General features: G+C 39.9%; 1 protein-coding gene and 1 pseudogene across 2 annotated transcripts; one reads left to right on the top strand and one right to left on the bottom strand.

The window, feature by feature from the left end:
• Nucleotides 1–29,569: 29,569 nt before the first annotated feature.
• On the top strand, nucleotides 29,570–32,965 carry LOC140239877 (uncharacterized; annotated as a pseudogene).
• Nucleotides 32,966–35,902: 2,937 nt separating this feature from the next.
• LOC140239939 (sodium-dependent phosphate transporter 1-B-like) lies at nucleotides 35,903–62,454 on the bottom strand. 2 transcript variants are annotated; one of them, XM_072319757.1, is made up of 9 exons: nucleotides 62,275–62,454; nucleotides 61,535–61,703; nucleotides 60,407–60,547; nucleotides 58,644–58,729; nucleotides 57,737–57,833; nucleotides 53,942–54,061; nucleotides 52,793–53,147; nucleotides 48,468–48,653; nucleotides 35,903–36,177 (listed from the first exon to the last, which is right to left on the bottom strand). In XM_072319757.1, exons 1-9 carry the CDS (start codon nucleotides 62,452–62,454, stop codon nucleotides 36,126–36,128), a joined length of 1,386 nt encoding a protein of 461 aa, XP_072175858.1. In that variant the 3' UTR covers nucleotides 35,903–36,125. The 2 variants fall into 2 exon arrangements, with proteins under 2 accessions (XP_072175858.1, XP_072175857.1); XM_072319756.1 differs by lacking the exon at nucleotides 35,903–36,177 and adding an exon at nucleotides 44,606–44,843.
• Nucleotides 62,455–72,089: the final 9,635 nt, after the last annotated feature.

Raw genomic sequence — 72,089 nt, 5'->3', positions numbered from 1 at the left:
CCAAAACGCGCCCCTATCTTATAACACGCAAGTCCCATAGAACGCAATGGAGCCGCGCGCCTACGCTGTTTTGACCAAGCATTTTTGTGCCAAATTTCGCCTTTATTGCCAAATCCCCAGACCATGCCATTAACGAATCCTGACAAATTTGGTATCATATGAAAGAGGAAGTTTTGCTCCATATCCTATCAAAACGGCGGTACATGAATCCGACGATAAATTGATGTAAACATCGATAGAAGCACATCTATCCCCATATCTCAGCGTCTGCTTCGGTATTTGTATTGCCCCAAGACATGATTGCTAGTAGTTGAGGATATGCTGAATCCGATGGTGTGGCTAGTTTTTCGCTAGCTCCACGCCTAGGTGTGGGGATATCGCCTTGAAGATACCCCTTGCAATAATTTTTTGGTCACAGCGAACGTTTTAGGCGGGGCTTCGTATGCAAGAATCCATAGTAACTTCGCGCGAAGGGGCTAATGCATATGTAAATTTGATTACGCATCGCGCGCCGTCTACCACCGGCCGGCCACATGGCCTCATCTGCGGTGTGTGGGGATCGCGTGTGCATATGCGGCGCACGCCAGATGCTGCCAGCAAAGAGCTACCTCTGTGTGTGTGTGTCACTACGTGTGTGTGTGTATGTGTTGTGTATGATGTGCATATCGAGGCAGGAAACTGGGCTGGTGTCGCTTGCGATAGCTCCTACAACACGCATCACACATTATAGCACGCACCCTGTACTGTACATATCGGATACAGTCACGCTCACAAATCACGTACGTCTTGCAAAACAACCAGACTAAATTTCTGTCTACTATTATTAGTTTACTTGTGGATTGGTTATGATCTTATCGTTGTTCATTTATATGGCATTTATATTTCGAAAGTGCACTCGCGATGCTCGAGTCACTGGCACTATAAAGCCGAGAAGTCGGTTGTGAATACAATCATGTCCGCTTAGCCAAAGTGCGAACGTAACCATGCTCGCCATGCCGGCTGCCCTGGCTTGCAATCGCGATGCTCTCTCGTCCGCTCGGCTCCCCGAATTTTACCGGCGGGGCTGCCTAGCTGCTGCTAGCTAGCTGCGCCTGCATACATACGCGGGGTTCGTACGTGTTGTAGGGCGCTCAATACGGTACATGTGAATCGAATGTAAACTGAATACCGAGCACGTACGTACGCACGCAGCGCACACAGGGTATGACAACACATAGGGGGAGTGGCTTCTGCGCTTGTTACGCGTATTTTCTAACCGCTGTACGCTCATTATCTGATCGCTGGAGATCCACACGCGAATGCAGCTTTTCGGCGTTGTTTGCAAACATGATTTGGGTCACATTTTCATGCGTGCTCGTAAAAAAAATGGGGTGATATTGCTGTGATTTCAAAGTTAAATTTCTCAAGATAGAAACATCATTTCGCCATGAAATTTGAAATATGTCTTAATGAATATGTCTAAAATCGAGACGAGGAGCATCCCCGTCGTTTGCCATTCCATCTCCATCGAAAGGCAGCGGCTCATGACAATAGGGTTGCGGCACCCGTGGCCCTGCCGCTGCTTCCCCGGCTGGATTGACGTCGACAGCACCTTGCTCTCCCACTTCTCCATCGTCCTCTCCCCAGCTTACATCTTCCCAACTTCCATCGTCCTCGTCTGTATTCTCGTCCCCTTCTCTGCTTTTGTCGCTTCCTTCCTCTTCACTAACGTACTCCTCAAAGTCCATAAAAAGATCACTCTGATCTAACTCACTGTTCTCGGCCATTTTCGGAAGGAGTGAAAGCTCAAAATTGATCGACGCGAAATTTCGAAACGAACCGCTATGAAAAAGTTACGATGATACAAATGTGAACCGCACGTACGTACGTACAATGCATACGATACGAGCTGCGAGGTGATACGTCATACCGACCGACGGCCGACCGGATCTACTTTCGCACCAAAACTATGAGGAGAAAATTGTGATAATTGTGTGAAATTTGGGCTTGTTGCAGATCATAGTAATACAAAATAATTGTTTGAGAAGAAGCAGTTCATGATAATACTATTAAGTGTAGACAAACAGTAAAGAGTTGGTGTCAAAAGTATAAATAGCAGAGATTTCAGACTTTGAAAAAAAATTGACAGAAATTCTTTCCCGATGCCAAATGCTTTTCTACAGAGCATCGGGGGCCCGTGGCTCTAACTACCCTGGCGTGACGTCACAACTTTTGGAGTCCCGTACTGTGGCTGGTTTTCGAGGGGGAGGGAGGGGGATGTTTGGGACTTGCAAATAGCGGATATCTAGATGCTTGCGTGGATTTGAGCCAAACTTTTTGCATAATTGGTCAATTACCAACATATATTTCATCTACAAACGAATTTTACGAACATTTATTCCCTTCATATAGGAACTTTAATAACAAACCCTCTTTCATCACCGAACTAACGGACATTCAGTTGTATCAGAATCTGTGTATTTTGTATTAAAGGACTTCGGAACAATGAAACAAACCTTATCTGAATTCAGATTATTGTATTACAATAACGCAAGTTCCCCTGGGAAACTGTGCGTGATACACGGGAGTGAACATTCAATGATGCGTTCGCTCATGAAGACTGAGATGCTTTAAAAATGCTTGTTCCGCTATGCATTTTCGAATGCGATCCGCATTTCGTTATAATGGAGCACATTTCTTTTGTTTTTCTTTGTCAGTGGCGCTCAGAAAAGACTTCGTGATAACAAAAATTTTGTTTAACCGTCTTCGTTATAAGCGCATTTTGTACCATAGACTTTAATGGCGATAATTTTGGGACCAGAAGTTTTGCTTCGTTATGACGAAATTTCGCTATAACCGTGTTCGTTGTAACGGGAGTGCACTGTATCTTTATTTGTGTACTTCGTCTCTGTCTTAATGTGCTTTCTTTGTATTGTTTCATCAATTTTGTAACTATTTTACTGTTATACCGTTAACGCTCATTTCAGAATTGCCCTACTGCATTATTGGGCATTAACAACTAGTATATCAAGGATGTGGGAAGAAATTGTCACCTCCTTGGTATGATCACCGCAGAGCATTACCTCCCTTGACAATTACTCCTTATTAAAATTAGGCTTCAAACAATCACCCCTCTTACAATAACTCTCCCCCAGAAAAGTACGTCTCTCATTGTTATTTTCGAACAACGTTTGCTATTTGAATTAAAAAAAAAATCATATCATCTGGTTTTGGTCGAGACCTAACTTCAGGTTTTAAATTAGAAACCCCTTACGAAATATTAAAGAGCATGTTATTCCAAGAAGGATTCAAGTTTTTGTGAAAAAAAAAATACTCTTGAAATGGCAGGGATAAAACAGAGCAGCCCTATAATGTAAAAAGGATTCTGTCAACTACAACTCTCTATAGATCTATTCAATTAGAGGTTGCAGGACAAAAGACTTCGTTAACAACTAGGGGTATTTTGTAAAAAAAAAAAAAAAAAAATACCGTTAAACTCGTAATATTTTACTCTTTCTGAGACTAACTTATATTTGAACTGGATTTCCTCTAAAAGTGTCGAGAACATTTAATTTGAAAACTAGCACAATTCTACTTGTATGTAAAACAAGCTGTAATTTTACTCTTATGACAGATTAGGGCACCGTTTGATAAAAGTTGCCAGTTATGACATCTTGTTAGTCTCTAATAATTTCAATAAAACCATGGGTTCTGCTTGATTGATAAGCTCGAGTCACTGACTTGTTACCATGGACCTGCTTTGATCGACCTCCAACGATTGGTAATTGTGTGGAACTGACAGCTTGTCAGGACTGATAACTTTCATAAAACCGTGCCCGGATTCTATCAGAAATTATGGCTTTATTCGAAGGGTCCCTCTCTAATGGTAAGGGAATATGAATTGCAGTGAAATCAACTCTCCTTTTCTTATGTTTATCGTCTAATGTGTTATAACGGTAGAAAATGACAAGCCAAAAGAGTAAATGTGACCGTGCACCTCAAAACGAACATAAAGTCGCACACACTGATTTTGCGTGAGGACTGAAATAAGTGAAATGGGTCAACCTAGCCGAACTTGACTTTTTCATATTTTCTGAAAGAGCAGGACTGGTCTTCTTTTACATTATGGTAAAATTTGGTATTATAAAACGGGCAGGAAAGTGTGTTTTCTTAGCAGTTTATCTCGAACATTTTTGGTAGAATAATGTGATTAGGCGTGTCTTTAGAATCCCTTTTTCATTTCTGAAAAACCTTGTCCACACTCTTCACTTTCAACTCTAATAACCTTTGAAAGAATAGTGCTACTGCTTTGAAAATTGGCATTAATTATGGACAGAATGTGTTAATGAGGCATGCTTAATTTCAGTTTAATCTGATAATCCCTTCATTGTTGTAAATCTGGTGGTTTACTTCTTGTTTTTTGTCCCATTCGTCGAACAGCCAGCACGGTTTGGTAAAGATTAAGCGCTTGAATAGACACTGTACTTCAGAGCCTCTTTTCTCAGTTCCCACTTTTCCTGAGTTTGTGCTTTCTTTTCAATATTTAGATAGGTTAGGAGAGTCCATTTGATTTGAGTTATACGTCATTTTAAAGCTTAAAGCCTGCTCTTTCAGAATATCGTCTTAACTATAAAAATTCATATCTGGCGAATTTTTATTCGTTTTGAGGTGCGGGGTCACAAATGATGACAGTGTAAGAGAAAGGTGCATCTTCTGATATGGTGTTATGAACTTATGGAAAAATTACAACGGGTGGTAACTTTCGGGGGGGCGGGGAGGGAGGGTTGTCCAGTAGGTAAGTATCAGGAGGGGGCGGTTTGGGGTATGGTTATGGGGGGGGGGGGGGGTAGTAATCCGGGTGGTAGTTATCCTGGAAGTAGTTATCCGGGGAGTAATTATCCGGGTGGTAGTTATCCTGGGGGTAGTTATCCGGGGGGTAGTTATCCGGGTGGTAGTTATCCTGGGGGTAGTTATCCGGGGGGTAGTTGCAGGGGGTAGTTACCCAGGGGGTAGTTATCCAGGGGGTAGATGTCCTAGGGGTAATTGCCCTTGGGGGTAGTTGCCCTAGGAGGGTAGATGACCGGGTGGTAGTTGTCCTAGGGGGTAATGGCCCTGGAGGGTGATTACCCTAGGAGGGTAATTGTCCGGGGGGTAGTTGCCCTAAGGGGGAATAGACCTGGGGGGTAATTATCCGGGTGGTAGTTATCCGGAGGGTAGTTGCCATGGGGGTAAGTGCCCGGATACGGAGCATTTCGACCAATTTTTGCTACATATCTGCCCTAACAACACAATTGTCCCATATATGACTGTACATCAAGAACCCCTTCTTTTAGTTCTCACATGTTATAGCATACCCCCCCCCCCCCACACACACACACACATACACACACGTACAGAGAAAAAGAGACAAACAGATACATATCTTCAAGATTCAAGTCTGTATGAAGTGTTAAATTTTATTCAACGTGCAAATGGGAAGTTTCTTGATATGTATGCATACATTTTATATATACAAGTCATAAATCAATACACAGAGGCATAATATACACTTCAATGGCTAATAACCAGTAAGACTTTCAATTGCAAGGGTTATTCTGATGTTATAAGATAAGAATGGTTCTCAAAAATTTTATGTAATTACCACTGCCATACTTACAAATACACACTTAAAAATGTAACGTGAATCAAAACACACATACAGACTTACCTACACTTCACTGATTCATATGTATCTGGTGCAAGTTTAATTCCGACTAGACTAATACAGAGTCTTTTGGTGCCAAACTCAGTTGTAATGATTAGGACACATCTCCGTCGTGATTTGGCAAAAAGGTGTATGTCTGAAAAATATCATGTTTTTGGTTTTTACCATTTGGGAGGTTTTCGATGCCGAAATTCTCATGTGACCAACTTTCGTAAGTCATCGAGCCTTTGTTTCCGAGATATTTGGGGCTATCTCTGTATCATTTTATAAGTTTTCCTGCTTTTGATTTGGCAAAAAGGAGTATCTCTATACATACACTTTTTTGCCAACTTAAATGCAGGATTTCTCATTGTGTATGTGAAGATACACCTTTTTGCCAAAATAGCGTGGGTTTCAGTCCCTGTAAGCGTGGTTTGGTAAAAAGTTATTAGTCTCTAAAAGTGCTAATTCCGAAGTATTTTTTAAAGTTTGATGCAAGCAAATTATAAGGAAATGAAATTTTGCCAAAACTTATAAAGTCCATTTTGTAGGCTTTGTAGTCGCTGTAAAACAGCAGACATACACCTTTTTGCCAAAACACGACCAAACTGGTATATTTACTAAGACTAGCCACACTAGCCACCAGCTGGTCACTCCTTGACCATCTCGACACATTGCATGTGAATCTACATCATCAGCAAAATGTATTTTGTCCACGTTGCCACAAATCTGAAACTGGCAGTCAGTCACAAACGCACACCTTGCTCTCCTCTCTCTCATCATTTTTGGGTCTCGACACAACATGGCATCAGGAGTAAACCTGTAAATGATTCATTCAACACGGAGGGCATGAACCCCTAGAGCTGTTTTCCTTACAAGGATAATACAACTGAGAACGGTGAACATCCTAACGTACACATCCAAAGACATATCTACACTCAAACTTCAAGCTAAAACATGTCATCTATCTATTATCTATCCATCTATCTATCTGTCTGGTCCCATGCTCCAAAATGTAAACATTTTCCAACGCTAATTAACTCCATGCTCTGAAATGTGACATTTTCCGGGCATCAGACAAGAGCGTCAAGAGCCCTTTTCAAGACAGCCTCTTAATCCAGGCAGGCAGCCTTGGTGGCCTAAACAGCTATACATGTAAATTGACAAATTACTCTCTAGCCGAATTTAATGGAAGACTGATAAGATTCCTGGCAGAGAAGGTATGCACAGGTAATGTACAATGTTGTACTTTCTTATATGTCTTTCTAATTCGGGTGAACATTCAAACAATAAATATGGATATAAAGGTAGAAATGACTTTCTTATTTGCATAACAGGACATAATTGCACTTTATTGATGAGCATATTTCAAAGAAGAAATAATCGTAATTGTTTATCAAAGTATGATGTATGGTGACGTATGACGACATATGATGAAGTTGGACGAGGTATGGGTTAGTTTGTTTTTTATCTGTACTGTTTGACAAATAATACTATGTATATTCCATGCAAATCTACAACGATTTTAATCTATAACAATGGCAGACCATTTACAAGTATTCACATTTTTTTTTCCTATTTGTATTCAATATAGCCGAGGGCCTTGGTATGGATAACGTCTGGGCAACCCATTACACCACACCAGAGGAAGTCGATGACGTAATGAAAGAGACGAACCATCAGCAAATCATGATTAACGGCCAATTTTGGAAGTCATTTGGGGAGTGGATCGAAATGAGTTCTTGAAATGTTGCAACCTACTTTGTTATCCCAACCCCCAACTACCCTTTAGCATCATTACAATAACATCAGACAAAAGTAAATATCATTGATAAAATTGAAAGAAATTGAAATTGAAATTGAAATAGGACGAAATATAAGTATGATAAAGTAAGTGATCAACTGACCAACTTGTATTGATTCAATTGGATCATTTCAATGACTGCAATTTGTTTCCTATCCCAATTATTCTTTAAAACCCCTTTTCTGTGTGTCATATTACTTCAGGGAGTCATCAGGACAGATTGAAGGCGAGCAAACATATGTCAAGTTTGCTTTGATCCAACACGGTATGCGGTGGAAAGAGGATTAATTTGGCCATTTCATTGAACTTGTCCCCGAGAGATGCTTGGAGTCCATGGAGGTTCACAATAGCGGAGGGCCACGTGACGCTAAATGCAGAGTTAAGAAATCTTGTACGCCAGCAAGGCAGGGTATTCCAGTCCATGGCGGATATGCTCGGTATTTGACGCAGTGAGTATATATTGTCTCAATATCATCTTTTGGGGGGAGGAGTACAACAATAAGAGATTGATTTGACGCAGTCAACAAAACGTAATTACCTAACAAATTATTATGTCACATGTGAATGTCAGTTGTTCATGCAAATATTGATTTTTTTAACTTCTTACTTTCATTTTTTCATTAATTTCCAGACAAGACAGGCCATGGCAATATATCCAAAATTCGGATATACAACCCGATACTTATGCACAGCAGCCTGCCAGCCTTCCACCACGACAAGTCAACGAGGGGACTCTTGTCTGAATGCACTGGGGCAGGTCCAATGGACACTGGCTGTTGTGACCAGGATCCGAGGGGATATAAAAGGGGATACATGCACTGTGAAGAGGCAGTGCAGTTGCCTTAGCAGCGCAGTTCTTAGCAGTTCAGTTTCAGAAGTTCAATCACAGTTTCCCCCAGTGGCAGTCTTTAGTTTCAGTTCAGTTTTTTGTGGCAGTGAAGTTGATTGGAGTTGCACTAAGTTCAAGCATTACCCTTGAACCTGCCTGAAACTGACATGATTCTGCATCATTAGTGATCCATCTGAAAGTTGTACCTACTAGATTCTATGTACTGCTCACAGTATTGTAAACTACCTTCGTCAGGACAGAGTTAATATGCTCTTCTGTGAATAAAAGACACTGACCGGTATGTATTCTCTTCGATAAGTTGCATTTCGTACCATGGTACATCGTATGCACTGTGGTTTAATGTCATCATGCCCGGGGGGGGGGGGGGGGGGTTAAGTGTCATGTTGGTGGACGGATGATAGGAGTGCTGAGTGCGAGATGTTGACATGCCATAAACCATATTAAGACCAAAGTTTCAAGGGTCAGAGCCCTGTGAGCACGCATTTCAAGAATTGAAGCTAAGATTACAGAATGCTCCCATCCCAGCAGCATATTCACTGCCAGAAAGAGATTTTATCTTAGATACAGATGCAAGCGCAGAGGCCACGGGAGCACTTTTGTCTCAAGTGCAGGATGGGGAAGAGAAAGGCATTGCATACTTCAGCAAGAAGTTCGGCAGATCAGAGAGAAATTATTAAGTCACACAACAGGAATTAATGGCTGTTGTTGTGTCCCTCAAGCAATACATGCGGTATTTGTATGGGTGTAAAGTTAACATTCGCACAGACCATGCTTCTCTTCAGTAGTTGCTGAATTTCAAGAATCCTGACTGCATGATGGCTTGAACAAATAGCCGAATGTGACCTGGTAATCTAGTATAGACCGAGAAGAAAGCATGGGAATGCCAATAGCCTTTCTCAGCTAAGGTGTAAAAAGTGTGGAAGGGAGGATTAAGAGACAGCCAATACATGGGAATTTGAGCCTTCTAGTACCAAAGGCAAATCAGTCAGACATATCGCTGCCAAGCCTACCCTTGCAAATCCAGAACTAAGAGAAGCTCAGCTCAATGACGACACAATGTCATGGTTAGTAACAGCTAAAGACAATGCAGAAGCAAAGCTGAAGTTGGAATCATTTTCTCACTCACCTGCTCCTTCCAAAATGCATTGGTCACAATGGGACCAACTAGAGATTCACCGAAGCATGCTATGTTGGAAGTATGCATCAGAGGATGGAAAATTTTTGAGGTGGCAAATTATTTTGCCAAAGAAACTTCAGGAAGAAGGGCTTACTGAAATTCATGGCTGTCTTCTTGGGGGACCCCTGGGGGTGATACGACCCTTGCTAAGGTGAAGGCTAGATTTCAATGGTCTGGACAGACCAAAGAGGTTAGGTCCCACTTGAGGAGATGTAAGTTATGCGAGAGGAGGAAGTCACCAGTCCTCCAAAGAAACGACAGACACCACTAGAGCAGGATCAATTAGGGATGCCTGTAGAAAGGGTTGCCATTGATCTTCTTGGCCCATTACTAAGAAGTTATCAGGGAAACCAGTGGGTGATGGTAGTGGGAGACTACCAAACCAAGTGGATGGAGGATGTGCCTCCACCATAGCCCAGAAGCTGGTTGAAGAATTTATATGTAGAAATGGCATCCTTTGTGAGTTACATTCAGACCAGGGAACCAAATTTTTAGTCTGAACTGTTTGCCGAGATGTGTAAACTCCTTGGAATCATGACCACAGCCTATGATACAAAATCAGATGGACTTGTTGAGAGATTCAACCAAACCCTGATGAATATAGTAGCCTTGCTTAATGAACAAGACTCGAGTGAATGGGACTGGGATGAGCTTCTCCCATATGCAACAAGTGCCAATAGAAGCACACCACAAGAAACGACAGGAGAGATACCCAACATGATGATGCTGGGTAGGAAATTTGCCTCCCTGTCGAGCTTACAGTGCCCACTATTTCAGTGGAAGAGGAAGGAAGTGGTGATTTTGCACAAAATTTACCAGATAAATTGCAAACCTCTCATGAAAGAATAGAAAAAGTCATCAAAACGTGGGGCCTGCAAACAAAAGAAATTGTATGACCATCAAAGTAGTGATGTGAGATGTAAGCCTGACAGTCAATCATTTTGTATGGCTCTTCGACCCTTCGAAGGACAAGGGTATCTCACCCAAGCTCCAATTGTGATGGCAAGGACCGTACCTCATAGTCAGCAAACTGTCTGATGTGTCATTTCCGATGCAAGCTACACCTAGATCAAAACCAATAGTCGTTCATTGTGATCGTTTAAAGCCATACCAGGGAAAGATTTACAGACATGGACATGGCAGAAACCATCTGATCCCGTCATCGAAAGTGAAGGTGAAAAGGATGAGGAAGAGATCCTCAATGATGAGATGGATAGACATTTTTAATGAACATGCCTCCAAGTCAGAAGGAGAATCAGACCATAATCCTCTCTCTTCTCCAACAAATGACTCTACACAGAGATCAGATAAGCAAGGAAATGATGATGATAAAGTAGATGAACATAGAAGTAGGAGGTATCCACGGAGAAAACACCCTCCCAAGTAAATTACACAACATAATGTACATGTTTGTACACAACCAACCCCATAAATGTTGTGATATTCTGATGTTGATTACCACAGATGGCAGACCGAATTTTTCATCCAAAAGTCCAACATATGCCGAATAAGTGATGCAGGGTTCCAGCAGAGGTCCAGGCTTTTTGAACAATTCCAAGAGTCACATACCATTGCCGTTTCCAGGAATTATCAACGCAAGAGGTGCCCCTATGAGAAAAACTGGTCTAATAACCTCAGCCGTCATATTCACCTGAAGCAACATGAGCATCAGCGATTCCCGAGCTTGTTCATGCCCCAGGTCAAGATCTCCGATATGCCAGGCTGCCAGAAAGTCAGCAACAGAAGGAAGGCAGGTGATCCGGAAGGTAAATAGTCCAACGGAAGAACACCCACAAGAAGTAAAAAAAGAAGCAGTGAGTCTGGCCATATCAATTACACGTTCCCCAACATTTAATTCATGAAGGCCGAGCGGAAAGCAGCTGGCCATGTCAAGACGCCAGATGCCACAGGAGTGCAACATGTCAGACTCGGAAGAGGAAGACTATGTAGACGAAGCATTTGGAAATCCCCCAAAACATGCCCAGTCCCCAGCTCCATCCCCTCTCCCTTTCCCCATTCAAAACGACAGACAAACTGCTGGAGACCCCAAGCAAAAACATGAATGCAGTGTGTTGGAGGATAAATGGCCAACATTGCAAATTTCACGGAGTGGAGGCACAAGCATTCAAAAGAAAATTACAACGGTAAAAACAAACCCACCAGTGATATCAAATGAAAAATCTGAATGAGGTTGAGATAGTTTTGATGGATCGAACAAGAAATGTCAAAACTCTAATGAAGTCCAACAAAACAACAAATCACAAAAATTTTGACGCAAACATTGCCAATGCTGGCCTAAGGTATAGAGAGCTTAGGACACCAGCAGACAGAAACTGTCTGTTCCATGCCCTCATTGATCAGTTGCAGACACAGGTACATTTATAGGTTACTCACTGAGAATTGAGAGCTCGGGTTGTTAAATATTTGAAGGCGCATTGGCATACTAGATCCATCAAAACTTACCGTTTCACCAAGTCCCCCACAGACACGCATTATTATCATGGCATCCAGGTTTGGACAGAAGCAACTGGAATCGCTTGTTTTTTCTGCCATGTTCACCGTTAGTATTATTCAGTCAGTCAGTATCGACCATGCAGTTACTATTGATGCTTCTGCATATTACACCCATATTCTGTGGTCCAGGCAAGGTGTTCAGGAACTCATCAATTCCAGAGGTGTCATGTAGAATGCTGTCTCCATGTATGACGCCGTTAATTACCAGACCATCCTGGATAGCCAACAACTTGATATATCTGGAGAACATAGAAGGACTCTGCATTCTCACAAGAAATCACTTTTCTCCAGATGTACACTGATACCCTACACTGCCACATGGGTACACTACATCATCATCCTGTTTCACGGATCATTACAACCTGCCAGCTGCTCCATCACCGCACAACTGCCTAAATGTCTTCAGGGACAACAAATTTCATTGAGACAATGGCGGAGAACACAACCAAACTGAACAAGGATATAGCATGCTGGTTATAGATAGTAACTGTTTTGCAACAACGTCAGATCGACAATGCGCTTGATGCAAAGGATTTCTTCCAAGAGCGTGCTTTGACCACAGATTTAGAGCGCCATCCAGTCTTCATCCCCTTTTACGATGACCAAAGCAACCCATCATTGAAGTTCACTGAGAATTTACAAGCAATTGCAAGAGATCTAATTGATGACTTGTCAATTCCCCACTCCACTTGCCAGCATGTACTGTCACTGACAGTAGAAGCCTTACAACATTGAGAGGTATCCTCTCTATTGGTCCTGCAAATGGAGCGGCACTGCCAGACACTCCACCTCCTCTTGGCAACTGGATGCGCTCCGACATTCAGCAGACTCGAATTAAACGTTTGTTCACCTTTTCAGACTATCTCCATGCAATAAATGTAGTGACAGGAAGGATTTTAATACAAATCTTGCTGCAAGACCTGCACGGCAGCAATCAAACTCCTCTCAGCATGTATACACAGGAAAGCCCTCCTTCTGGCAAGAGATGTAATGGCAGCATCTCTCTTGACCAGCTTGTAAAAGAGCTGGCAAAAGTTGGTCGATTTGGATTTCCGACATTTGGTATTAAGGCATTAACAAAGCTTGTCAAAGCTGCACACTTGCTTCATACGGTCATTAAAGCAGGCTTTCTTGAATTAAAGGTGACACATTTTCCAGCGCTGAAGTTTTTTGACTCCTCGAAGCATCAGAAGGCTGCTTGGGACCACAAATCCGTCTGGCAAGTCATCCTGCCTGGTGGCACAGAATCACTTACAGCAAAATGTGTAAGTCTATCTGCTGTTGTCCTTGTGAGATTAGAATCAAATAATTTCACATTTGCTAGGAACCTAAGAACTGTGAGGGACACCACCATGCCTTGGATATTACCTGTGGTCTCTCTGCTAGATGGGAGTAACTTAGACCGAGATCAAATGGTGACTATTTGTCTCTTTGTCACTTGTATTGCTTTTCTGCAGCTCGGCATTTACATTGATTACACCCAAATGGCTAATCTAGAACATGATATGCCTCTCATTCAGAACCATTTGTGCCGTCTTGGAATCCTGTCACATTACTTTCTAATTGGTGTCCATAAACTAAAGGTAATGAGGCTGCATGAGCACATACCATTTAAGATTCTGATCCCCATCGTTTGTGAGCGTGGAAACGCTAAACAGCATAGAGATGCTCCGATTGTTGAGAAACCAGCAGAAGATGACTTTCCGCAGTTTGGTGATTCATCCGTTACAGAGACACTACAAGAAGTTGAACAGGTACCGGTAGAAACTCGGAACTTACCTGCAAATTTTAAAAGACCCTGGTCGACCTTTGAGCTTGAATTGCTACAAACTGCAGTCGGTGATGTTACTGATGGGTCAGTTACAGAAATCTACATGCGTTATGCTAAATTGTGTCTTGAATGCTCATTTCCTGTTCGTAGTATTCAATCAGTAAAGCATAAGCTTCGACAAATGAGGTCTGGGCAGTAACTCTCCTGTAGGCCTGACTTTGATTGCATAGGGTGGCGTGCCCCTTTGCTCTCCTAAAAGTGATTTAAAACGAGTTCACTGAAGAGATCAATTAAGAGAGACTTGATACGCGTTCCTATATCATCAAGCCTCTGAAAGATGGAAATGAAAAAAAAAAATCACTTTTAGGAGAGCAAAGGGGCACGCCACCCTATGCAATCGTGAAAGTGATTTTTTTTTTCATTTCAATCTTTCAGAGGATTGATGTTATTATAGGAATGAGTATCAAGTCTCCTTCACTTGATCTCTATGTCACAGTGAACTGGTCGGCTTCTTGGTGTTCTTCTTTCTAGACATTTGGACTTTTTGAAACACATATTCAGATCAACACATTTCCTGGGAGCAGATTTAGTTTCTGAACAAAATTTCCAAACTCTGCGATAAATGCGGAAATTTTAAATCCATTTTAGCTGATGATTGAGGCCTATATAAATAATCACTTAATGCAATGTTCGAGAAATGCTAGACGCAATATCCTATTGAAATGTACAAACATGAAGTGCAGGAAATACATCCTTACTGTGCATGAACTCCAGTACCTTCTTCACAAGGATGCTATTACCACCATGAATCCAAGGATCGATGGTCCATTATAAAAAGTCTACACACGTCGGCAGACAAACTCTTAATGACTTATGATGTCATATTTCCTTTAACATACAACCAATTAAAACCTGTTGCTGATAGTGAATAATGAATATTCATTAATCAATCACGCATTGACCTCATTTGCATACAAATACAGGTCAAAAATATTAGCCAATCACGAGCTAGCGCTGGACGGCGGGCTAGCATGGTCGGCTCACTCACGTTCCGCAAAATACCAGCATGCGCGCAGCATCGGTAAAAACTAAATTGCATATGCATGCATTGCGCATGATAATCGAAGGAACACCATGACTGCACATGTATTTCATACTTTTCAAACATGCATGCAAAACGATAAATATATAATAAATAATAATAATAGGATAGATTCATCGAGTAGGTCTCTATTCTACAAGAACTAGTATAAACTTCTCCTTCTGGAACCAATGAATGAATGCCCAAGCCAAAGACCTAGGAGAAGATGTGCTTCATATTGCATCGGACATTTCAAAAAACTTCAAGAACTTCCAGAATTGCCCGCAGACCCAGGGGAAAACAACTGCAGTGCCAGTGGAACAAAAAGTCAGCATTTGATGTCGAGGTACAGATAGGCCTATATAGGCCGACAATCAAAACATTACTTTTATATTTTGAAGCCTGTTTAGGTATTGTCTCATGTAACTGTTAGCTCTGATGTAGAATATAATGAATCAAACTAGTGTAATTGATAAAGGAGATTAAACCTAAAACTCATAACTATTTGTGCATTCACCAAACACTAACAGCACCAACTGTAACGTGGTCGAGGGTCAGTGAGTGTAATACTATTAAATTAACACGAATGAGCCCCCATCTCATAACTCACAACTCCCATAGGGCGCACATGCAGTTTTAAGCCGGATTTAGCCCTTAGCCTATCGCATTTTCCCCGTGGCAAGCCGCAAACAAATCCTAACAAATTGGGTATCACAAGGTATCACAGCTTATTAAGTCTAGACTGTTCATCTCATTCGTTTTGCTTTCATCATTTCATTTTATAACTTTTATCATTCAATTATTGATGCTCTGTTTATATTTCCACAAAAGGTTCTGGAGGAAGATGATTACACTCACAGGGTTTTAGTTCACTATGCCCGATGGGGGGATCAGTGGCTGGAAAAGGTAAAATGTATCTTCCAAAATATAAAGGTCAATGGAAAGCAAAACGAGTGTTGACTCCTGCTGATGTGCATGGATGCTGCATACATCTCATTTAATAATTGTGTACTTATTCATCTTCACATTTATTTAAATAGATTTTGGAATATTTTTGTCAATTATTTTCTCAAACCTAAGCTCAAATAAATGTGGTCAAATAGAAAAATACTTAGGAGTACATTCTGGAGAGTACATTATTTACCAATCACCAGTCAGTTCAGCTAACGTACAATAGATACTGGAATGTTGTCTTCCCAGAGTTGATCACTTCTTTGTAATAAGATACAATACCAGCATAGAAGAGAATTCCTATGTCAGAAATGCTGTCCATCTCTAGGAAAATGAAGGAACTGTGAATGTGTTGTAGAAAGTCCCTAAAGACCATGCAAATATTTTGAGAGCTTAATGCTTCTGGGGAAGTTAAATTCCACGGTCAATTGCAGAATTTAGTTTGGATGACTTGTGATTGACAGATGTCAGCTCCAGAATGTGATCTGGATGGAGGTTTTTGTGTGTGTGTTTTGGGTTTTTTTTGCTTTGTTTTTGTTTTGTTTTTTCAGAGTGAAGCTTGGATTTGAGAAACTGATATCATTGACAAAAATGTTTGAAAATTTGTCACACATTTGTATACATGTGAAGATGAACGAGTAACACAATAAAATGAGATGTATGCAGCATTGCAAATCACCAGGAATCAACATGCACAATTGGATTTTCTGGATGTATAATTCAGAAGAGATACTTGTTCTTAATTGTTTAAAATAATTCAAATAATCTACCAGGAATCTTCAGTCACATGTCTTTTCATGCTTACTTGAATGTCCTATGGTATATACAATCTAAATGATGTTTTTACTCTTTTGATTGCTCTAATGTGAAACTGAATGCCCATTATGAATTTTTTGTTGCACTGCATCGAAATTGAATGAACTATCTATACTCTTGCACCCACTAATATGATCTTAAACAGGAAAACATATATTCCTAATCCTTTTCTGCCCACGGCTGTCATATTAATCTGTGTAATTGCAATTAAATTCCTAAAACTTGTTTGCAACTTTGTACCCCATGGAACATACTGTGAAATTCAATACCTTTAACACAATCTTTGTCACTATTATAATTATGAACCCTAAAATTGTACATCCTGTGGCCCGAGTTCAACATTATACTGCCGAAGGGATGAAGACATTGCTATAATTCAATTATATTTATTGTGCATAATCCCATTCTACCTACATTTCCTTCGTGTGTTTATTTACCACTTATCTAATAAATGATGGGTATTTAGTATTATCATCTTTGATTTACTGAAAGATTGTATGAACTTGACTTTTAATTTCAGACGAATCTCATCACCAAAGAGGATTTTTCAAGCAGCTGTGGAACAGCAAGTGATGTCAAGACTGCACTCAGGCTTGCCAAAAAGGAAAAGCTTACAATCAGCATAAATCAGAATCCTGAGTGCGTGGCACGTGTCCCTGTAGATCCACTGGTGTTTGAGGAAGTATTTGCACCTTGTGAAAATACTCAAGATCGTAACCTAATGACTGAGCTGAAAGCCATCCTGGGACCTGATTGGAACATAAGAATCAAAAATAAAGAACGGGATTTCACATATGTCAAAAGAAAATGCATGTACCTAAAGCTTACAAAAATGAGACCAATAACCAAATTTGTGGAACGCAGTGGTACCCTGCAAGAACATCACCTGCAGAGAGGACACTTTCTGCTGTTGAGGTTCATGAGGTCATATGGAACTCCAGAGGAAATGAAACAAAAAAAAATGAAGTCAAGACACAACAAAAATTTTGTTTCAGGGTTGTTTAAGCGTTTAAAGTTTCTTAGTTTCAAAGCTTTTTAGACTTTTTACACTCACTTACACATCACTTCCATATTTTATGCAGTTTGATTCAGACATGAACTATGGCATACTTGTTTTTTTAATGTAGATTTGACATTTGTTACTGAAGTTACAAAGTTACATATGCATAAGGGTCCGCAACAAGTTCTATTTTTTTCTTGTTGAACTTGCTCTCCTTTCTTTATTTCTCCATCAATTCCATTCAAACTTAGAACAAATGATCCTTGGGTAATAGCAGATGTGAGTTGATGAGGATGATGAGGTCAAAGGTCATCTAGGATCAAAGGTCAAATGATATGAGGCCAAGTGCATCATTTTTACAACATGTTAAAGCTTTTGTTGAAATTGCTCTCATTTCTTTATTTCTCCATCAATTTCATTCAAACTTATCAAAAATGATCCCCCTTCCCCCATTTAAAACAACAGACAAACTGCTGAAGAGACCCCATCCCACATCCCCTAGTAGGCGGACATATCTACCGGATGGGACTTTAGAAATGTTTCACCTGGAAAGATCCTTGCCAAAATGCAGCAGAGGAAAAACTATCCAGTATTCTTTAAGAGGAAAAATCATTCGATGGGCGGGAATCCTGGAGACAATCCCAGTTCTACTGCCGGTCTCATGGGACCAAGATGTGGATTGCTAGCATGGGTTGGAGAGACACAATTCTAAGTAGTAACTTTGATTTGTTTTGTTATGCTTGAGGTAAAATCAACACTGGGCATAATGTAAGTTAATCATAAAGGTGCGTTTTTTATTTTTTTTTTCTTCTAGTACTAAAGAATCCTGCCAGATAGTCACTACACTCAGGATTAGATTCATAGAGTTCTTTTGAATTTGAAGTGAGGGCGCTTTATCAGGTTTGGATTGCTTTTATTCCTTTTTGTTTTCCTCTCGCAAACTATCGTGGTTTCATACACATGTAGCTGGAAATCCAAGTTATCATCAATGATACTGCTTAGGGTTGATTTCCGGCAATTTGCTGACTGCCAATATGCCTCCAAGGCCTACATGCAAAGGGTCAAAAAAGAGGCAGGAGAACCAACATGACGTCATAAAACTCAACGCTAGGCACAGCACAGTGCCTGGGGAGCCCGCAGACACTGACCGCCGAGCAAAGGTGATTACCAACGTGCTCACTCAGCTGTAGACATGGTGGATGGAGAATGGGGTGACAATGACCTGAAACAGATGAACTCACAAAAGCGCTTTTGACAGGCTCAGTAAATAACAAAATTGTTGACGCTGTCTACAAAACTGTGTGTAAAAGACTGGAGGACGCAACTTCAACATCATTCACAAGAGGAAATCAGCAAGAAGAAAGTTAGCACTACGCCCAAAAATAACCCAAAAATCTACACTTAAAGAGATGAAATTGTTACCCCCTGCTTGTTCTTACGAAATACAGGAAAAAACTACGGTCTGGTGCCATATTCCATTCGGCCTCCGGCCTCATGGAATATGGCACCAGACCGTAGATATTTGTGAGTATTTCATGAACAAGCAGGTGGTAACTATGAATAGTATTTAGGTGTACATGAGTATACATAATTATATACATAATTATAATATTATGTTGTAGTATATGACATAATACTGTTATATATAATCAGAATTTAAAAGATATTTAATTATATATCAAATGTTTAAATGTATATCACCAGTGCACCTACTTCCATCATTTGCACCTTTGATTCCATCCATAAAATGTTCATTTCAAAAATATTTTGTTTAAAAAATCAAAAGAAGACAAAATGAGGAAAAGGAAACCAAAGAACAGGAAGATGGTACTGACGAGAAAGAAGAGGTAAAGAGAAAGAGGAGGAAAGGAAGACGAGGAGGACAAAGAAGAAGAGACAGAAGAGGAGTAAGAAGATATAGAGGAAGATAATCGACCTTGAGAGGGACCCTAACTATTCACCAGACAACATAGCCCCTAAAGTCAGTGAGTGATTTTGCAGAAAATTTACGAGATAAATTGCAAACGGCTCGTAAAAGAACGCATTTGAAAAAGTCACCAAAAAGAGAGCCCGCAAACAAAAGAAACTGTACGATCACCAAAGTAGTGAAGTGAGCCCGACAGTCAATCAGTTTGTATGGCTCTTCGACCCCTCTAAGAAAAAGGGTATCTCATCCAAGCTCCAGTTGTGATGGAAAGGACCGTACCTCATAGTCAGCAAACTGTCTGATGTGTCATTTCCGATGCAAGCTACACCTAGATCAAAACCAATAGTCGTTCTTCGTGATCGTTTCAAGCCATACCAGGGACAATATTTACAGACATAGACATGGCAGAAACCATCTGATCCCGTCATCGAAAGTGAAGGTGAAAAGGATGAGGAAGAGATCCTCAATGATGAGATGGATAGAAATTTTTAATGAACATTCCTCGGAGTCAGAAGGAGAATCAAACCACCATCCTCTCTCCTTCTCCAACAAATGACTCTACACAGAGATCAGATAAGCAAGGAAATGATGATGATGATAAAATAGATGTACATAAAAGTAGGAGGTATCCACGGAGAAAACAACACCCTCCCAAGTATTTGGGAAATTTCACAACATAATGTACATATTTGTATACAACAAACCCTATTAATATTGTGATATTTTGATGTTGATTACCACAGATGGCAGACCGACTTTCCGTCCAAAAGTCCAACATATGCTGAATATGAGATGTCGGGTTCCAGCAGAAGTCCAGGCTTTTTGAACAATTCCAAGAGTCAAATACCATTGGTGTTTCCAGGAATTATCAATGCAAGAGGTGCCCCTATGAGACAAACTGGTCTAATAACCACAGCCGTCATATTCACCTGAAGCAACATGAGCATCAGCGATTCCCGAGCTTGTACATGCCCCAGGTTATACGCCAGGCTGCCAGAAAGTCTGCAACAGAAGGAAGGCAGGTGATCCGCAGGGCAAATAGTCCAACTGGAGAACACCCACAAGAAGTAAAAAATGAAGCAGTGAGCCTGGCCATATCAATTACACGTTCCCCAGCATTTAATTCATGAAGGCCAAGCGGAAAGCAGGTGGCCATGTCAAGACGCCAGATGCCACAGGAGTGCAACATGTCAGACTCGGAAAAGGAAGACTATGTAGATGAAGCATTTGGAAATCCCCCAACACCTGCCCAGTCCCCAGCTCCATCCCCTCCCCCTTCCCCCATTCAAAATGACAGACAAACTGCTGGAGACCCCAAGCAACAACATGAATGCAGTGTGTTGGAGGATAAATGGCCAAAATTGCAAATTTCATGGAGTGGAGGCACAAGCTTTCAAAAGAAAATTACAACGGTAAAAACAAACCCACCAGTGATATCAATAGAAAAATCTGAATGAGGTTGAGATAGTTTTGATAGATGGAACGAAAAATGTCAAAACTCTCATGAAGTCCAACAAGACAACAAATCACAAAAATCTTGACACAAACATTGCCAATGTTGGCCTAAGGTTATAGAGAGCTTAGGACACCAGCAGACAGAAACTGTCTGTTCCATGTCCTCGCTGATCAGTTGCAGACACAGGCACATTTATAGGTTACTCATTGAGAATTGAGAGCTCGGGTTGTTAAATATTTGAAGGCACATTGGCATACTAGATCCATCAAAACTTACCATTTCACCAAGTCCCCCACAGACACGCATTATTATTATGGCATCTAGGTTTGGACAGAAGAAACAGGAACCACTTGTTTTATCTGCCATGTTCACCTCTAGTATGATCCAGTCAATCAGTATCCACCATGCTGTACCACTATTGCTGCTTCTTCATATTACACTCATATTCTGTGGTCCAGGCAAGGTGTTCAAGAACTCATCAATTCCAGAGGTGTCATGTAGAATGCTGTCTCCATGTATGATGCCGTTAATTACCAGACAAATATGGATAGCTGGCAACTTGATATATCTAGGAGAACATAGAAGGATAGCTGCATTCCCATGAGAAATCACTTTTCTCCAGATGTACGCTGATACCCTACACTGCCACGTGGGTACACTACATCATCATCCTGTTTCACGGATCATTACAACCTGCCAGCTGCTCCATCACCGCACAACTGCCTCAATGTCATCAAGGGCAACAAATTTCATTAAGACAATGGCAGAGAACACAACCAAACTGAACAAGGACATAGCATGCCGATTGGAGATAGTAACTGTTTTGCAACAAGATCAAATCCCTGATGCTATTGATGCAAACGATTTCCTCCAAGAGAATACTTTGGCCACAGTATTAGAGCGCCATCCAGTCTTCATCCCCTCTTATGATGACCATAGTGACCCATCAATGAAGTTCACTGAGATTTTACGAGCAATTGGAAGAGATCTAATTGATGACTTGTCAATTCCCCACTCGACTTGCCAGCATTTAGTGTCAGTGACAGTCGAAGCCTTACAACATTGAGAGGTATCCTCTCTATTGGTCCTGCAAATGGAGCGGCACTGCCAGACACTCCACCTCCTCTTGGCAACTGGATGCGCTCCGACATTCCGCAGACTCAAATTAAATGTTTGTTCACCTTTTCAGACTATCTGTGTGCAAAAAAATGCAGTGACAGGAAGGATTTTAATACAAATCTTGCTGTAAGACCTGCATGGCAGCAATCAAACTCCTCTCAGCATGTATACACAGGAGAGCCCTCCTTCTGGCAAGAGATATACTGGCAACATCTCTCTTGACCAGCTTGTAAAAGAGCTGGCAAAAGTTGGTCAATTTGGATTTCCAACGACATTTGGTATTAAGGCATTAACAAAGCTTGTCAAAGCTGCACACTCGCTTGATGCGGTCATTAAAGCAGGATTTCTTGAATTAAGGGTGAAACATAAACAGCTTGATTTGCAAAAAAAGAACCCACGGAACTGTTGCCAGCTATTGCTTGAGCATTGCCCTCTTTTTGGAATTTTTGAGCGGACTACCGGTCCTGCCAAGGGTGCTGATGAAGGAATCCTGTACAAGGCTTGAATTGGTGACAGGGGTAGACCAATGGTGGAAAATTGCTTCTGCAATAAGGGTGGAAGGAAAGAAGGCTTCCCTAGAAAGAAAAGAGAAAAGATCCAGCAAGTTATAACCCCCCCCCCCCATTACAATTTCCATTTCTCCAAATATCTGACAAAGCTATCTCACATCAAGGATAGAGAAGTGCCGATCGAAGGATTCAGCAAGGCAGCATCTCAGGCAAACCACTAAAGTTCTGCAGCTGCCAATATGTCAAGGGCACATTAAAGGCCTCCTTACGACAACAGAAGCAAGGTTAAGGGGCCATCAACAGCTTGATTTCCAAAGAGAAAATCTACGGAACTGTTGCCAGCTATTGCTTGAGCATTGCACTCTTTTGGGAATTTTTGAGCGGACTACCGGTCCTGCCAAGGGTGCTGATGAAGAAATCCTGTACAAGGCTTGAATTGGTGACAGGGGTAGACCAATGGCGGAAAATTGCTTCTCCAATAAAGATGGAAGGAAAGAAGGCTTCCCTAGAAAGAAAAGAGAAAAGATCCAGTAAGTTATAACCCCCCCAAAAAAGTCTTACAATTTCCATTTCTCCACATATCTGACAAAGCTATCTAACATCAAGGATAGAGAAGTGCCGATCGAAGGATTCAGCAAGGCAGCATCTCAGGCAAACCGCTAAAGTTCTGCAGCTGCCAATATGTCAAGGGCACATTAAAGGCCTGCTCAAGACAAAAGAAGCAAGTGAAGGGGCCATCAACAGCTTGATTTCCAAAGAGAGAACCCATGGAACTGTTGTAAGCTACTGCTTGAGCATTGCACTCTTTTGGGAATTTTTGAGCGGACTACCAGTCCTGCCAAGGGTGCTGATGAAGGAATCCTGTACAAGGCTTGAATTGGTGACAGGGGTAGACCAATGGCGGAAACTTGCTTCTGCAATAAAGATGGAAGGAAAGAAGGCTTCCCTAGAAAGAAAAGAGAAAAGATCCAGTAAGTTATAACCCCCCCCCCAAAAAAAAAGTCTTACAATTTCCATTTCTCCACATATCTGACAAAGCTATCTAACATCAAGGATAGAGAAGTGCCGATCGAAGGATTCAGCAAGGCAGCATCTCAGGCAAACCGCTAAAGTTCTGCAGCTGCCAATATGTCAAGGGCTCATTAAAGGCCCACTCATGACAAAAGAAGCAAGTGAAGGGGCCATCAACAACTTGATTTCCAAAGAGAGAACCCATGGAACTGTTGCAAGCTACTGCTTGAGCATTGCACTCTTTTTGGAATTTTTGAGCGGACTACCGGTCCTGCCAAGGGTGCTGATGAAGGAATCCTGTACAAGGCTTGAATTGGTGACAGGGGTAGACCAATGGCGGAAAATTGCTTCTGCAATAAAGATGGAAGGAAAGAAGGCTTCCCTAGAAAGAAAAGAGAAAAGATCCGGTAGGTTATAACCACGAAAAAAAAGTCTTACAATTTCCATTTCTCCACATATCTGACAATGCTATCTAACATCAAGGATAGAGAAGTGCCGATCGAAGGATTCAGCAAGGCAGCATCTCAGGTAAACCGCTAAAGTTCTGCAGCTGCCAATATGTCAAGGGCACATTAAAGGCCTGCTCATGACAAAAGAAGCAAGTGAAGGGGCCATCAACAGCTTGATTTCCAAAGAGAAAATCTACGGAACTGTTGCCAGCTATTGCTTGAGCATTGCACTCTTTTGGGAATTTTTGAGCGGACTACTGGTCCTGCCAAGGGTGCTGATGAAGAAATCCTGTACAAGGCTTGAATTGGTGACAGGGGTAGACCAATGGCGGAAAATTGCTTCTCCAATAAAGATGGAAGGAAAGAAGGCTTCCCTAGAAAGAAAAGAGAAAAGATCCAGTAGGTTATAACCACAAAAAAAAAGTCTTACAATTTCCATTTCTCCACATATCTGACAAAGCTATCTAACATCATGGATAGGGAAGTGCCAATCGAAGGATTCAGCAAGGCAGCATCTCAGGCAAACCGCTCAAGTTCTGCAGCTGCCAATATGTCAAGGGCACATTAAAGGCCTGCTCATGACAAAAGAAGCAAGTGAAGGGGCCATCAACAGCTTGATTTCCAAAGAGAGAACCCATGGAACTGTTGTAAGCTACTGCTTGAGCATTGCACTCTTTTGGGAATTTTTGAGCAGACTACCAGTCCTGCCAAGGGTGCTGATGAAGGAATCCTGTACAAGGCTTGAATTGGTGGCAGGGGTAGACCAATGGCGGAAAATTGCTTCTCCAATAAAGATGGAAGGAAAGAAGGCTTCCCTAGAAAGAAAAGAGAAAAGATCCAGTAAGTTATAACCCCCCCAAAAAAAGTCTTACAATTTCCATTTCTCCACATATCTGACAAAGCTATCTAACATCAAGGATAGAGAAGTGCCAATCGAAGGATTCAGCAAGGCAGCATCTCAGGCAAACCGCTAAAGTTCTGAAGCTGCCAATATGTCAAGGGCCCATTAAAGGCCTCCTTAAGACAAAAGAAGCAAGGTTAAGGGGCCATCAACAGCTTGATTTCCAAAGAGAGAACCTACGGAACTGTTGCCAGCTATTGCTTGAGCATTGCACTCCTTTGGGAATTTTTGAGCAGACTACCAGTCCTGCCAAGGGTGCTGATGAAGGAATCCTGTACAAGGCTTGAATTGGTGACAGGGGTAGACCAATAGCGGAAAATTGCTTCTCCAATAAAGATGGAAGGAAAGAAGGCTTCCCTAGAAAGAAAAGAGAAAAGATCCAGTAGGTTATAACCACAAAAAAAAAGTCTTACAATTTCCATTTCTCCACATATCTGACAAAGCTACCTAACATCAAGGATAGAGAAGTGCCGATCGAAGGATTCAGCAAGGCAGCATCTCAGGCAAACCGCTAAAGTTCTGCAGCTGCCAATATGTCAAGGGCACATTAAAGGCCTGCTCATGACAAACGAAGCAAGTGAAGGGGCCATCAACAGCTTGATTTCCAAAGAGAGAACCCATGGAACTGTTGCAAGCTACTGCTTGAGCATTGCACTCTTTTGGGAATTTTTGAGCAGACTACCAGTCCTGCCAAGGGTGCTGATGAAGGAATCCTGTACAAGGCTTGAATTGGTGACAGGGGTAGACCAATGGCGGAAAATTGCTTCTCCAATAAAGATGGAAGGAAAGAAGGCTTCCCTAGAAAGAAAAGAGAAAAGATCCAGTAAGTTATAACCCCCCAAAAAAAGTCTTACAATTTCCATTTCTCCACATATCTGACAAAGCTATCTAACATCAAGGATAGAGAAGTGCCGATCGAAGGATTCAGCAAGGCAGCATCTCAGGCAAACCGCTAAAGTTCTGCAGCTGCCAATATGTCAAGGGCACATTAAAGGCCTGCTTAAGATGAAAGAAGCAAGTGAAGGGGCCATCAACAGCTTGATTTCCAAAGAGAGAACCCACGGAACTGTTGCAAGCTACTGCTTGAGCATTGCATTCTTTTGGGAATTTTTGAGTGGACTACCGGTCCTGCCAAGGGTACTGATGAAAGAATCCTGTACAAGGCTTGTAATGGTGACACGGGTAGAAAATGGCGGAAAATTGCTTCTGCAATAAGGGTGGAAGGCAAGAAGGCTTTCCTAGAAAGAAAAGAGGAAAGAGAAAAGATCCAGTAAGTTATAACTAAAACCAACTTTCCATGGCACCATTGTACACATTTACAATTTCTGTAAATAACAATAATTTGTAATTGTGATATCAAATCCAATTCACGCATTCTACCTGTTACCATGCTAGTGGCAATTAACTGTAAAACAAATTGTGCAAAGAGGCCCTAAAGTTGTATATAGGGTCAGTGGTTAAAAATCAAGTAAATAGCACTTGTTTATTCATTTTTATTCTCTACCTCTAGAGGAGCAGTTATCAGACAGAGATCTCGCGGAACTGGAGGATGCTTTGGATTCATATTGGAAAAGCACGCTTGCTGAAATGATTGACAAACAAACATTCAGTAGGAGTGACGCACTCGCTCTGCGAAGCTCCTTCATTGTGATAATGGCCATGGACAATGCCAACCGTTCCATCTGAGTTTAAGCACCTGGAAGAACAATGGCTGTTAGATGCATCAACCCCAAATGTCACTTCCAGGAAGTACATACTGAAGGTGAGATATAAAATGCCATTGTTTAATTGGGAATAGAATCAATAACCAAAAAGAGTTTAGCTAGCAGAAAAAGACTAGTTTGCATATTATTTATTAACCTTGACTATTGTGCATATTTTCTCAGATCTTCCAACACAAGACAAGCCACTGGCCTTGTTAAGATGCCAAGAACGACAGGAGTGCAACATGCCAGACTCGGAAGAGGAAACACAAATAACTAGATGACTATTGCACTACATTTTAGTGAGACACAGATAGCCACATGATGGCACAAGAAGTGATGCCATTTCAAGCATTCCCAATTTCTTTTTCTTATTTTATGTAGATGGCTGAAAGGAGACCCAAACTATATATCGATCTAATGTGGCAAAGATGCAATAAGGAGTGCAGAGGTTGGAGTGAATTATCTCAGCACCTAAGAGACGAGCACTCCTGGCAAAAACCAGTCCATATTTACAAGTGTGGCCAGTGCCAATATATATGTACGTCTGTAGTCGAAGAGGCAACATTACCAAACAGCGACTGCTTGCACACCAACACGTGAGCCACAAAACAACTCCAGTACTGGCCACTTCTCCAACTCTCTAACCTAAAAAGCTATCTTCCCTACCTCCTCCAACAATAGCCTTAACACCAAATCCATCCATTTCGACATCTTGTTCACCAAGCTTGACGGATGTAACTCCGCCACCAGCACGTCTTTTCGGCAAACCACTTGCGATGCTGAAAAATTTGCACACCATGGAAGAAATCAACTCCTCCTACAGTGGTTCTGAACCAGACCAAGATCCAGCCCCTTACCCCAGCACTGAGATGACTGTGCATGACTTCCCCAGCTCCATCTCAAATGACATTCTAGTGACAGTTGTAGAGAGAACAACTACCCAGTACTGCTATAAAGGACTGATTATCTGACAAACCGATGTGACTTCTACATACCTGGCTGCAGTTCCAGCATCTGGGAACAAAGATGTTTTGTGTAATTGTGGCATGCACAAGGAGTAAATTTCTGTTGACATTATTTTTCATGCTAAGCAGGAAAACTCCGCTGTTGCCTGGTCCCGAGCCCAGTATGAGAAAGGAGGAGTGTTGAGCGTCGGCCACCAACACAACCTTGTAAAAACTATAAACGCAACAGAAACAGTTGCTCTTTGGCCTGGGTCACGAACGGATGCACTCTACCACTTGTACACAAGAGTTGAGCTTTGCTCATCATGCTCATAGCTGGGGTACCCTACTCCCTTTTCAAGTGTGTCCCTAAATTCTTGCTGACTCTTGCTGATTCTGTTTGACCCAACAATAAAAGGAGAAGACTGGCATGAAAAGATAAATATGTGACCCAAACTCATTCATGTTGTAACATGCTACTGTTGCTTGACTGAGAATGAGTGATGCAATCTCTCCAATAAGGAGATAGCTTTATTATGGTTTATGCAGCTCTCGATCCCATGGTGACATGTTTGCCTTTCTTTTTTTAATACTGGCATGGTATGGTGAACTTGGTGATGTATCTGAAGTCACAGTATACTTTTGTGAACTGCACCAGCCAGCGAGGGTAAAGGACCCCGTGCAATCTGGCTACACACCCCAATGTCATCATATACACCAAACTTAGTTTCATTTGCTTAAAATTGTGGAAGTACATTCCACAAAAGCGGAGGTTAGGGTTAGGGTTAGGGGTAGGGTTAGGGGTTAGGGTTAGGGGGGGTTAGGGTTAGGGGGGTTAGGGTTAGGGTTAGGGTTTGGGTTAGGGTTAGGGTTGGGTTAGGGTTAGGGTTAGGGTTAGGTAAATGTTCCAAGAAAATATGCAGTCACCATGGCAAAGCCTTGTTGCATACAAATACAAAGCAGATTGCATTACTCACCTTTAGATCATTACACTGCACACATACCAAATTTGAAATAAATTGCTTGAATTCTGTCACAGTAGTTCCCTCCACAAGGTTTTGAAAATTGCAGTTACAATAGCAACACTTTCTTCGACAAACACACACACAAAATGATGACTTGCACATCTACACATCAATGTCATCATGTGTCCCCAGTTTCATCTAAATTGCTTCAAAACTGTAAGAGTTCATTACACAACATTTGCAACAGACCATCTGTTACCAACCCCACAAACCACATGGTGATGGTGCTGAGATAACGCAAATTCAGCTGCAGAATAAGAAAAATGCAAAAATACTTGAACATGTACATGTATTGCCCAAAAAGATACAATGACAGTATTGCAATCTACTATGTAACATTTTTCCATGTTTTCTATAGTTGACAATCAACAATTGGGCCATATCAGTCATTTTTTGTCTTCTAACATGTGCACGAGTGAATCACTGCAGCTTGTTGACGAATGTCATTGCTATGGCTTGATCGATCATCGCATAGCATTCTACCTACCATTACCAACCACTGCATGCGTAGCGCATCTTAGGCTAAAGACGCTCACCCTCATGAAAATCAGGTCATGGTTATCATCAATGGTAAGTCTGACACTCACTTATTCTGAAATAATCATCAGGGCCCTGATTCACATTTGTTGCAATATTGTGTAGAGTTAGGCAATTCTCCATTCCCTAACTGTTATGTTACATAGTTTCCATTCCTGTTTTAGTCCCTTATAGTTCAAACTTCGGGTTCTAAAGCATCAACCATTTAGGCAAAACTAGATGCACACTTCTTGGACTCATGCAGAGAATACTTTGAACGATTTCAGTTTAACAGAAGAGATCAACATGCTGGTGAAAGCATTGATGAGTACATCAGTGTCCTGCGCAATATGAGCAAAACCTGTGGACTTTGTAAATGCATGGCTGACAAGCTACTTATGGACCGTCTACTGCTGGGTGTACGTGACAGGCGAATGCAGGAAAGTCTCATGGCTGTTGACAACTTGACATTGACTAAAGCCATTGATATCTGTAAGGCGATGGAAGCTGCATCTTCTCAGCTGTTGTCAATGCGTAGGGAGGTCCATGCCGTTGCTAAAGGAAGCTCCCACAAGTCTTCAAGTAAGTCATACAAGGCCCACTCTACAAACTTTACAAAGAAACCAACCAAGGATTCTTCACAGCATAGCAAGAAGATATTGTTATGCAAGTTCTGCTGCAGGAAACATGAAATGAAGAAAGAAATGTGCCCTGCCTGGGGTCAAAGGTGTAATGCTTACAAGAAGCCAAACCATTTCAGGATTTCAAAACTCTGTCCTGCCAACACTGTAAACCTAGTTGAGGAAGACAATGATGATGCATCCTCATCAGCTGAAAGCGTTAGCTGTGTCACACATCATGCTGTCAATTGTATTGAAGCTCATGATGGCCCTATACTGTGCAACATGATCATTCATGATGAACGAGTGCAATTTCAGATTGACTCGGGATCTACTGTAAAGCTGCTGCCAAAGAGGTTTCTCACTTCCAAAGATGAAATCAGAGAGAAGTAGTAAAACTTGAAATGTGGAACAAATCTACACTACAAGCACTGGGCAGATGCAAGGTCAAAACTAGAAATCCAGCCACTGGAAAGAAATACAATGTCGACTATGTCATAGTTGAAGATGATCTTCTTCCTTTGATCAGCAAGAAAGCTGCAGAAAAAATGGATCTTATTAAAGTGAACTATGACTCACTGGAACTGGTAAACAACATTTCATAAGCTTGACACACATACCTGATGATTATCCTGATGTCTTCTCGTCTACCAGAGTTGGTACACTTCCTGGATCAGATGTTCATCTTACCTTGATGGATGATGCAAAGCCTAGCATCAAGCCTGCTCACACTATCCCTGAATCTCTGAAGGCCAAGGTCAAGGAAGAACTTGGCACATTAGAGGGCAGAGGAATCATTGAAGAAGTCCCTGTACCTACTGACTGGGTCAACCAAATGGCTGTAGTACAGAAGAAGAAAGCAAGAATGTTACACTGGGCTGTATTTGTAAGATAATTTTGTGCACACTAACCCTAAAACATAATTTAGGCCTTTAGGTATGAATCTCCCGCTTTTTCGCAGCAAGCCAATATGGCTGCCAAGGCACCCCCGGACCCATTCATGGATTCAGAGACTGTTGTAGTAGGCTTAGACCTAGAACATGAAGCCACACCAGATGACGATTTCCGGACAGTCATGTCTGGCAGACAAGTTCGCCCCCCAAAAAAGAAAAATGTGCGAAGGAAGCCTTGGCGTTGAAGATCTCACATCGAGGGCAGACTCGTCGTCGGATGCTGAGCTTCATGATACTCATGTCTTCAGCACCCCATACACTAAAGCCCCCAAATTGAAGGCTTACATAAGCCTGACAGACAGGAAAAAGTCTATAAACTCTTGTTGTGGCTTTCCCCCTGAATTTATAAAACCCACCAGAGTTGGATTCATGGTCAAATGCAAAAACGAAAAACAATTCAAAAAGCTCAAGGAACTATAAACTGTCAGAAACACGCCTATCGAAGTTCAGGAACAGATGTACACCCTGAAAGGGGTCATATCTGGAATCCCCACAGAAATGACGGATGTGGAAATTCAAAATAAACTAACAAGACAAAATGTCATCCATGCGAAAAGGATAATGAGGAAGCCACACAAGGGAAAGCAATGGAAAATGATCTCAGTGAAAGAAGAGCAAAATCTATCCCAACTAGAAGTGTAATATATCTTTTGAAGGTATAATGGCCCTGCCACAGGAAATAGATTTGTGTTTCCAAAAATTCCAAGTGAAACAGTTTGTTCCACCAATTATCAGGTGTTACCATTTTCAAAGATTTGGCCACACAACAAAGAAATGCAGGGCCAGTAGGAGATGTGTCCGCTGTGGTGAGCGACATACTTTTGAAGGGTGTCCACAAAAAGACATGCCAAAATGTGTAAATTGTGGAAGTAAACACTCAGCAGCATACAATGGGTGTGAAGCTGTAAAGAAAGCAAAGGAAATCCCAAAGATAAAGGTAGAAAAGAATTTGACCTATGCTCGGGCCACTTGTAAGTGGCGAGACAATGTCACATATTATCTGAAAAGCCAGCCAAGCATCCAGTCACTGAACGTTCTTTGGTGCAAAATAGGGCAAAAGTCTTTACTGACAAGAATCTGGGCAACCCGGAGACAGAGAAAATCACAAACAACCCCCACCCTGATCACTTCCCCCCAAACCAAAACCAGACTCAGAAAGAGATACCAGTCTTTCCTACAGAAAACCACCCTTTCAGAGGGACCCAGGAAGAAATTTGCACGGGGAAAAATTTCTTGGTAAAAGCATCAGACGAGGACGTAATAAAACTTATAATCATTATGTTCCTTGATTTTGAATCTTACCCACGACAAATCAAGAGGACATTCGCCTACAGATGAAGAAGAGCCTTGTTTGAGGGTCGCTGCTGAGGTTTGCTTTCCTGCAGATGTAGAAGAGCTCTAGATGTTTCATAGTCATGTTGAAGTTTGTTTCCTTGTAGAAGCCTCCTTAGCATTCATCCAGTTGATGAACCCTTTTTCAGAATTTTTGATGCTGTCTTTCCAGTACTACATTTCACTTCTGCAGAAAGCAAACTTCAACAGCGACCCTCAAACATAAAGGCTCATCCACATTTCCAACTTCACAAGGCAAGTCTGGTCTAAATAAATTGAAAAGGAAAGCAAGTGGATCTCAGGGCGCAGATACATTACCATCCAAACGTCCTCTTCTAAAACCAAAAGCTGGAACCAAAGATAGACCATCTATCCAAGGGTCACGTCTTGCCAGAATCCACCGATTGATGATTTCTCCACAAACAAAACTACAGTATATTGCCATTTCCTATAATACAGCAACAAGATTTCTGACAGTATCAATCTTCTTTTGCAATGAGAGGAGCCATGTTTGCACATTGTGCATCGGAAGCTCAGTGATACATACAGGGACTTGCTTCTGAGATTCGTGAAGCCAGAGTGTATTGTTGCATGTTCACGTGTGAAAGATGTGTCCTATGGAAAGGAAAATCAAAGGTCGGACAAAGATCTGATGATAGGTACAGAAGCCAAAGAATACATCAAGAGCATGACAACTGATGAAGGTGATGTGTCTCTCCAGCTTACCAAGGTTGGTCTGGATTATTTCTATCTATCATTACAAAACTATTATGAGTCTGCATGTGGATATGCACTGAAGACCTGGCCCTTTGATGTTAAGTTTCTGCAGGGAGCTGAAGTGTTGGACATCAATCTCAGAAGGAAGGTATAATTTTCTTCATTACATTGCTTTGTTGCCATGTTCCCATGTATCCTTGGCAACTCAGGCACCAGTGCAGTAAAAGACTTAGAGATGGAGTTTGCAGAGTATCAGGTGGAGAATTCTGAGGATCATCCAGAAGTTCTTGATACCAAGTTGAGAATTGACAAGAAGTGGAATGTGATTTCAGAAATGAAGGATGAAAATGGATGCAGAAGATTCCCACTTCTTTGCAGAGTGATGAAAGCACTTCTTGTAGTTCCCCACTCAAATGCTGCATGCAAGCACGTATTTCGTATTGTGAGAAAAACAAGACAGATTTCAGAGGCTGAATGACTCTTGATACTCTATAGTCTCTTCTCACAGAGAAGATCAGGAATGCTGTGCCTTGCCACGAAAGTCATTTTTCACAGGAATTGCTCAGAGACTTTAAACAGTCTTTACAGGGCCAGGCAAGCTCATCTACCACTACTGCATCCCCTCCCCCCTCTGGACAATAGAGGTATGATCATATTGAATGCATTCTTTTATGAATCATTTAAAAATTCTATTTTCTTTTAACATAAATCTATTGTATTGCCTGAAGTATATTTTAAGTCAATGACTATTAATGAAATCTCTCTAATAAGCATTTAATCTATCAGCAAACAGTTTTGATGGCTTAGACAACTGACAGTTACTATCAAATGTTTCTGAATCATGTGTCGTGCTACACAAAACTCCCTGCTGTGGGACAACATTCCGCCGCTCCCTCACAAAATCATACCTCCACAAAATCTACTGGATTTTATCATCCCAATGTTGGCAGATCCAGTAAGTTGTAACAAAAAAGTCTTCATTTGCATTTCTCCACATAAGCCTATCCAACAAAGCTATCATCACGGTTTCTCATATTGATTTTCCATGGCACATATGTACACAATTTTGCAATTTCTGTAAATAACAACAATTTGTAATTGCCATATCCAATCAGATTCAAGCATTCCACCTGTTAATTGTAAAACAAATTGTGCAAAGGTTTAAAATCTACTAAAAGCACTAAGTCTTGTTTGTTTCATCTTATTCTCTACCACTAGAGGAGCAGTTGTCGGATGGAGACCTCGCAGAGCTGGAGGATGCTTTGGCTTCCTACTGGGATAACACCCTTGCTGAAGTAATTGAGCAGAAATCGTTCAGTAAGGGGGGATGCACTTGCTCTGCGGGGCCACTTTATCGTGGTTCTTGCAAAGGACAATGCCAACTGGTCTTCTGAGTTTAAAAACTTAGAAGAGCAATGGCTATTGGAGGAGTCAACACCAAATCACACCTCTGGGAAGCTCATACTTACAGTGAGATATGAAATACCATCGTTTAATTAGGATATAATAGATAATCAAAAAGAATCCAGCTAGCAGAAAAAGACTAGTTAGCATACAATCTATCTACCTTAACTATTGTGCTTATTTTCTCAGATCTTTGAATGCTTGGCCAGGTAAGAAGAGTTTCACATGTTTTTAAGTCTGCAGAATCAAGACATCCCACAGAGGAACCTATGGCAAGCAAAAATATTAGTGTGCTATAAGTTTCACACTAGTTTCTGGTCGTGCGAAGTGCGCAAAAATTTCAACACCATGAAAAATTTCCACTTTTACAGGAGGTCATTACCTAATTTTTGAATGAGTCCATGTCACTGGTAAGTGATGTAGGGTACTGAGAAGTTATAAAAATATACAGTGCACTCCCGTTATAACGAACACAGTTATAACAAAATTTCGTTGTAACGAAGTAAATCTTTTGGTCCCAAAATTATCACCATTAAAGTCTATGGTAAAAAAATTCGCTTATAACGAACACGGTTATAGCGAAATTTCCGTTATAACGAGGTCTTTTCCGAGGGCCACAGACAAAGAAACACAAAAGAAATGTGCTCCGTTATAACGAAATGCGAATTGCTTTCGAAAATACCTGGCGGAACAAGCATTTATAGCGTCTCTGCATGGGTGAACGCTTCACACCACTGCGTGTTCGCTCTTTGTGTCACGCACAGTTTCTGAGGGGAACTTGCGTTTATTATTGTGATACAGTTATCCCATCACATTTCCTAGCTTTTCAGTGTATGATGAGTATTCAGCAAACAGAATATGATATATATACGTGGTTTCCTTGTTTTCGTTATATATTGTATTTGTTCGGTTATAATGAAATTTCGTTATAACGAAAGAAAACTGCCGGTCCCGAGCATTTCGTTATAACGGGAGTGCACTGTATTTGTAATAGAATGGTGATTACTATCAAATGAATCGCTACTACCTCGCACATGAACCATCTCTTCTTTTCTCCCTTTCACCAGTTATTAGTTTTAATATCACTCAATCAAAAGAAATGTTTTTGCTTTCTAATTAAGGCAAACCGATATGCAATTCAATACAGGGACTTCATATTGAAGTACTTCATCAGAGGACAATAATCTGTTACCATTTCTTAAATCAGTCAGCTGGGGCAATGTATCTTCTTCAACCAGCACTGGTTCAATATTCAGGCTCACAGATGTTACAGCAGAGCACGGAGAAGAGAGCCGGCCATTAGAAGGACTCTCAACAACCAGAGTGGTGAGCACTGCAATGTTACCTTAGTTTGCTATTTATAGATAATGACATCAGTCTGGTGCATTACTCCAGGTGGATGAGATTTCTGTAATTCATCACCAAGATGTGCATAGAGGCAAGTCAGATGATACCTGATGGTGAGATGATCTACCTCATCTATGACAATGCTGGCCCAGTGCCCAGGTGAGACAGGGATTCAAGGATGTGGTCATACACTGCACTGGGCCCTCCATACACTGCAATGCACCCTCCATACACTGCACTGGGCCCTCCATACACTGCACTGCACCCCTCTATACACTGCACTGGGCCCTCCATACACTGCAATGCACCCCTACATACACTGCACTGGGCCCTTCATACACTGCACTGCACCCCTCCATCCCTCGCCATTCCTGAATGGGGTAGAGATGATGTGTTCCTCGTTGAAGGCTGCTGTCAAGCTTTTTACATCTTCAAGTGCGGTAGGCAAGACTGTGGTACTGTCAGAGCTGCAGAGGTCAATCTCCAAGCCTGGCCAGCAAGACGTCTTTTGGAGAAAGCTGGGGCCACTGTCAGTCATCAGTCTGGCACAATGTCTTGAACCTTTACGTCAGAGATTGCAGATTGACGGCAGCCAAGGATCTGACACAGAAAGAACTGAGAGAAAGAAAAAGACATTTTAGTTTAGATGTCAATGTGGTACAAGCTCTTTCCATGTTTACTTGTGATTGCATCACATACTCTTATGTGGGGTAATACATTTTGTGTTTATGGAGACCTTTTCAACCAAGAAAGTTGAATGTTCTGTTTATACATCTACTTGATTAGAAAAGTGTAACATTTCAACTACATCTATAGTGGTGAGACAGCTTTTTCACAGCAAAGAGCTGCATTTGTCATTCATGTTTGTGTGATTGTGACTGAGCTAGGACTCGCTACAATTCATGCAATGAATGTATAAGCCAACATATTCATGGCTGATTAAACGTTAAGGTAAATTTTTGTGGCCGCTGGCCGCATTAGGCAGGTGACCATTATATAAAGGATCTATAATACAGTAATTCCGTGCAGGGAATGTTTCAGTGCCCGCTATAGAAAACGATATTTCCATTACTTCTGGTAATCTGTCATGTATAATCATGATTAAAATTCAATGCTTCCCTCTTATACATATAGTGACTAAGATTTGCAATGCTTTTGTTTTCCCAGTTTCACTATTTTGTTTTGTTTTTTATTCACAGAATGAAGTTGTAAAGTATATTTTCATTACATTTGTCCATCAACTGTTTTACTCCTTTATATAATTCTTTTGGCGGTAACAGATTCGTAACAATAAAAGGGTCATGATGATTGCTACAGTTTACAAAATGGAATGACTGTGATCATACATTCATTTCTCATGTAGAGTACATCCATGTAATTGTTAAAGAAAAGATTTCTCATGCTTGAACCAAGTGTGTATACATTATACATCTTTTATAATACACCTTTTGAGTGAGTGTCAATACGTTGAAAGATTGTTGGCTGAAGCAAGAGAATGGATAAATGTTAATGCGGGTTTAGAAATAATATTTCAACAGAAAATAAATTATTTGGTTTGGGGGCATTAATAATTTGGCATTGAATTGTATCCCTATGCTTATAAGATATAAAATTTATGATTGTAAAATAAAAAAATTTATGTAAAGATAGTATAAGGGAATATTACAACAAGGAAAATTTTATTGCAAGAAATAATCATAAGCTGCAATTGTTTCAGAAAAAAAATGGTGTCTGTTTAAGACACCTGCTTTCTTGATATCAACGATATGATGGTCTGAGTCACAATATTTCATTGCCTGTTTTTCAAAGTGCTTTGTTTGAAATATTCTGATGTATGTGAGTGTATGTGTATGCATGCTGATGCATTCTGATGTATGTATGCACAGCCCACATGCAGCAGAAGCAACATGGCAGACATCAATATCTGCATAAAAAATGGTTGGTTCCCCTCTGTAAGCCCCACTACTCAGATATTGGTACCCCGTTCGTTTGATTAAAACCCTATGGGCTGCCTGACTGTACAGTCTGCCCTCTGTTATTTGGCCATTTTGGGACCGGCGCCCATCCAGAAACATGTATTCTAGTAAGTAATGTGGCCGCATATGAGAGAAACAATGTTTTTGTATATTTCGCTGCTTGGAGGTATCTGAATAATAGAGAAGTCTAAAAAGAGAGGGCGGGTTAATCAAGGCTGGACTGTATCCTACTTGTTTTTTAAATGACAAATTAGCTGCGCACTGCACACTAGCTACATTAACCAGTACCACCATTGTTCAGAAGTGGTCTCCATGGCAACTATCTCTACTTGAGGTTGCATGCAACCACCTCTCCTTCTCTCTCTCTCTCTCTCTCTCTCTCTCTTTCTCCTTCTCTCCAGCTATGCTCTGAGTCCTAAAAGCACACACAGGCATAATTACAGACAAACAATAAGAGAGTAAGAGTGATAATTTTATTATTCAAAAACTTTAAAAATTCCAGATTCATGGCTAAATACCAATGTTCTGACAGCTTTGCTGTGACTCTTCTACTGTAGTTCCTCATACACAATGAAATCAAGTCATGACAAAATTAACACTGCAAAATCATGTAATAATTGCACTGCTCCACATTATCCACACCAACCGAGATCACGAAGTACAACAACATATTATTGCAATAGCTCATGAGCCTTTGGCTCAGTTGAGCTAAAAATACAAATGTATGTACATGGCATACTTTGGAGCCTGGACAGCACACACATTTCATGTTTTATTATTCTGTACAGCTGTAAGCTGTAATCTAGCAACCTAGTGGAAGTCAAGTGGCAAAGATCTAGTGAAGATTCTCATCACAATTCACACTGGCATACTTCTCATGAAGGAAGAAAAATTGTGCTGTGGCACACAATTTTCATTGTGATATAATAGGTAGCACTTGGTGCAGATTCTAAGCAACTTTTCCCCAAATGTATGAGTCATCTAAAATAAAAATAAAAAACTTTCAACTGTCAAGGTGAATGAACTCAGAAACAGAAAAAAAAAACCTCACCATGAAAATCATGCAGATTTACTACAAAGCACATACAACTGTGTTTTTGTATTACTTTGAAATGGAAAACAAAATTATCATCAAAATTGTAATATAATGGAGCATTGGGATCTATAAAACAGAACCTACAAAGATTATTTTGTTGGTTTAATTGAGCTTTCCTCTAGTCTAAACTTAAGCAAGCTGACTAAAATAATATAGACATAAAACATGGATGATATTGAGGTTTTAAATAAAGTCAAAATTTTCATGTGATTCTTTTCTTACATCCTATTGATGGAAATATCAAAATGTGTAAAGACATAATAAGAAAATATAAACTAGCATATCAGATTTTAAAGGCAGCCGGTCGTCGCAGGCGATTTGCAGCTCAGTAGAAAAGCACGACAAGCTGCTCCTCCCGTTATTGTACCCCCGTACGTACCGAATGCCGAACACGACGCTACGCAGCGCACCAGCGAAAACCAGATGGGGCACGAGCGCCGTGCGAGCTGTCCACTGTAATTTGAACATGGACGCCCGAATACCTACCGAATAGGGCCGAATGGGTGCATGCACAAAACCGCACAACAGCCATGCGCATGAAAATCTCTCTCGGTCCGCGACACAACAAGTAGTGAGAGCTGTCGGGTGTACGTACGTACGTATCTGTGGCTCCAGTCTCTGTTTATAATATGCACTATGGTGCCAATTTCAGCAATCTAAGCAATAATATTTCAAAATGTCTGAAAATATTATATAACAATATCATAAAATTATTCATATATTACGTTGTTTAATATTTGGTATTTATAAATATGCTTTGATGAAGAAATATTAAAACTCTAAGCTTCATGTATAGCAAGTTACAATGCATATGGCCATATGGCAGGTTGTTATGATCTCATCGTGCAATGTTGTCTGCTGCGTCAGCTGCATGTGTTATACGTACAGCTTACAGTACGTTGGGCCGGATCGTAACATAACAAAGTTGATAGAAAGTCGTCGGTACCGGTATGTCAATATCAATATTGTGTGTGGTATGCGTGTACTGTTTGCAATAAAAAGTGCTGTACTGTTTCGGCTTAGCCTTGGCTTTGGTTTAGTAATGAAACCTCACAATGGAGATCAAACAGCCGTCCAACTCGAGGCAACGTATCTACTTGTTTGACGCTATCGACGAGTGGAGAACGCAGAGAGACGTGTTCTTAGCTGGAGGACAAGTAAGAGACCAGAGGGGGAAGCTTCAGCGTCAGCGTGCCGATGAAAAATTTGTTTTCCACTTGCTGGAGTTGCATGAACAGTTTTGCAGGATTTTTTATTTAGAATGTGCAAATTCGTGTTACGACATGCACGGTGGAATTGTAATGCCACGGCTTACGCCAATCAAGCAACCCCAGCTGGCCAAGTCAACAACGTCAAGGAATCCAGATCCAGATGATGTGTAAGTAGAAGTCTACACATGAATCAATGATTGAAGTGGAATGACTTTTTCTAATCTAGTATCAGTAACTTTAGGGCATTTGCGTTTGATCGACAAGTAGGCCTATCCACTTTTCTATGTATAATTCCGCGAAAAACTTCTCTAAGTTCTCATTTATGTCAAATTATGATAATGCCGTAATTGAAATGACATTTGCTGGGTCAGTTTAATGTCATTAGTCCCATTAAATGAGAAGTTTTTCATATCAATCATGTTATGCAAATTCCCCAAGAATATGATTAAGGATTTGCAAATAAATTTTAAAAAAAAATGAATAGATTTATCGCAAGCTCCATCATACATGTAGTCTAACCCAATAGATCTGGTAGAACTCCAACGTTTAAACAGGGGAACTATAGGTTCAAAGATGATAGATCTAACAATAATAGATTCTAGTTTAGGCCCTACTTCGACTTGAAGGTATGTCGGTTGGTGCACAGCCCCCTTCTACCACGGCTACAGGTACACTGTGCAGTGCAACTGTGGCCGTTGGCCCTGCACGGGCACAGTCGCTTCCCCGTCCTGAATTTACCCACGCCAGGGCAAGTACGGTTGGACCTACTACTAATCGACCGCCTAATGTTTATCTGCTTGATAAGAATATTTAACACTGAAATTCACGTAAAAAAACTTGACCTACGTGATTGAGAAAATCCAGCTCTATCAAATGCCATTGTTCCGTGTTCGATTCGAAGTTTCAGTGCAAAAATATCGCCGACGACCTTGCGTGGCCTCGTTTCAGCTCCCCGCGGTAAAATGTTTTTGCATTGACAATGCACGCAAACCGAGTTGTATTGAACACCGTGTTGTACGAAGCTTTTTAGAAGCCTTTTAGAAACTTCCATAGACATTACATTGTGCTGTCGTTACGATTCGGTGAAAATATTCATTCGAAATTTTGTCCTTGATTAAAACCATTAATGACCAATGAATTATCACGTTTTCCCACACCATCCTCATCTACATTCAAAGCCAATCCATTTTTATGTGCTTTGCGCGCAGAGAAGTGCGTACTAAGTGTTCAGTGCGCGAATTACAGTATACGCGGTCGGTTTCAATAAGGGTGGTCGATAGTAGGGCTACCATACAAGACACAGGGTCTCCGACCCAATCGTCCGCGTTCAGAATGGACGACGGTGCGATGAAGAGAAGGCGTACACTGTAGTCGTACGAAGTATAGGCAGCTAGCTACTATAGCTCATGCGAACATTGCATCACACAGTACATACAGTATACCATACATTCAATTCACATTACACAAAACGTACTCCCCGCGCTCAGATCAATCAAGCGAGCAAACGAGATACTATAGCGCAATACATTGCTTTAGGGATGTCTTGCGCACACACACATTTCGCTTCGTAGCAACTTCGGAAGCGAGTTTACGTGCTGCCGCCCGCGTCTGAAATATGTCCATGTATCCTCGCGACTGGGTGTCTTTAAATAACAGAATGTGCAACTTTTTCATTCAGTGAGATTTGAAAAAACCAGTTCAGTTGGCTCGTGTGCATTTGGATTCAAATTAATTTTCTTTTCTTTATCCTCAGTGGGATAGGCACTTCGCTTGTTTTCAAAGCAACAAAATACATGACCTTGCCTGACATAACAATCTATAGAATCCAACAGTCATGTTCAAACAAAGGATGAACTTGCAAAGACCAGGTGACCAGAATGGCCCATCAACTAATGCTTGGGAAAGTGTCCATTTCATTATTTTGCAATGAATGTATTAGTAATCTTTTTCCAATGATAGTGCAAAATATCACTTTTGCCACCAGGTGGATTTGCCGGCAAGCTCCATTTATAAGGATTACGTGAATAATCATATGGAAGATGCTTATCTCAGTGAACTTATAAAACAAACATGCCCCGCTGGGACATATGACATTTTTCTGCTCATGCATAATGTGAAACCCCAAACTGGCTTATGGCTGGCTTTTCTTAACAGCTTCCCCTTTACACTGAGATCAACTATTTGGGGCTTACAATCATAGAAGCCTAGCCTCATGTAGGTCTCTTCATATTTCTCTAATATTTGTAAGACCAGCACCAAAGGAACTGCGCTGTTGATAAATTACATGTACCATGATCATGACTATTCAGTGTGATCATACAACATATTTATGATATATCTATTTATAAAACGGTCCATAGGGAGAGTATACGTCTGATCTGAAAATGAGGTATCTTAAGGGGAATTCACTCCAAGGATAAATTTTAGATTCCCCTTCAGGTTTTGGCAATGTTTTTCAATGTCTTATCAGTGATCTGGGGCCTAAGGACTACTTCATAGTAGGACACAGATGGCGTAGTGTGTGTACATAGATTGAGGACTGTACCACCAATACAATTTAGGGAAGATTATCAGCGATGCAAAGAAAAAATAAAAATGGGTGTATATATTGTATGTGCATTTAAAAAAAAAAAATGGTCATGGGGGAATGTAGGTATATCTACTTTTTCTCAAAAAAAAAATGTTATATTGTCTCATTAACACACAGAATTTAGTGGTACAAGATGCATTTTGTGCTCTTGTCAATTCAATGCTTCTCTGAGCAAATATTAACTCATAATTTTTCAAAAAGGACAATATTTGCATTTTTTTCTGAATATTATCTGCTGTTTATCAAAATTCCCCCAAACTACCATTTATTCCGCATTTCCCTATATGGCTGGAAGTATTATGCTTGCAATTGCCAAAATACAAATTGGGCTGACATTTTCTTAGAAAGTAACCAATCTAGAGAAGTACAAAAATAAATTGCACTGAATTAAATTAAACATATGCATGTACACCACTTTGTATATTCCCTACTTTCTTCTAAGAGCTGATACACTTTTTAACAACATTTTATATGTGACCGTGCATCACAAAACAAACAAAAAGTCGCATCTGTTGATATTACATGAGGACTCAAAAAAAGTGAAATGGGTCAACCGAGTCAATCTTGAGTTTTTCATATTTTCTGAAAGAGCTATCCTTCTACATTATTCTTTAGTTTGGTATCATAACATGAATGGGAAAGTGTGCTTTCAGCAGTTTTTCTACAATCCATTTTGGGGAAAGAATAGAATGATTGCGTATGTCTCAGAGTCCCCTTTCCATTTCTTGAAATCCTTTACACACTCTTCACTTTCAAGTCTAATAACTTTTGAAATGATAACTCTAATGCTTTCAAAGTTGGCAGTAATCATGGACAGAATGTATCAATAAAACATGCTCAATTTCAGCTTTAATCTGATAATCCCTTTATTGTTGTTGCTCCGGTGGTTTACATCCTGTGTTTTTTCCCTTTCATTGCACAGCTAGCACGGCTTGGTAAAAGATTAAGCGCTTGAATAGACCCTGTACTTCCGAGCCTCTTTTCTCAGTTCACACTTTTCCAGAGTGTGTGCTTTCTTTCTAGTATTTAGATTGGTTAGGGGAATCCATTTGAATTTAGGTACACATCATTTTAGAGCTCAGAGTCTGCTCTTTAAGAATCTGCCCTCAACTAAAAATCAATGTCTGGCGACTTTTTGTTGGTTTTGTGATGCAGGGTCACATATACACCAACTTCCATAACTGATGAACAAATACAGTATAACTCCATGTTCAATGACTTAACATCATTTTAAAAGGATGGTACAGCTTCCATTGAGATAGCATTTCGGATTTCCAACTTCTTTGATGATGATTTTTTGAGATAATGAGAAACGTCTTATGAAATATGAAAGAGCATAATAATTCTAGGAGGAATTTAAAGTTTATTTGCTGAAAATTGGTTTCAGAATGGCTGAGATGTCCAAAATAAAGTGATCCTAATAAAGGTGGGACCCACCTCTCATTGGGATCACTTTGTTTTATTTTGTTGTTGGATATCACATCCATTCAAAAAACAGTTTTCATAAAATAAACTTTGAATTCCTCTTTTAAGAATTTTATGGGTTTTGTTTTGTTTTCTTTTCTTTTTTGGTTTTTTTTACATTTCATGAAGTGGTTTCTAAGTATCTTGCAAAAAGCTACAAGCTGAATCCTCATCTCAACCAATACTATACCATCCCATTAAAGGGATCGTATAGTTCTGGTTGAGACCTAATTTCAGGTTTCTGACATTTTGGGGGGACATAATGAGAAACCTCTTATGAAATACGAAAGAGCATGTCATTCTATGAGGAATTCAATGTTTATTTGATGAAAATTGATTTTGAAATGGCTGAGATATCCAAAAAAGAGCGATTCTAATTAAGTGTGGAACCCACACTTTACTACGATCGCTTTGTTTTACTTTGTTTTTGGATGTTTCAGTCATTCCAAACCCGATTTTCATCAAAAAAACTTCGAATTCCTCTTAAAATGGTATGCTGTGTACTATATCATAAGTGTTTTCTTGGTATCTCGCAAAAAGTTAGAAGCCCAATTCTCATCTCCGCCAATACTGTACCATCCCTTTAAGGGTTGAATGATAATTGTAGAAAGACAATGGCCACTCATGCAGCTCTGATGCTTAAGTAAAGAAAGTGTACCATTGAAGGCATTGATTGCAAGGAAATAAAAATAAGGTTTAACACCTTTTACACTGCCAGTCGTAAGAGTGCCATAAAAGCAGCAGAAATGCCAGCAGTCACTGGCAAAGTGACCACCCAAGCTAGGACAATACCACCACAGAGTGACCAGTTGACTGTCCGGCGATCTCGAACCAAGCCAACAAAGACAACCGAGCCTATCTTGCAGTGAGTCGTGCTGATTGGGATTCCCACATTGGATGCCAAAAGAACCATCATGGCAGCACCTAGCTCAATGGAGAAACCACTGTATTAAGATGGAAAATGAGAATAGAGATAACATCACAATCAGCTATAGTAGCAGGATACCATTAACTGAGGCAGAAATTTATTCCTTTCAATTCAGTCATCACAGCCTTTTAAATACAGGACTAATTGCTGTACAAGCCTCAAAAATCTCTCCAATATCAATTTTCTTTATACTCAGCTCTTTCTCCCATTGTAATACATGTATGATAAAGAAATGCCACAGTGGTGGTCATGTACGTTACAAGGTAGACTACTGTTTCTCTATGGCATTTGATATCAGAGCAAAATGATGTACAGTAAGGCAGAATAAACATTCAATACATTAATGATGAATAATGAATATACAATAACACAGTTAAATATCCTGTTGCTTTGAATGCTGCAGCTTAGTCCAATTTATAACATTCTTCTCCAATAGAAAATAATGCACTTAGATGACATCTTCTACACATTTGGGAGATATAAACATGATGATGGTTCACAGCATTTGTATGGCACAATAAACAAGTCAAGGTTGGCCAACCTACCCGCTTCTGGTTTCTCCTACAATGTCTCTCTTTCTTCTACTCTGCACAATTCATATACCTGCAACATGCAAACTAATAATGCAGAGTTTGCTGAGTGTACAAAGAGTACATGGAGGGGGGGGGGGGGGAAGTATGCAACAACAGGTACAGAATTCCTTACACTTTGCTGCACTTTGTGTAATAAGAGGATGCTGCCATATGAGGGCAGGTAGCATATTATTACTCTTTCTGTTCATGGATTTTGTAACGTCTTAGCTACCAATGTGGGTTGTTTTGTTCATGTGGCCTCTGCAGCATGTGTATTGGCATAGTGTACTCACATCTGCTGCACATACATTGTACCTATATTCAATCACTTGGTAATGCTCTCTCCTTCACTTCTGTTGATATTCATAAACATATAATTGACATAATTGCACACATTTCTTCAACCACATTACTGTTTAATCTGCTCATTGGACTTTGTTTCTCTTCAGAACTGTCACTGTTTCATCACTAAACAAGTGAATGATGTTAATGATGACATTTAATCCATTGCAGTAGATAGAGAATAGACTGAGAGAAGATTGTGGGTCTCTTCATTTTTCATCTACCAGACTAATTAGTCACCAAAGATTATCAAAAATTCACTGTTCAAATGATAATTAATTTTCACATTGGCAACACATTTTAATCGATTTAACACGCATTTTACTTTCAAACTGGTCTTTGTTGATTTCTTCCTGATTTGTGCAGATTGAATGAATTCATTAGGCTCTTCTAATCTTTCTCTAATGTGGGATATTGCAGTGAGGTTCAGAGGTGATAAATGTAATGCTGGCATTTCCTATCAGATTTGTGATCACGATCAAATCACCGTTTTGTACATGAAAAAATTTCAACATTCCATTAACTTCCTGAATATCAGTGAAGCATTAACAACACTTCTACTATTCATCATGTATGACTTTACATATATCACAGCCACTTTGACTCGAGTGCCATCGCACTTATCCTGTTAATGTAAAATATTCTATTTTTCATGTTTGTGCAACTCAATATTGAGTAAAAGCTATAGGCCTAGCTCTTGTGATACTTGTGTGCATGAGAATGACAAGCTGCAGAGTTTTTTTAGGTGATTCCCTCCGCACTAGGCAAACTCCAAGAAGTGGGGGTATTGTAAAGACTATTGTACAAATTGTGGCCCTATAGTCCTTTAGCTTGTACGGGTTGACTGCTGTGTCCCTGACTGGACATTGTAGCCTGTCACACACTCAAAGTAGACTGCTCCTGACAGGCCAACTACACAACGATGAGACATGCTTCCGTGTTTTCCCACAACTGACCCATCCTACACATTGGTAGGCCTACATCAATTGTAAAGATGGTAGATGAGCCATATTACATGAAACTAGACCTGTGAACTCAGCATCTAAAGTGTAGTTTTGGCTCCACACTTACAAAAATACATCACCATTGACACTTTTTTTTAGCCAGACATGCTCCATTCTCACCATAATATCAGACACTCATCAAGCATGCCACAATATACCACAGTTTAATGGCTCAATCGGTGTTCCACCACACAATGAACTGTGTATCCAAAAATAAGTCTTAGGGACAGGAACATACCAATTAATACCAATCTTAGATCACAGACAGGGATCAATGTTTGAAACAACATTGCAATATTCTGAGGGCTGGGACCTGTTTCATAAAGATTGAGCGTAAGTTGCAATCTATAGCAAATTGCGTTTCATTGCAACTGATTGACAAATTGCCCTACATCGACGTAAATAAGTACTGAATTGATCAGTGTTTTAGTAGTAGCCATGATAAAAAATCATGGGCGTACATACTCGAGCAGGATTCGAACCTACGACCTCCTGATCACCGGACAGGCGTCATCTCCACTAGACCACCGAGCTTTCGCCCGACAGCAGGTATTGGTTCTAATCCTTATAGCATGCAGCGGGTACTGTTTTGTTATTCAAATTCATGAAGGATTAGAGCCAACAGGGCACACGCTGCCTATTGTTTGCTTCAACTACGCTGAAGTTGTCTCTTCAACAGAAATAATAACGCTTCAAGTTTATGATCAATCATGCATTGTAACTTGCACTTGGGCAATGAACTTCAGTGAAGTAAGTCATTGCCAGCCAATCAGCCTTGAGCACTTGCTTAGAGTGGAGCTTATGAAATCACCACGCAAAGCCCTCAATTATGCTGCACAGCAAAACTGACAAGCCAAAAAATAAATGCCTAAAAATAGAAATTTTACACTTTTCTGATTAGCGTTGACACCTTGAAACTTGATCTGGAGGTAGATAAAACCCTATATTTTCCAATCAGCCAAAAATAAAAACTTTTATTATTTTTATTGGTGCCTCAACTAAATTCTGTTTTTTTCTCAGTTGTGGTGCCAGCGACTTGTGGCTGCTTTTGACATGACGGGTCAAAATTGAGTAACATCCTTGATTGCATTGATTGTAACAACCCTACTATAATATTGTAACTCTAATGCTCTTTTTATCTCTCTCTCTCTTCGCTTTTATATTACTAGTTCTATATATTATTTGCTACTCCTTACTATACACTGTTGAAACCATGTTTTCTGCTTTTACTGAGGGGTTTTTAACCTACCATCTCACCCAAGGGATCAGCAATGCTGACATGGAGCAGGTAGGGTCTCACTATCTCAAACATGAAATAATTTTACAAATGGAATAGCTTCTGCTATTCTTAAAAATACATCCTGACAACACTTTGCAATGCAGGGCACATTTGGCAGCAGCTGCTGGCAACACCACTAAAACATAAAAGTGTGATCTCCTTCTGTAACTGTATAGCAAGTCTCTAAGCAAACTTTGAAGAAAATCCATCAAATACCGCAGCATGTTTGATAGAAAGTTGGAACACCAAGGAGCTAGACTTTCTCACGATAATACTAGTCAAGTTTGAATGAAATTTGATAAATGGCCGACAAGACGCATGACACTGCATGAGTGCCAGAGGTACCACAATGCTGAATCTAGTATCCTTCAATGACCTTCTAATCCCAGAGAATATAAGTTAAAGTTTGTCCATTATGACATCACTGATTCAAGTCAACTTACCTAGATGGGGTCAGCTTTGTGATGTCTTCTCCAACTGTCTGAATGACACGTCTACCCAAGGCCCATAGACCCAATGAGATCCCAGTAGCCCCATAAAACAGAATCCAGAGGGGGATTGGATCTTCTTGAGCTGCATTCCCACTTTGAAATATCAGCCAGATAGACACAAGGGGGCCGATGGCATTACTGTGAGCAAGGAACAGAATGCATCAGTGTGTACAGCACTTACTACTCGATCTCAAAATAATCTGGCACCATTTGTGACCTGTGACAACGGTTTCAGGCAAAAGTCGCAAGAGCGAATTCCCTCCTAGGCGGGTACAAAGATTTTGACCATTATTTTTGTCGATGTAGGTTTTTTGCAGAAATTGAGTCTTTGATATGTTTTCTACATCTACACTAAATTTCATAGCATAAGACTAAGTTTTTCCTATCGAAAATTGAATTTTCAGCACCCTATGTTGGATCGCACTCGTCAGTTTCGAGCTTCTTTCGAATGCCGCGCCAATATCCCCAGTGTTGCTACGGCGCAGGGTCTCGCATGCAATTGGCTGGTGCATCACACACATTTACATAGTTCGGCTTTTGGAGACACGAGTTGCAGCATTTCAGGAATGCTTTGTCCACGCGTGCATGATTACATGCTCCATTGTTCTTGCTATAATAGATACACTCGCTCTGTAGTGCATGCTCTTCGTTTGGCTTTCTATCCGAGCTATTCTACCACAATGTTCGACAACGGAAGTGAAACAAAAAGTGAACAGCAGCACTAACTTCCAACGTGAAAACAGATGCATGGGGAACATGGTTTGATCACATCAGAGTCGCAAATCACTACACAAATCGTGCATCATGCTATTGGAAACTCACCTGTCACTTGTACCATGACATAATCGTGTGAAAAGAAAACTAATATTCTCAAATTTGTCTACACGTAGTAAAAATTAAGACAGCAGGCTGACACAAGGGAAGGTAGACGAGAGGAAAGAAGAGGTCACATATGACCAATTATCATACAGATATTGACTGCTACGGGGTGAAATATAACATTCTTTGGACCGCCAGGGAGTTATATTTTCCCAAGGGATTATATTTTATATGATGATCACAAGGGAAAATATAACTCCCTGGCGTTCCAAAGATTGTTACATTCCACCCCCTACCAGTCGATATGTTATATCAGATGGCCTTGCCCTTATTACGCTTTACAGAAGAGTACCGTAATAGCTATTGTTAGGCCTACACTATACGACGCATAACCGTTACGCTCATGTTAGCCCGACCAGATGCTGTGTGCGCGCTGTTAATGCAATTTTGTACGTACAGCGACTGGGCTGTGTAGATAGGCCCATGTCCACTAAACGACGGTGCTAACGTTAGGCTCAAGTCCAGTAACGACGTTGTATAGATCCTACATACCTAGTTAAATTAGGCTCAGGTCCAAAAGATCAGCAGATGAGAGCTCGGAGTAGGCCTAACACTAACATTAGTTACCAGATAGTACTAAGTACGTCTACGACTCTACGAGACGTGCTTCGGGATAGGCCTACTGGCGGATTTAGGGTTCTGCTTAGTGTGCGTGCTGGACCAGAGTCCAGACCTTGGAATTGGACTACTGGTAATCTAGTTCAGTTGTTGGCCTAGTCTACACCTGTTTGTCTTTTTGGTTTTGTCTTTTTGCCTTTGAACTCAGTATGCCTCGATAAGTGGAACATAGGCACTAGATCTAGTTCTAGGGTCTACTCACAAAACAACTCTAACTTTATTTACTCATAGGCCTAACGTTATGGCCTATACTGGGCAATTTTCATCATTTGACATTTGTTTCGTAACGTTAGTAGGGTCTACAGGTAACTAACTGTTAGATCTAGAATCTACACAGTCTAACGTTACGTAAGTCTAGCGTCTACGTTAGGTCTACCTCGTTAGTAGTGTCTACATCACATGCGTCCAAATTGGCTCCCCAGTGCATCATCTTTTTCTACCCTGTGATTTTTTGTCAGCTTGTCTTGTGCCAGGACCAGAATAGTTTCTAACTTGTTAGACACCTTGGCCCGAATTCACGAAGGTGGTACAAATGAAACTATGGTTTAAACCATGGACAAAAACCATGGAGCGCCAAATGTCGCATGGAATATTTCGTTACGAAATTGGTCATTTTGTCGACAAAATGACCGTTTCGTTAATGAAATTATCATTTCGTGGACGAAATGCTCATTTAGTTATAAAATGTTGTCATTTCGTTACAAAAAAATCATTTCATCGATGAAATGGCTGATTTCGTAACGAAATATTCCATGCGACACTTGGCGCTCTATGGTTTTTGTCCATGGTTTAAACCATGGTTTCATTTGTACCACCTTCGTGAATTCGGGCCCTTCTGTCATCAGGAATCTGCAGCAATTTCAAAATCAGTCTTCCTTTACCTCTGTTGCAGAGATGAACATTTTAGAAACTATTCACAAACACAGTGATTTGCAAACCTGCTCGGTGTCGTAGTCCTCCACTTGTTCGATGTAACGTTAGATCTAGTCTACGTCAATGTACAATGGAGATGAATGAATTGCCCTCGTTCTGAGAACTGAACTGAACAAAATGTCTCTAGACTATTAACTCGCTTGTTTTACGACATGTTTAGTGGAGTTAGAATCCTTATCCTCCAAAATCTTATCGAGCTAATCGTCGTTTATTACAGACTAAACAGGGTTCCATTTTGAAGTGTGAATCCAAACTTCGCGGAGCCGAATGATACAAACTTGTACGTGCATACGTAAATGGTACATTGGGTACGGTACCTACGTTATACACTAGCACTGTATGTAGCTTCCTGAATTCCACCTACGCAGACCTAGCGCATTATGACGCTACTCCGTGCCGCGCCGTCTACTCTCTCACGTATCAGGATCGGGGGGGACCAGATTATATCGATCCAGACTGCAGTTATCGATAGTAATCGTTTGCTTGTCCCAGTTACTGTCATGGTCCCACACCCTTATAATGGTGTAATTGTTCGTATTTCAATCGTAAGAGGGCGACACACATGGAAAAAATATATTCATTTGACCAGTTGGTGAAATATATCGAGCTCGGAAACAGTATCATGTGACGAGCTCTCAACCAATCACGTACCAGAAACTGTCTAAGCCATCTAATATATTCAAATATAACACGTCAAGATTGCACCAAACTAACGAGTCGTGTTTATTTGTTTGCTTTAATACAATACACACCACCGAACAAAGCATCATATGCACGGCTTGTAAAAAGGAAAAAAAACAAGAAGCGTGACCCTTGCCAGCTCTAGCAATTTTCTGCCTTCAAAAGGGTCGCCAATGATAAAGGCAAATCAACCACAATGAAAACGCAATTTGTAAATGTGCGAATTCGCCACCCGCTCCTGATACATGCACACGGTCATGGCGATGCCATTGCGTAATGCGTGCACCATACACAAGTACACCATCAAGCTTGCAATTATCGCATCCGCCACCTTGAAAGACGTACTGGTAAACAAACTCGAGCGTAATGCATTGTTTTTCGGCTCCATACGCTGAGCTCCGAGGAAGGTGCCCAGGAAATTTGACTCTCTCAGTGAGCCAACCAGAAGGCGATGCGGTTGCTAGAGGCGGAGCTTAACATCGACTGGCACCATCGTACGGATGGGTGATTCTCACCTCGCATCGCCACTTGGACATTGTCTTTGAGAAAGAGGTGAATCTTCAAAGCCCGTTTTCTTGCAATTTTGTCAGGCTAACAACTTAAAAAGTGCATTTTATTTCGCTTTCTATGCCCACTTATGGTGCCGAAGAATAGAAGTGTTTTATATCAATGCAAAGCTTAGGAAATGGGCAATGTGATTCAGTGAAAAAAATGAATTTTCAAAATTCTCAACTTTTGCCTGAAACCGTTGTCGGCGGTCACATTTATTACTTTGTCTCAGACTATCCCAGCAACATTCAGATGAACCTGGCAACACTTTCTACTCAGTCTCAGATTAAGCTCACATCACTTTCTACTCAGTCTCAGACTAATCTGATATCACTTTCTACTCGGTCTCAGACTAATCTGATATCACTTTCTACTCAGTTTCAGAATAATCTGACATCACTTTCTACTCAGTCTCAAACTAATCTGATATTACTTTCTACTCAGTCTCAGACTAATCTCACATTTCTTTCTACCCAGTCACAGACTAATCCGATATGTCTTTCTACTCAGTCTCAGTCTCACCTGATATAACATCTTACTCAGCCTCAGATTAACCCGACACTATCAAATTATTTGAGTTAGATGAGCCTGATATCGTTCAATATAAAGATACTGACCTTACATCATTTCCACCATGAGCAAAGCCAGCAAAAACAGCAGAGAGAATTTGAAGAGGGGAGCACAGTGCTCTGACATGGGGATGATCATCATCTGTCTCAGAATTCTTGTTTTCTCTTGTTGCACTCTGCTCAGTCTGTCTTTCTTCCATATTTCTCCCTCTTGCTTCATCCCTCTTTACTTCTCCTTTGATTGGTTCGGTAGAGTCACATTCATTGCACACATCTTCCTCTCTGTCCTCTGTGGCCATTTCCTGACTAGCCTGTAATAGGCTCGTGTCATCATGGGAATAGTATGCAACATTTTTTTTCATGATGGACTGATTTTCATCATGCGCTGCAACCTGTGCACCTGCTTCAGATTAGAAAGAAACAAAATCACAATAAAAATATCATTCGTAGTGATACAAACAAGAGAAAAGATTTAGATAATGACATATATTCATATAAAAAAAACTGAGAGTTATGCTACCTACAACATACATACACGATATTGTAAATGTGTCCAAGACATCTTGTCATGCCTTGAATATGAGATGATTTAATCAACTTTTCCCTTCATTAAAGTTCAGGGTTTTTTTCCCACTTTCTACAGAAAAAGTGATATAAAAAAAATAAAAACTACAAAAAAGTTGTGTACTACTGGAGTCTCACTACAGATATTCATTCAGTGAACAGCTTTGCAATCTAAATTGTAATTTTGCTCCGTGACATTTCAGAAAGAAGGCATCTTTACCTCATCTGCTATAGGTTCACTTACACACTAATAAACTTTCTAAACTCCAGATTTAGCATTAGTTATGACCTCAATGCCTCTAAGGGCAACCTCATATCGAAAATGACCCCCTCCCATGATATGAACGTTTATTTGACTTTGGCTACCTGTAAATCCAACCTATTTTCTTATAACATGAGCAGAAGTAACTTAAATTCAAACACATATTTGTACAAGACAATTGTGAATTGGAAATTGATTAGCACTGACTCACAAATTGCACACTTTGAATGAAGACAGTGATAGTGGTTGATTTAATTCATGAAGTGAATTTACTGAATTCTACTAACAATCTTTGAAAGAGGGCTATGATGCATACTGTTTCTTTACTGTAAAGTCTTCACATAGAGTGGTAATCAATTGAACATGTATACCTGTAATCTTCCTTCTGACATGAGGTACAACCAAGAACCAGACAAGCAGACCAGTGACAAATCCTGAGCCAAAGCTGATCACAAACACTGCCCACAGTGGAATCAGGTCGAAACCAAGCCCTACAAAACAACAACACACATTACTGCTTTGCGCGAAGCATGTCATTCTCAAGAGTGACTATCCTCCACTTTGGGAGCAGATACTTTCCATAAATTGTTTTTAAACTTAATAGAAAAAATGTTATAATCTGGCAATAATTATAGAATAATGCTAGAAATAATGGGGAAAATGAATATGAAAAAATATATGTGACCCTGCAACACAAAACCAACAAAAAAACGGCAGACATGGATTTTTAGTTAAAGGCAGTTTCTGAAAGAGTAGACTCTAAACTTTAATATGATGTATACTAAACTAAATTCTCGCTATCGCCAATGACATAAAAAGTACCCGGATGTTGATTTAAGCGTCATTTACGGTGCATTATGGGATAGTCCGGTAGCAAAGTCACTTCCGTTCGTACGCGCGTGATACGTGACTAATGCTATTTACACACACAACCGACCGTATTCTACGTGTACTTCCTGTGTTCTCGACTTGAATTACAGCTTTAATATGATTTGAAATTTCTCCATTCTTAAGAAATTGCTGTTAATACGACTATTGGTTGTTGCTGCGAAGCTGCCATGTGTTGTTCGCACGACAATAAATGGAAAAAATCTGCAGACATACCACCTTACTGGCATGCGAGACGTTACGTGGCCGCGTGGGTGAAGTTTGCGGGTGACTCCACAGCGCAGTACGTGCACGCGCGACTTACTAGTAGTGGTAGTAGCATAGCACTAGGTAGTACGCCTAGTGCCTACGTACATTGTACGGTTGAGGGGTCTAGATATCGCACACGAAAATTTGTGATTCTCTTATAATAAAAATTATTCCACAATCGTACCCGAATTTCTCAATAAATATCACGAAAATGCAGAAAAATCACCTCCCAGAATCTCCTGATGATACGATGACGAAGTAGTGCGCTGTCGCCGTTTGTGTGTGGGACTTAATTTTATGCGTTCAATTTCTCGGGGTATGTAAAGGTCGCGCAGCTGCCCTATGTAGTTTCATGCGTGAAAGTGTCTGCCCCTCTCTGTGGCTGTAACGTGCTTCGGCTTTCGTGGAATATTATAAACGATCGATTGAACAAATTACGAATTCTATCGGCTACGATCATACGAACGAGACAGGCGAGACGACACGTCAAGGCTACAACATCCTTAAAAAAAGATTTTAAGCTAAGGTAAGTAAATTACAAGGTAAAAAATTGGAAATTTAGCGAAAAATTTGTTCGAAAAAATTGGAAATTTAGTGAAAAATTTGTTCGAAATCAAAATTTCTTACCTGCTTCCTTCTCATGTTTAGCGGTTGTCAGGTATGTTTATTCCATGGGCATATCGGCAAATTTTGCGATTAGTTCTACGCGTAATATTGCTTGCTATACGCAGTTTCGCCATACGCGACCATTAAGTCCCTGCGCGAGACATAGTACCCTTACTATACGTACTATACTTACTTGGGAGAAGTACAGGATAAGTACGAGATCACTGTTCGTTCCGATTGTGTTCGCGACATTTCGACAGAGAACAAATAAAAAAAAGATGGGCATTCTATGACGATATCCAGGTGGGTAAATATTTTCCAGCATATTTTCAGCATAAGCAGAGATGACTGATCTGTGATGCGCACATCGATCACATGATCAAGCAGTACGCTGTACCGGTATGTGTTAGCTTATAATGCGCTGCGTGCAGTGGTATGATGCATGCTAATGCAAGGCCGGCCGCCGGCGGGGACTCGACTACAGTGTACGAGTATGACAGACCTGGCCACTTGCTGGCTCGGGCGGTACAGCCGCCTATTGTACTAGTATCCGTGGTCGGCGCGGCGCTATAGGTAAGGTACACGTACACGCACGCCAGCGTTGTGCAAATTATGCTCCGCGCCGGAAGTGCCCTTGCTACCAAGTGCACTAAATCTTGACGAAAAAGCCACATCCGGGTACTTTTTACGTCATTGGCGATAGCGAGAATTTAAATGGACTCATCTTAGTATTAAATGGAAAGAATGTACACATTCCAGATAAGTGTGAATTGAGAAAAGAGGCTCTGAAGTACAGGGTCGATTTGAGTGCTTAATCTTTTAAATACCAAGCTGTGCTAGCTCTGCAATGAATGGGACAAAAAACAGGATGTAAACCACCAAAGCAACAAGAATGAAGGGATTATCAGATTAAGTTGAAATTTAGAATGCTCTATTAACCCATTGAGAATGAGTCCCGAGTATACTTGGGCAGGTGTCTATGGGAAATGCGTGTTGTAGCAAAATCAGTCCGTCCTCAATGGGTTAACGCATTCTGTCCAAGACTAATGCCAACTTTCAAAGCAGTAGCATTATCCTTTCTAAAGTTGTTAGTTTTGAAAGTGAAGAGTGTGCAAAGGATTTTCAAAAATGAAAAGGGGCCTCTAAGATATACCTGATCACACTACTCTACAAAAATAAAAAAATTAAAAAGTTGTAGAAAAACCACTGAAAACACACTTTCCCATTCATTTTATGATCACAAACTTAGGAATAATGAAGAAGAAGAATAGCTCTTTCCGAAAATATGAAAAACTTAAGATTGAAGGCTGACCCTTTCCAATGTTGAGTCCTCGTGTATAATCAGAGTGTGCGATTTTTTGTTGGTTTTGTGATGCACGGTCACATATTATATCTTTATCAAAATCAAGGTTACCAGGTAAGACTTGGCATGTAATGACTGCAGGGCTTTTATTTCACATAGTTACCTGACAGCCACTCAACTGTATTAGAAACTAGTTATCCTGGCAGTAGCTAGAATGAGTGCAGCTTGCAAAGGCAACATTTAAGCTGAATGACAAGACTGAATATATGCGTTTGACGTGTCAGCTTCAATAGTGCATGTGACAGCATGCATCCTAGTGAATTTATGAAAGGTGCACTTAAATCATGCATTACCTAACTGAAGACTAGTCCCGTGCATACTCAGGCAGGTGTCAATGGGAAATGTGTGTCACAGCAAAATCAAATCTTCCTCAACGGCTTTATAATCTAATGCAAGAATTCATTAAGTTGGATGGTTCGCAATCACCTGACAAGAAATGTCGAGAAGTGCCTATTTAACCTAGAACCATTCCACTGCTGAGCACAGTAGGCTGAGAAGCCTCTGCCACTCATGCTATCATCACTATATCTACAAGAAGTGGTACATGGCCCTTCATTTATATTTTGATACAAGAATGCCAGCAGTAGGGCACTAAACTGGTGGCAGGAGGGTAGTGGCAGAAGTGGAATTACCCTGCATTATAAGTGGAGTCCAGGGGACAAAGCCCTAGCTGTAAATACCAAAATTTGAAAACAAGAATTCATCTTGTAGTTAATATCATTTTATGGGGAAAGAGGTGAGATGGGGCATTAATTCTCCACTACCTGTTATAACCAATGTCACAATGAAATTTCATTACAGTGATGTCAAAATTAAGGGCGCAAAATCATTATCTATGTATACTTATAAACTTAATTTGTTCTGTTATAACAAACTTCTAAATAACAAAACAGTCCCAAGGACTTCACTATAATGGGAGTTGCCTGTATAGTTAATTGACATTGGACTTCAAAGTAAATGTACATTACATCTATCAGATGGAATGACTACATCACTCTCATCAATTTGACCTGTAAATGGAGCATAATTCAAAGAGTGGTTCTAGGTCTAGCATTGTTACCTTCAGGTCCATCATAGAATATTGAGAAGAAGTTGACAATGACCACCAGGCTATACCAGATTGGTAGTGACCGTAGACCTGGCTCCAGTGGTTCTTTCTGCAAAGAGACCACACTGCACAGTAAACAAACTTTTCAGGTTTTTAATTTGTGAAACACTGGAAGATAACACAATTTATTAAAGTGATGAATGACTTTGGTAGTGCCAGGTGTTTTGTTTTTGTGTGTGTGTGTTTTGTTTTTGTTTTTTTTTTTTTGTAGTAGGTTTTTTTGGGGGGATTTTTTTTTTTGGGGGGGGTTGTTTGTTTGTTTGTTTGTTTGTTTGTTTTTTATGTTGACATCAATAAATGGATATACTAGACATGTACATTCTATCAAGATTATAAACCAGGAAACATAAAGAGCTACGGTACAGAACAGAGGATTTGATAAACATGTCCATCAAGCAATCTCAAAGCATATACGTAGAACTGGAATTCTACATTTTGTCTACACTGTCTCATACCATGTGGTATAATTGTAAAATATTCCACAATATACTCAAAAGATATTGCAGAGAGCACTATCATAGCACATATTGAGTGTAAATTCTTATAAGGTCATCATAAATATATTTCAGATTACATTTGTTTAGAGAAAGCATCTAGACAAAACAATAACATCCTCTTACTGCACATCCATAATACACAACTCTTATATGACTGAAATGTGCTCAGAAATTAGTTCTTGTCCAGATGAATAGCATACTCAGCAGCTTAACATGAATAGACTGTTCATTTATTAATGTGGTCTTTATCCTCTAATTCAATTTAACCTTGGTTCAAAATCAAATAGTCGTACTAACAAGAATAAATGCATGAAGGACAGTATAAAGAATCATAACTCTACATGCAGGTTGCCACTGCCCACCTTTGTAAGAATAAAGTATCTCATGATGATGTAGATGGCAGTAGAACAAAGACCAGATAAAACCGGTGATGTCACCCAGGAAAGAACTGTTCAAAAAAAAAAATGCAGTCAATAACTTTCTTTAGCTTGACAGGGACATTCTATCTTTCATTTCTTGTTTAGCTTTTCAACATAGAGAACAGGATACTGTAAAACCAGAAGTTTTTGTGAGCATCTTACTTTTGTGCATTTGGTGAGAGCCAAAATTCGGGAAATGAAATGTGCGAAAGTTCTTGTCTATGCTATGTGTATATGCATTGAATGCCAGAGGCAATTCACAAAATTTCATGCTGCCAAAGAGGCCATCGCCTTCAATTCACAAAAATTTCTTACTTTAGAGAATTGATTTTACAGCTTGCAATTAGTCACAGAAGACAGGCAAAGTGAACAGATGAGAGAAGAAAATTGTCAACATAAACTCAACATCATATACATGTGACACTGTGACACTGTATAGTGACATACACGTACTAAAGACATATTTCTGTTAAATCACATGATTTCTTCTACAGTCAATGGAACATTGTACATGTAAGAAATTACTTTACATACTGATATTCAAACCTCTAGACTGGTCAATAAGAGAGTATGTATGAATTATGTGCATCTTTTGTCCATTAAATCACAAGAAATTATAGCATGGTCAAAGTTTGATGTCAACATGACAGCTTTGAATTCCAGGTGGCACATCTGGCATCAAGGGTTGTGTTGACATTTGAGGGACCTGCAGATTACAAGTTCAGTTCTTTGATAGTGGATCCCTCCATTTCTCACTGAATATACATTTAATAAACTTATCTTTCATTATTATGGCAATTAAAATTGCTTTAACCCACTGAGGAAGAGTCATGAGCATACCACGTACTCGGGCAAGTGTCTATGGAAAATGCGTGTTGTAGCAAAATCAGCCCGTCCTCAATAGGTTAAAAGAATAATTGCCAATTCATTTCACTGTACTGTCATCTCACTCTCATACCATATTAATTTGTGTTCTTTTAAAATTCAAAGTCTTGAATTTAATTGAATGAATTGTGTTCTATTTCTTCCATTAATATTCAGATTCAGTCAGAAAGTTTCACATATAAATACACACATGATACAAGATGCGTTCTAGCCTCACTGTATTCAGATATTAACAGCAAAAACAAAAAGGAAAACAAAGTGGCGCATACTTCCTTAATGTATTAATTTATAAATTAATGACTTTTACATTTCAGTCATGAAATAAACATTACATTTCGTTAGAGAAATACTACTAATTATCTGAAGTACTGATATGTGTGTAATCAAATGTATTGTGTTATGACTGATGTAACTTTATGTGACTTTTGCCTCACATGTGTTTCTATCAAATATTGAAATTGATGCTGTTTCTATTGTTGTTGTAGATTGATGCCTAGCAGGAAACTCATGACAATGAGCTCACTCTCATGTGACAGTCATTGGATACAAAGCACACATATCTTTGGCACAGTATTGCCACTGACCTATTTTGAATTTAAAATAGATTGGTCTATGTCAAGTCATAGAAGTCTCATCATTTTTAAGTATTGACTATGAGAATGGGCAGGAGAGAGAGAGAGTGACAGAGGTATTAAATGGGAAAGCAGCCAATAGAAAACCAACTATGTCATTGGGTCCAGTCTCATGACACTGAAACAGGACAAAGGCAAATTGCACAGAACTATCCTCATTATCATCACATGATGGTGTATATCACTTACCAATAAAACCTATTTCCTTCCACTCTACCCCTTCAAACTGGAAGATGACAAGGTGAAATCCCAGCATTGCTCCAACAATACTGTGGGTGGTAGAGACAGGCATCTTCAGAGCTGTGGCTATAAACAACCACACTGCACATGCTGTCATGGGATGCAGAGTGAGACAACATTTGTACTCATTTGACAAGTCATTTATATTCCGAATGAAAAAGACTTTTTTGCAACCAAACATTTCATTGCTTTGACTCTGCTTAGGATCTAAAAAGTAAAGTCAGAAGTAGACCGGTAGCCAACAGCAACGTTGATAAAAGGAATGAAATTAACATTACAAAATGAACCATAATTGAAGGTTGATTTCGAAAAATTAAGGAAAATCCTCACTGGTCCATCTGATGAGGGGTCTAAAAAGCAAAAGCCTCCAGCTATCCATTAATTCCAATGTGTGTATTCATAGATACCAAGCTTTGTTTACTCACTGGTCATTTAAATATCTTTTGACCATCAATGTAAAATGTGTGTACCGGTACTCAAAGACATCAACTAAAGCTTTTTTACCACATATCTACACTGGCCTTCCCTTTGAATAAGTGTCGGTTTTAACCTAACATTTTTTTTCTTTTTTCAATAAAGAAAAGAAATAAATTCACAGTCCTGGAAATGATCATATGAAGTAGAAAAAAAACTCTAAATATGCTTATGCTACATTGGGTATCATCTCTTCTCAGGAATATCCTTACATTGAATACCTGGCATATACGCAATACACTTTTGAGGTTTGTAATTACTTAATGCACATTTTGCAAGTTGGCTGATGTTTGTAAAATGAATTTCTCACAAAGATATGGCTTCGTATTACACAAATACACTGGATAACATTGTTGCTAGTATGAAAATTTATAACTTTTCTCCTTGAAAAAAAATAAATAAAAAAGAAAAGGATATTACTGGTTCATATTTTTCATTCCATTACTGTGGTTGTCAATCAAGAATAAATCACTCATTCACAAAATAGCATACACAGAGTAGTGATTAATGCATACTGAAACAAGGGGAAAATGTTTTATGATAGAGGATTTTGAAGTCAAAATACAGAACTTTAATCCATCCACTAAATGACTCATAGCTCACCTGCTAAAGCTGCTATCTCCCCAGCTAGGAGGGTCTCTTCCATCCCAACATACATGTCTGGATTAAAGATTCCTTTTTGGATTGTCTGGGCAACCTTTGACCCTAGCAACACGGCACCAAGAGATTCAAAAATGGTTGCCAGGAACAGAGCTTGGTAGAGTGTCAATACCTTTCAAAAACAGGATACAGAAAAAAAAAAAGGAGGCGGATTATGGCCACATATTAAAAATATGGTCAGTATCAGTAACAATACAGTTGTGGTAAATACTCAATAAAATGTTTCATAGCTATCAGAATTTAACAAGATTGAACAAAAGATTATGAAGATTACATGTCAAAGAGATTTGCCCCATAAATGCAACTTAAAATATAGGGCCTACACTTTGTTATTGACTTTCATACACTTCCAATATTTTTTCTTTACAAAATAGTAATATGACAAGACAGTATGTGTCAGACAAGGTGATTGCAGGCACTCAATGACATTATGTATGAAGGCTGTATGAAAACATTGAGCACATCACTTAAAGAGCACACCCCAGCTACTTCTCAGATTTAAAGGGATAGTTAATGTACAGTAAGTTTAACATGACAATGTATGCATATAAAGACCACAGTGGTGTGAGCGCATATTCTGTTGAGCACCCAAATCACCAGCACCTGACCTCAGAATTTCAAGTAATATTGATAGGGAATGGGGACTACATGAAGTGTTCCAAATGTCTCTAAAACTAACTGACCTTTGCTCCAACTGATGTCCCAAAGGAGTTGGCCACATCATTAGCACCAAGGGCAATAGACAATATAAATGAGATGATAAAACCGATGATGACCATCCACAAGACATCTGACATGGGAAGCAGGTTTCCAGCTGTTGTCAGGGGCAACAGCGATGTTGCCACAGAAGATACTGTTTCCATGTTGAGAAGAGTCTTGGCAACTCCTGATATTTGAGGGAGATTAGAAATATCAACAGACAAGTTAAAGACACGACATTCAAAATATCAGAACACAGAAAGACTAGAGACAAATGATAGGGAAGAGAAGTGTCTGGGTATTGAGTACAGTTTAAGACTAACACAGACTTTTCTCCTTTTTTTTTCTTTTCATTTTATCAGCTGCACGAGAATACTGTGAGGAGGTGATTGGAAGAAGGTTAATGCTTACAAAAGAGTCAAAGGAGAAACACAGATATGAGCACAACAAAGAGGCCAGGAAATGTCTAAAATAGCAATTATGGTAAATAACACCTCTCATTGAATCAAATTGCATCCATCACAACAAAATTCTCTATATAAAACAAAACAAAAATGTAGACTGTCTCAAAATTATCATATGTTGTATAACACAGCGCATCTTCACATCTATACTTTACTGTTCGGCTATACATTTCAATAGAATGAAAGAAAACTGCTGGTCCTGAGGACTTTGTGATAGGCTACAGCGGGCGTCACTTGAGTTTGACCTGTTGAGGACGAGTCCCGAGTATACTCAGCCAAGTGTCCATGGGAAATGCATGTTGTAGCAAAATCAAACCATCCTGAACAGTGTACATTTCACAGGGCACTCCCATTGTTAAATGAACATGGTTATAAGGAAATTTTGGTAACAACAAAGTAAAAATTAAGACTGCAATAATATCCACTCTATGTTTTGGATTGTTTATTTGTTCGGTTAAAACGAAATTTCAATAGAACGAAAGAAAACTGCCAGTCCTGAGGGCTTGACTATAACAGGAGTCTACTGCACCACAAAGTCTATACCAAAGGTATAGCCTGTGAGAGCTTTTGGGCTTAATCTTAGATGTCTGTTATGAAGAATTCAAGTGATGAATTTCTACAGCCCTGTTTTATTAAAGTTCTGATTTTATGTACATTCAGTCATTTTGTAAAGTTTGCAAAATTTGCAGAAATGCAATATGAATGTCAGGATAAGAAATATGTTGCTTGCAAGATTTATCATAGTGCAGTAAAGTGTGATCTGCCTTTAAGGAGATATCTCACTGAGCGGCTAATGTTTGGTAAAGTAACAAATTTCAGCAAATTCTATGTTTCGTCAGTGTTGGTGAGAAGTGAAGTTTGTTACTGTTAGCAATCATGTTCGCAAACAGTTATCATTGCTGTGAACAGTTTTGGCGTAAAGAAATTTAGTATAAAATCAAAATTTCTTTGGGTCAAGAAATACTGTGTGGCCTAATTGGGCACTTCATATTCTTTGTTAATGACTGTTAATGTTACAACGTGTATGTTGCATTTGCTTTGGGCCACTACATTTCTTTTTGGGGCCACCAATATCAGATTTTAAGATTTTAGTGGTATAGCCCTAACGAACCAGCACAGAAAAAAAGTAAAGTGTCAAGCTCTGATATCGTACAGTCAAAACTGTCTTAGCGGCCACCTCTCTATCGCGGCCACCTGCTTATAGCGGCCACTGAAAAATCCCCCGCACGAAATTGCTGTATTATGGAACCTTTATATAGCGGCCACCTGCCTAACACGGCCAGCAGCCACTCAATTTGTATCCTGTGGTAAATATCTACCCATGTATAGCAGCCACACAAATTTAGCTGAAACATTTTAAAATCAGCCATGAATAAGATGTCTTTCACATTCACTGCATGAATTCTACCAAGTCCTTGCTCAGTTACAACCACACAGACATTATTGACAAAATTAATGCAGCTCTTTGCCACAAAAAGCTGTCTTTACCACTAACTTGACTAGATTAGATCTAGGCTTCAGTAATGCCACCGTGAATAGATGCTACAAAGGCAAAGACAACTCCTAATAACATCTTAGAATTTTACCAAAATGCCGACTCAAAGTCCCTTTAAATAAGGACAATATGGTACCTGTCTGGGTATTGTTTGTTGTTTACATTTGCTTCACACATCATCAATCTCTATTGAACTCAGCACTCGTAAGCTCCATTCATGCAAATCGGTATGAACCAGAGCAGTTTCTCAGGCTTGAAATGTTTTTAAAATCAAAAGAACAAAAGCAGGCAAAGAAAAAATAATAACATCAAGTGAATTGAATCCCCATAATAGCTGCACTTTTTGAACGCAAACTCCTTTGCTGGTTTTGTGTGGTTTTGTTGTTGTTGTTTTTTTAATAATTGCAGTATTAATTTTTCTGAGCTTTATAAAATGCAAGTATTGAAATTCAAATGGCCATCTGCCTGTCTATAGTGCCCACCTGTCTATAGTGGTCGCTTTTGTTGTTTCCCTTGGGTGGCCGCTATAGACAGGTTTGACTGTACTTATATAATTTATATTTATAATACTTATAATTTATATGATTAAGCCTGATATAAAACTGCAAATTCTTCAAAGTTCCCTGCAATCCAAATGTAGGATATATATTCAACTCTTGTGATGTCTTTTGGTCTGCACATAGACAAATCACAAACTACTGGTACTTCATGAAAATAATATTTTTCAACATTTTTTTCCATCATTTTTTCTGCATCCTGTAAAGCCCTACACGTACCTCCAAAAAAAAAAAAATGTACTAAAATCCTGTTGTGACATCAAAAATTTGTCAAAAATATTCACACTTTAATAATTCATTTTTTTTTTTAAGTGATGCTGTTTTGGAGTTGGCAGGTAGTAATAGCAATGAATGGTAAAGTCCCCATGATGATCTGGAGGATGTTTTTAAGAGATCTGTGGGTCTTAATAAGGCTTAGAAAAAAAAATTATGAAAAAAAAATGTTTAAAAACATATCATGCATATTTCCATGAAAAATCTAGTGATTTGATTATGTAAAGCCAAAAGGTATTTATAGTGGTCAAAATGCATTTGGTCTGCAGGGATCTTTTAACAAACTGTATCAATACTATCCGTATACTGATAAAAACCATGGATCCGTTGATCCATGTAAGGAACCAAGGCTTGAATCCAACACTCAGCCAGCAAAGATTGGGCAAATAATTCCACATGACATACAGCATATTGTACATCTGGGCCCCGTTTCATAAAAGATGTTAGGATGTCATCTCTTGCTGGAATGACAACTTCCCATAGCAACAGCCAATCAGGAAGCTGGATTCTTGTCGTTACCATGACAATTGTCATTCCAGTAAGAGTTGCTATCATATCAACTTTTTATGAAATGGGGCCCTGGATGTGAAATGTTGCTCAAATGCATTACCCGGTACTAAAATGAACTATAGGTACTGTATCTAAATCATATATTGACATGACAAACAGCCACTAAAACTATGTTGGTTTTACCGGTACATACAATTTGTAATACAATGTAGCAGTGGACAACAATGTTGAAATCAATACCGGTACACAACTTTGATCTAGGTAAACAGGGAGTGTTGGAGGAGAAGAAACGAGAATTTTTCCTTTGTACCCTCGGATGCTCTGTCCCGGGAAGAAATTAGGCTTATCGCAGATTGCTTAAATGACAAAAGATAGCTCAGATTTTGTTATGTAGAGATACGCGGGGAGCACATCACCCAAGGATAGACACTCCTGTTGGCTTTGTCTCACAGTTTCATTTTTATGCCTCCACCACAAAGTGGTGCCGGAGGCATTATGTTTTCAGGTTGTCCGTCCGTCCCTCCTTCCGTCAGTCCGTAATGAATTTTGTGGACAGCGTAACTAAAAAACCTTTTGAGGTATCCTAATGAAACTTGGCATGTATGTGTATTAGGGGGCGAAGTTGTGCCTATCAACTTTTGGGTGCACATGCTCAAGGTCAAAGGTCAAAGGGTCATGGTCAAATACGTAAAATTTCACTATTTCCACCATATCTATGCAATGCCTGAAGATATTTTCTTGAAACTTAGTGTATACATGTATTACCCAATTAAGATTCTCTGGTGAAAGTTTGGGGTCATGAGGTCAAAGGTCAAAAGGTCAAGTAAAAATATTAAAACTTCACTTTTTTCTCTGTACCTTGGAAATTGCTCATGGTATCTTCATGGAACATAGTATATATATACATGTACTGACTGGTAGTGATTATCTAGAGACAATTTAGGGTTCATGGGTCAAAGGTCAGGGGTCAAAGGCCAAGGGCAACACTTCAAAATTTTACTATTTCCCTCATGTTTATGCAATGCCAGCAGGATTAATTTTTTTTTTTTTTTTTTTTTTTTTTTTTTTTTTTTTTTTTTTTACACTTGGTATATGCATGCATAACCTAATAGAGATTCTCTGGAAAGTTTTTTTTCTCTTTTTCTTTTTTGACTCAAAGGTCAAAAGGTCAAAGATCAAGTGAAAGTGCTGAACTAACTTTTTCCTCCTTACAATACATATCTCGGAAGTGGCTCAAGTTATCTTGAAACTTACTACGTATTTATGCATGTTCTGCCTGACAGTGATTATCTTATGAATTTTAGGGTTACAGGCCAGAAGAAAATGGTAACAATTTACTATTTAATACAGAAATTGCACTTTTTCTCCATACCTTGAAGATTACTCAATGCATAAACATATGAATGGGTCAAAGTCAAGTTAAAGTCCTTAAATCCCCAACATGCTCTCCTATTCATCCAATTAAACCTAGGTCAAGGAAGGTGAACATTCAACACATTTGTGACAAACTTGTCATTTTAATATTTTGCCAATATTGTGAAAATGTAATCACACATTGTCCACATGTACTATCTAAACCTACAGTGTATTAGGAGAATCATGCATTATGGCGGAGGCATACCAGTCGCCATAGCGACATTTCTAGTTGTGACTGTCATCGCCATCATTGCCACACATACAGTATACTCAGACACAGGGATATTTCAACTATTGGTGTATAGTTCCATTCTGACCTCAGTGGCTTTATTTCTGTAACCAAAGTTATCCATCAGATCTATTAAAGTGTCACAAGATATTTCAAACTTCAGAGACAATACAACTCTGTCACTTTATTCTCAGACTGACTGATGATGAGCAGTAGCTCATCATCATTTTCAGAAAATTTTCTTCCCCTATATATTGTAGGTCTATACTCGGCAAGATCTAAAATTCAACTCCTCCTCCCTCCCACACCCAAAAAGCTACGTGTAACCTCCACAACTACAAAGGAACCCAAAATCTGTTGTCTCTCCGGATTTCCAATGTTAAAGGCAGACCCAATTAAAAGTTCATTCAAGGTGGCCAACTTAAATCCCTAACAAAACATTTCATGTTGTGTATACAGAGAAGGCACAATGCACAAACAGTTAATTTATACCCCCTTCCTTGTTATCTACCACAGTTAATCCTTTTATAGTCCCAACTCCATTGCCCATCAAAATGAAATCCAAACAAAGAGCAGCTCATTTAAACAATAACTGCACTCTCCAGTTTCCTGTACTGGTTCGTGAACACCTTTAATCACAAATTCCAATTAACAGCAAAATCTCACACTGCAAGCCTCGAAATAGGATTTTGGAGGGGCAAGGCCATTTAGAAAAGGGCACTTTTTCCAAGAGGCCAGGGCACTTAGGTCAGTCAGAGGGGCACCAAGGCCACATTGGAAAGGGCATGTTGGGTGTTTATACGTGATGTGAATGCCCCATAGAGCTGTATGCTATCGACCGTGTTGCTACACTCCAGCAGCGCACGAATGCATAAGATCTCTCCGCAGCAGACGACGTTAGGCAGTAGGCCATACGCAATACGATGTAGGTTCTGTAATACAGTACGTTCTCAACGCGTACGCTGCACTCGCTTTGGAGCACTTCCGGCGCCATTTTGCTTTGAGCATGCGGGCATGAATGCAGCGCAGAGCGCACGAGAGAGATGGCAATGCTCGCAGCCGTCCGACAGGCCTGGCATTTTTTAGCATGGCTTGCGACCACTTGCTACGGCCCGCCGCTGCCTAGCTAGTAACTCAATGGCCGCTGCGCAGCGGAGGCAGTCGGGACGGTAAAAGCCGGTCGGGCTTACAGTACATGTACGTAGACTTCTACACGTCGTCTCGTATCTCGGAAAGATACTTTGAGTTTGAATCAGATATATTGGGACGCGAGTGAACTGAAGGTATGATATTTGAGATCAGGAAAGTTGTTCAAGCTTATTACAGTGTAGACTTTGAGAAAGGGCATATTATACGTCATAAATAATAAAGTTCTTTCATTCTAAAAGGGCACCGCAGCCACAAGAAAAAGGGCACATTTTTTTTTGGCCGTAACTTTGATCAAGGAAAAAAAGGCATTGTGGCCAACGAGAGGGGCACCGACGGCCATGGCCGTCGGTGGCAGTCGGTTGATTCGAGGCCTGACACTGTATCCCTCACAAAATGTGAATTACTACAGTTAGAGTACAATACATGTATGCAACACTCCTCAATCACAACAAACCTAGTGAGCAACAGATCGCTGTCCCTTTAAATATTTTTGGTACCAAGCATTTGGTGTGCTGAGAATAATAATTTTGTAAACTGTTTGTCAATGATTTTTGCCGACAAACTTGCTCTCAGCCAATCAGATGCATGTGCAAGGTACGTGTAGTGTTCCAACAGCCCAAAACAGTTGTCAGTGACTGACAAGTTTCTTGAAACACTGCCCTGAACAAGTGAACAAATAATTGAAGTAAGAGTAATTACTATTTTTGTAACTGTATTAAAATACTTGAAATAAAGATTGTGATTATTACAAAGGAGAATGTGTTATCTCACTCTGGAAGATTTAATAACATTTTTAGACTGCTAAACCTGGCAAACCAATGGGTTACGCCATTTCCTGACCCACTTTATCTGACACACTCTTTCTGACACACTTTTTTTGCCATTCACTCTGTACACGGGGCAGTTTTCATGAGACGGCCTCTGTTATTGGCTACTGTGCTAATGAATATTCAAGACTATGGTATGGCTTGTCGAACGTCGCGCCGGCCAAAGAGGCGGCCAGGAGCTGGTGAGCTGGAGGCGCGCGGCAATTTGTATCCTCATCCACGTGTAGGCCTTGCTACTACGTGCGCTTCCAGTACCCATTTTTTTTTTTTTTTTTCAGCTGCATACTAGTACACTGCACGTGTGTATGAGATGGGTAGGTGCAGGGTTGAGGTACGAGGTGTAGAATTGGAAGCGCACGCACGCAGTGCTTCGTTGACGTCCCTGGATGATGACAGTACGGCAGTCGGTGAGTGAAATGGCAAACAAATTGACGACATACGTACACAATTCACCCGCAGGAATCGTCAAATGTAGTACAAAGTATAGTATGATGCAATGTTAAAAGCTGGAAACGAAGAAGAAGAAGATATCCACAAATGGTGTAGAAATTATTAGCCTACTTTCAACCCAGTCCCACATGCCAGGCATTAGTGTTGTACTGTTATTAATGACGCACGAACTCTGTAACCAGTTACGTATTGTAGACAGTCTACAGACTACCAGAGACTAGTAGAATTGGTGTTACTTTTGAGTGTAAGTTATCGTAGGACCGCTAGGTAGATGTGCTATTCATGTTCATCATATCTGGGTCTATTTGGTCTGAAACGGGCTATCGGTAGAAAGGACGCGCTGAAGGATTACTAAAAAATAACAAATCACGATTCAAAGTCTGTAACGCTAGATACAGACACAGTGACAGTGCAGTAAAAAAAATAACGTTACATAGGAACGCCACCTACAGCACAGTTACAATACGTGTCAGTAAGTAGAGCAATTGCATTGCCTTTCCAAATTACATTAGCCTATCTTTCAAAACTGATCGTTCCACGCTAAAAGTTGAATGTGCTGTTATGCGACTTTGGATGTCTGGCAGGCCAAGATTCTACACACCTGAGCAGTAATAAGGTATTGGGCTATATCGCATATAGCTACTGTAAAGGCGAAAGACGGTCCCTAGCTGTGTATAGAGTATATTCTCAGACAATGACACATAAGTATGTCTATGGGTTGAGACAAAAGACTTTGTAATTTTAGGGTTTTAATGGGAATTTGTTTCCTGAATCCTAGTCTGGACCTAGACTAAAAGCTTTAGATTTTTAAAGAAGAGGTAAGGATATGCAATGACAACTCTCTCCCTTTCGATTAGACACTAGAACTAAGAATAGAGCAGGCTACATGATCCTTGGGCTTAATCTTAAACTTTTGTGGCACAGACAAACAATGCATTAAGGGTTTGCATGGCCAAGAAACGCTGTGCTATTTGGAAAAAAGGATTTAGTTTAATAATGCCACTCAAAGTTATATTCAGCCAGCAGTATGCCACTAGACTGATAATGGATCAGTCTCAATTCATCACTGGGGATAAGTTCCGGAGGGACTACACCTGGCTTCATGAAATAAGCACTCTAGAAGAAGAAGAACCTTCTAAGTAAAAAAAAAAAATAAATAAATTATAAACTCCTCAAATCAAACTGATATTTTTGTCTGAATGCCACCAGAAGTGGAGCTTGACGTGTAGATGATACTGTCTAAAGCCATTCGCAGTCCAAAGAGAGTTTGGTGATCACCCCTATGTGCGCATTTCATGAGGTGCATTGTAATCAATGTGTGATATATGACAGCCCTGATCCTTGAAACTTTAACCTTCAAAACTCTGGTAATTTTTAACAGAGCTTTTTTCCTCTTTTAAAGTCAATGGCAGAATCATGCTAACCTTTAATTTTTAGTTCTTACATGTACCAGAGTTTTTCTCAGGTAAATAGTTTTATGCAACAGGCCCCAGCTACTTGTTACACTCTCACATACACACACAAAAACAAAACACAAAAATAAGGACCAATTAATCACAAAAATGAATGATGCTGTAGAGACTTGTATTAAAATCAGTGTGTGTAAGAAATGAGGCTGTGATATCTCCCCTTCCTGTGTAAGGTTTGTAGGATTTGATTAAAAGTTTCAGTGGTTGGAGCACAAAATTAATGTAAGAAGTCAAGTACAATTTACAGACCACAAAGTTTTGATGTGCTCCCTTTATGCAGTACATTTTCTTTTCTTTTTTTTATGCCTCCGCCACGAAGTGGTGCCGGAGGCATTTTTTTTTCTTTTGTTTTTGCCTCAAAGGTCAAAAGGTCTAAGATCAAGTGAAAGTGCTGAACTGATTTTTTCCTCCATATCTCGGAAGTGGCTAAAGTAATATTGAAACGTACTACATATTTATGCATCTTCTGCCTTACAGTGATTATGTTATGAATTTTAGGGTCAAAGGCCAGATGAAAATGGTAACAATTTACTGTTCAATACAGAAATCGCACCTTTTCCCCATACCTTGAAACTTACTCAATACATAAACATATGAATGGGTCAAAGTCAAGTTAAAGTCTGTAAATCCCAAATACATGCTCTTATATATAGGTCAAGGAAGGTGAGCATTCAACACATTCGTGACAAACTTGTCATTTTAACATTTTGCCAATTTTGTGAGAATGTAATCACACATTGTCCACGTGTACTATTTAGACCGATTCGGAGAATCATGCATTATGGCGGAGGCATAACAGTCACCATAGCGACATTTCTAGTTGCACTTTATTTACCCCAGTATGGAAAATAAGCCCGTGTAAGCACCTTCTTATTTACAAAAATCTATGTGATTCTCATCTCCAAATTCCTATGTAATAGTCTAAAATATACAACTGCAGTGTCTTGGGTAATGAATGTA

This window comes from Diadema setosum, chromosome 16 (assembly GCF_964275005.1).
Source record: "Diadema setosum chromosome 16, eeDiaSeto1, whole genome shotgun sequence".
Taxonomy (NCBI): domain Eukaryota; kingdom Metazoa; phylum Echinodermata; class Echinoidea; order Diadematoida; family Diadematidae; genus Diadema; species Diadema setosum.
Note: the sequence above shows the minus strand (reverse complement) of the source record. Positions and strands in the feature narration are given on the sequence as shown.

What these genes read in the sequence shown, in the direction of transcription:
- LOC140239939 (XM_072319756.1), bottom strand. Translation starts at nt 62,454, where the DNA reads ATGGAAACAGTATCTTCTGTGGCAACATCGCTGTTGCCCCTGACAACA. An exon ending in CATGGTGGAAATGATGTAAG is followed by an intron (nt 48,654 to 52,792) that starts GTCAGTATCTTT and finishes CCTTGCTCACAG; the next exon opens with TAATGCCATCGGCCCCCTTG. An exon ending in ACAAAGCTGACCCCATCTAG is followed by an intron (nt 44,844 to 48,467) that starts GTAAGTTGACTT and finishes ATCTTAATACAG; the next exon opens with TGGTTTCTCCATTGAGCTAG.